The 70693-nt window shown below is 40.1% G+C and overlaps 6 protein-coding genes across 6 annotated transcripts; 2 read left to right on the forward strand and 4 right to left on the reverse strand.

Moving 5' to 3' along the window:
- Positions 1 to 10333: 10333 nt before the first annotated feature.
- On the reverse strand, positions 10334 to 18054 carry LOC132977515 (rac GTPase-activating protein 1-like). The gene is made up of 17 exons (XM_061042136.1): positions 17901 to 18054; positions 17568 to 17682; positions 16443 to 16645; positions 16128 to 16279; positions 15707 to 15776; positions 15559 to 15612; positions 15344 to 15421; positions 15036 to 15150; positions 14774 to 14922; positions 14468 to 14632; positions 14267 to 14362; positions 13891 to 14089; positions 13634 to 13739; positions 13298 to 13430; positions 12848 to 12956; positions 12516 to 12624; positions 10334 to 11820 (listed from the first exon to the last, which is right to left on the reverse strand). Exons 2-17 carry the CDS (start codon positions 17650 to 17652, stop codon positions 11745 to 11747), a joined length of 1899 nt encoding a protein of 632 aa, XP_060898119.1. The 5' UTR covers positions 17653 to 17682; positions 17901 to 18054; the 3' UTR covers positions 10334 to 11744.
- A 1838-nt stretch (positions 18055 to 19892) lies between these two features.
- LOC132977514 (major intrinsically disordered Notch2-binding receptor 1-like) lies at positions 19893 to 25329 on the reverse strand. The gene is made up of 4 exons (XM_061042135.1): positions 24977 to 25329; positions 22111 to 24121; positions 21493 to 21711; positions 19893 to 21232 (listed from the first exon to the last, which is right to left on the reverse strand). Exons 2-4 carry the CDS (start codon positions 24109 to 24111, stop codon positions 21038 to 21040), a joined length of 2415 nt encoding a protein of 804 aa, XP_060898118.1. The 5' UTR covers positions 24112 to 24121; positions 24977 to 25329; the 3' UTR covers positions 19893 to 21037.
- Positions 25330 to 25885: 556 nt separating this feature from the next.
- LOC132977517 (evC complex member EVC-like) lies at positions 25886 to 33498 on the reverse strand. The gene is made up of 20 exons (XM_061042138.1): positions 33090 to 33498; positions 32877 to 32990; positions 32608 to 32694; positions 32049 to 32272; positions 31857 to 31941; positions 31643 to 31741; positions 31343 to 31471; positions 31064 to 31225; positions 30728 to 30944; positions 29728 to 29876; positions 29415 to 29513; positions 29104 to 29316; positions 28895 to 29004; positions 28182 to 28383; positions 27819 to 28043; positions 27576 to 27711; positions 27189 to 27291; positions 26957 to 27083; positions 26769 to 26865; positions 25886 to 26690 (listed from the first exon to the last, which is right to left on the reverse strand). Exons 1-20 carry the CDS (start codon positions 33264 to 33266, stop codon positions 26545 to 26547), a joined length of 2901 nt encoding a protein of 966 aa, XP_060898121.1. The 5' UTR covers positions 33267 to 33498; the 3' UTR covers positions 25886 to 26544.
- Positions 33499 to 33781: 283 nt separating this feature from the next.
- On the forward strand, positions 33782 to 47467 carry LOC132977516 (limbin-like). The gene is made up of 23 exons (XM_061042137.1): positions 33782 to 34214; positions 35010 to 35085; positions 35364 to 35545; positions 35940 to 35996; positions 36133 to 36319; positions 36446 to 36546; positions 36719 to 36784; positions 36904 to 37038; positions 37267 to 37406; positions 37502 to 37826; positions 37923 to 38162; positions 38979 to 39154; positions 39379 to 39538; positions 39630 to 39806; positions 39933 to 40225; positions 40622 to 40796; positions 41581 to 41724; positions 41956 to 42183; positions 42307 to 42539; positions 42635 to 42722; positions 42822 to 42997; positions 46327 to 46428; positions 46614 to 47467. The coding sequence occupies exons 1-23, from the start codon at positions 34053 to 34055 to the stop codon at positions 47011 to 47013; spliced, it is 4023 nt and encodes a 1340-aa protein (XP_060898120.1). The 5' UTR covers positions 33782 to 34052; the 3' UTR covers positions 47014 to 47467.
- Positions 47468 to 47604: 137 nt separating this feature from the next.
- Positions 47605 to 50019, forward strand: LOC132977519 (cytokine-like protein 1). Its single transcript, XM_061042139.1, has 4 exons — positions 47605 to 47961; positions 48090 to 48134; positions 48955 to 49101; positions 49195 to 50019. Exons 1-4 carry the CDS (start codon positions 47812 to 47814, stop codon positions 49294 to 49296), a joined length of 444 nt encoding a protein of 147 aa, XP_060898122.1. The 5' UTR covers positions 47605 to 47811; the 3' UTR covers positions 49297 to 50019.
- A 5743-nt stretch (positions 50020 to 55762) lies between these two features.
- msx1a (muscle segment homeobox 1a) lies at positions 55763 to 57909 on the reverse strand. The gene is made up of 2 exons (XM_061042140.1): positions 57371 to 57909; positions 55763 to 57177 (listed from the first exon to the last, which is right to left on the reverse strand). The coding sequence occupies exons 1-2, from the start codon at positions 57786 to 57788 to the stop codon at positions 56759 to 56761; spliced, it is 837 nt and encodes a 278-aa protein (XP_060898123.1). The 5' UTR covers positions 57789 to 57909; the 3' UTR covers positions 55763 to 56758.
- Between the last annotated feature and the right edge of the window lie 12784 nt (positions 57910 to 70693).

Raw genomic sequence — 70693 nt, forward strand, 5'->3', positions numbered from 1 at the left:
AAGGTCTGCTTATTCTCGACAGCATACTGTTGCTATGAGGAATATGCAGTTGTCGGGATGCATCTCTCTTCATCGACCTGCAGAAAGACATTCAGTCAAATCGACGTCGGCTGGTTTACTGTGCTGATAAATTAAACTAGCAGTAGATCAAGAAGTCATGAGATACTGAACGTTTCATACAACAGATATATAAAATGTTAAAAGCCTCTAGAATTGAATAGAAAATGTCTGCGAACTTTGCCGTTCCTGTGCTGTGTTGATTTGGGCACTCCGATTCAGATGGTCACACGTCATTGTTAGTAAAATATTTAGTTCAGTGAAAATTATAATAGTTAATAATTAGCCGATTTAAGAAGGCTTTATATACGGTTTTTCACACTTAAATGTAATATAAATCAAGTATATCCTCTGAAAATAACTCTGTGAGTCATGACTGTCTACAATGGGTGTAACACCCGAGTCCCACTGTCTGTGATGTTTTCAGAGTTTTCAGAGTCCTACCTTCACTTTGTTTACATCGCCGGGACGGCGGCTGACTCCTCCCCTCGCGTATAAAAGTTGTTTAATTGAGGGACTAGAGAAAATAAGAATAACATACTGTACTCACTGCTTAACTGTGTTTCTAGATCACGCTCATTTCAGGTAAATTTACATGCAGTGTGAAGATACGAGCATAATAAAGACCGCTAGCATTAGCATGCTAACACAACAATGCAGCGCAAGTTGTTTTGGTTTCATGCTGGTGCTCAAGGGCGACATCTGCTGGATCAAAAAATCACATATAAAGCCTTTAAGAAGGCCTCAGAGTTGAATTTTGTCATTGAAACAGTCCCAAACATAGGGTCTAACAGACTAAATCTTATAGAACAGACAAATCAACTTGAACAATTCCAGTTCAACATTTATTTTTTTAATCGTTGTTCTCAAGTAGCTGGGTAATAAGAGGGAAAATGTTCAGAAAGCTGGATGGTAAAACAGAGAAACCTTGACAGGATAAGAAAACAACATGTACCTGATCTCTTACTCTAATGTTAACAGTACAAACTGTGTTCGGGAGCATTTCGCTATTTCACAGTAAACAAGGCAGAGTCAGACATTGATTGTGAACTCTGGAGACGTGGGCTGCTCTGTCAAGCTCCCTGGTAATTGAATGACATAACCATAGAAGCCTGGCAGCTGAGGGAAGTTGTGTGGTAGACAAGAGTCTTTACACAATATCTTTTTGTCACACACATCAATACAAAATCTTCCCCGTCTAGTTCTCTTGCAATGATATACCTTGCTGCATGGAGCCACAAATGAACCTGACATCTTATTGTAACACTGGTCCATTCTGACAATAACCTGTCAGAGAGCGGAGCCATATCAGGTCATTATTCTATAACCATGAATGTTCACACTTGCCTTGTTAAGCAGCCACTAAAAGTAGCTATAGCACTTTCACATTTCAGACAGCTTGCAAGTACTTGCAGCAGTGTTAGTGTATAGGTCCCACAGGGCCTTATTAGAGGGAATGGTAAGGCTTCTTACAACCTCAGCACTCGCACGCCGGCTCCCCTCACAACAGCCAGCAGAGAGAGGGAAGAGAAGTTCACAATCACTAGGCTCATGTCACCTGGCCTTCAGACATATTCTCACTGCAGTGGCTCTGACTCGAGCAGAAAAGTCTCTGGCTTGTTTGAAAACCTGTTTTCAAAGCCTCTAATCTCTTAGTGGAGAGCATATTGTACATTCATGGCCAATAAGGATTTTACTGTGTTAGGCTATATACAAAGAAAGCTAGCTGTCAACATTTTGTAAGCCCCAACTGAGGGTGAAATCTGTGAACGTCTGTGATAGGTGACAAAGAAAATCATTTAAAATGAAGAATATTTTTGGAATTACTTGACTAATTACTGTAAAGACTGACAGAAAGGATTGACAGGATAGAACAAGTAATGTCATACAGTTCAGAGGCCACGGGAATCATCAAAGCACATGTTGTGAAACCTTAAGGTGTTGTAACTTTCAGCACATATTGATAGGATATACATCTTCATTTCAATGTACAAGAAGGACATTTTAAAGGACCAACAAGCTATTTCAAGCTGTAGCTTATTCTTACCTTAGCTTGGGGTTGATTCTGTGGACAGATACCTTTATGCTATGTGGCCCCACAGACAGCAGCTGAATTGAACTTTCACCATCAGTTAACTTTAGTTAAACTTGACTGATTGAGTCAATCTGTCGTGTATTTATGGGGCCATTGGAAGGGGGCTATGACTCAGAGAATGGGATACTGAATGCAACTTCCGAACATTTTTCTGGGAATCTGGGAGGTGCGCGGACCAAATTCAATGATTTTCAGGGACGTTTTAGTCTGAAATCATATAGATTATTTCATTGTCTTAATGCTAAAGATGAGCTAATTATGAGTAAGGGTTATGTTAAATGTCGAGAGGACCACCCTCCTACAGATACCTAAACTTTGCCCATAACTTCCTGTTATCAGACGTTATCTTTTAAAAGAGAAGTGGATGTAACAATTGTGACGTCACTTATTGTTTGTGATAACTCTTGTAAGCCTCAAGTTTGGCATTTCTGCATTAGCCTTTTCGTCCTTTTTTTGGTAAATGAGTCGATATGCATTTGTATTCATTGAGACTTTGTAATCACAGTCAATCTCTTCCTAAAGCGTACTCTGCTTTATTTATGATTAAACAAATCACGCTCCAAATAGGACCATTTCTTATCAAATTTACATCATTATGAACAAAACATAAGCTCTTTTAACATTGCGCTGTAATGAAGTAACTCCATCAATACATTCAATATTGTTGTCCCAGTATGACTTCACATTGTGTTACAGCATTGCAGAAGCAGGAGAGGCTCTACGTGCAAACAAACAGCGGGAGCTTAACATGCGCACGCACGCACGCACGCACGCACGCACACACGCACACACGCACACACGCACACACACACACACACACACACACACAGAGAGAGAGAGAGAGAGAAACACCTTTTAAAAAGGCCAAAACTCAACATGACAAATGGCAGTTGCATGCTTCAGCCCTAATCTTCCCAATGCTTGAGTGAGGTCTGCACCAAACTTCAGATGAATCCCTAAGAATCCTGCATTTCACAGCGTACTGCCTGTTTATGACACATTTGCCCAATGACTGACCTTAAACACTCCATGAGTTTTCCCAATGTGTTGCCCTCAAAAGTAAAAATGGCAGACAAAAAATCACAAAGGATTTTCATTTTGCATTGTGACGTTTGCTGGACCAAACTGTTAAGAGCAACTTGTGATCTATTGGACAAATGTACTGATGGTAAATGCAGCTATAGTGCTTTTCTGGTCTTCTGACTACTCAAAGCACTTTTACACCGCAAGTCACCCCTACCCGTTCACACCCATTCTCACACTGATGGCAGAGGTTGCTTTGTAAAGTAACCATCAGAAGAAGTAACTAATCTCATTGATACACATTCATACGCCACCGATGAAGTTTAAGTGACAGGCCCAAGCACACATCGGATATGTAGCTGCAGGAGCTGGGGATCAAACCCCTGACCTTCAGGTTAGGAGACGACGACTCTACCAACTGAGAATCAATAGAGGAATCAGTACAGCATGTTGGATTGTCCCTCCTGTACAGAAGACTGCTTAGATTGAATACTTGTTGTTTTGTATTTTCCGTATATAAAGTAAGCTGCAGATAGCTCTTTGTTCCCCCATAGAATAAAACCAAAGGACTTCTGTGAAATCACATGCAACAGTCTATTTAATCAAGCAGTATATACAATCCAGCCCTGAAATACATCAACAGCTACATCACTATAAAAGTCCTCTATTGCTTGTACAAATTCGGTATGAACGCGTGGGGGTTACAAATAGCCCAATACCAACCTGTCAAAAATGTATGTAGAGCATATTCTATGATTTTCAGTCTTGAAACTTGATGCTTAAGTGTCACTTGTTGTTCTATGAGGAGTCCTATGAATTGCCAGGTTAATGACGAAGACATACCAAATAAAACAATGAAGCTGGAGCGCAGACTGTCTAAAGAAATCCTGTAGTAGAGTAAACTACTACAGGAGTTCAAAGAGCAGTTACACACACACACACACACACACACACACACACACACACACACACACACACACACACACACACACACACACACACACACACACACACACACACACACACACACACACACACACACACACACACACACACACACACACACACACACACACACACACACACACACACACACACACACACACACACACACACACACACACACACACACACACACACACACACACACACACACACACACACACACACACACACACACACACACACACACACACACACACACACACACACACACACACACACACACACACACACACACACACACACACACACACACACACACACACACACACACACACACACACACACACACACACACACACACACACACACACACACACACACACACACACACACACACACACACACACACACACACACACACACACACACACACACACACACACACACACACACACACACACACACACACACACACACACACACACACACACACACACACACACACACACACACACACACACACACACACACACACACACACACACACACACACACACACACACACACACAGAGAGAAACACCTTGCAGAATGATCTAATAGTACTATTTTGTCAAAATAGTAAATACTGTCACCAGTACAGTTGAGATGAAACCATGAACATGTGAATAACATGTGTGATAAGGCTCCTACATACACTGGGGGCTGTTGAGCTTACATTTATGCATGAACTCTGATCCACCCAATTTAATATTTTTCTCTGGAGGTGGAAAACCAGGGGAGGAAGATGTTAATACCTGTCATCTGAGCAGGCTGCCACAGTAAAAGCTAAACATTATCAGTTTAAATAATAGCTCCAATGGTGCAAATGATACAGATACTGACAATACTGTACCACTCCCATATCCTAACCACCACAGGGGAAGCAGACATGATAGAGATGTGGAGATGGTTGCTATTAATGGGTGTGTTCGGCAAGAGGAGAGCGACTTGGTGACAGTGAGGTGGATTATAGGGTGCAACAGTGCATTCTAGTGGCTAATGGAAAATGTACAGGAAGCATTTAGAATATATGCTCCAGTTGTTTTAGTTTCCTGGGGCTTTCATTTAAAGTTGTAAAAAAACTGATAAGATTCTGTAAATGATCTTTATGTTTAAAACACAGTGAAATAGGGATTCATTTATAATTCTTGTAGCAACATGTTTTATTTTTGTTTCAGGGTATTTGATGCCTCGTTGCTATGGGGAGCTGTCATTGGAGGGGGCCCAATTTTTGGGACAGTGGGTTAGTAAAAAATGATATACCAATGCTTCTGTTCAACTGAACCTTTATGTGTTGGTAACACCAGTTTTGTAGCAAGTGAAGTTCATAAAAGACACTAGAATTAAATGAGATTTGACATGTGGTTCAGGAGATATGAGGATGTCATATACGCTCTATAAACAGCGTTTATAGCCGAGTCCATCCATGCAGAAAAAAACAATTCCAAACTCTGAGGCTGATGCACACACACATACCTGCACACATGGTCACTGCACACATTCACTAGAAGACACTCAACCATTCATGCACACAGCCCCTCTCATACTATTTCATACCATGCATCCATACACACACACTCGCATTCAATTCCATGAAGTCAGATTTACTCAAGCAGGAGGGCACACACAAACAACCAGCTGCATGCTTACAGGTATTTTAGGTGTGAGTGCGTGTTCAGGCACATGTAGAGCTCTGTTCCTAAAAACAATATATAAATCAGGAAAAGAGTGCTAGCAGTCACTGGTGTGCATGTGTGTGGATGCTAATGCACCTATGGGTGCCTATAGAGCTTCAGAACAGGCCACAATGTCACTCTGCTGGCAGAGAAAACTATCACTACACATATTTAGATTTGGACGGTTTATTTTGAGCTGTGATAACAACATGTGTTTCTGGCAAATGTGAGTCGGACCAACATTTTTAAACAGCCTGAACTATCTGTTCAAGTGATTTCCCTGAAATGTTCTACAACCATCCATGATGCCCAGAGGATGCTTTCCACTCTGTTTGAGAAGTTTGACATTTATGGTTTTCAGAGAAATGTCTTCAGAGCAATTAGATGAATAGTCATAAGCACCACTTGTTTTTCACTTATCATGAGCTTTATGTAAATATCCAAAGGATACAATTAAATATAACTGTATACAACTTTCATGGCTCCCGGAGGATGTATCCTTATGACTCCCTGGCCCTGCCATCAGTGCAAGAGAGGACCATTTATTTTCATGTGAAATTTCTAAACAACTATTAGAGGGATTATCATGAAATTTGGTCACATGCTCAGGTTTCATTTCAGGATGAAGTATAAAAACTCTGGTGGTCTTAACCTTTAAATCTAGGCCCAAAATTCATGCAAATAATGGATTTGTAACACTCCTGACATGCCCTCAATTCTCAGCCGTTTGTTTTTTAAATTATATGTGAATAATCGGATGTCTACGTGCAAATGTCTTGGAGAGTATAATAGAATGCAAATCTCAGTATTTCACTCAAAGCAATATTGTGTCTGTTGTGGTATGAGGCTCTTTGGTCTTGATAATATACTGAAATTAATGTTGATCTGATGATGAACGATAATAACGTTAACTCTCACACTGCCTCAACTTAAAGGACTTTCAACAAACGTTTAATGCTCTGAACTTTCTTGTCCCCACATAAAGACATAACTACCTTTTTTATTGTCACCATTTGTTTTAAGTACCGTACCTTTAAAAGTGCTACTTTGGGATTCTTGAGTATCAGCCACAGCATTTTTTTTTTTTCAAAACATTACCTTACCTACAGAACAATTAGTGTGCTTGGGTGTTTTTGCAGTCATGTCCAGGACAAACAGGATGACCCAAGATTCCTCAACTTAGGAGAAAATGACCTAGATGTGTTGCAATGTTTCTTATCGGTGACGTTCTGCCCACACTCTCCCCTGTCAAAACAAACGCTCTGCCTTGACTGTGTTTGTGACAGCAGGAGATGAGTACACAGCTAAGTGAGAGAAAATAAATCAAAGCCCTTGTCATCTTTTAGTGATGATTTGTCTAATTCTTGTCTGACATGTCCTGGGGGGGGGAGGGGGGGGGGGGGGATGGTGTGTGTGGTTGGAGGAAAAGAGTAACTCAAAAAAAAAGAGGGCGAGACAAAGAGAAAGTGTGTGTTTGGATCAGCTGCACAGCAAATCTGTTTATTCTGCAAAATTTGGCATCAAACACAACAGACTGCTGAGTGCTTGTGGTGCCCCATTAAAACCGAATTCATTGCTGCCTTAAGAGCAAGCCTGAATTACACATTTCTCTGTCTCCTCCTCCCTCTCTTACCCTCTTGTGTTTGCATTTTTTCCCCCTTTTCTTTTCCAAGGCTGTTTGTTGCTTGTTACTGAACGTATGTGGGGCTTTCTCCCACCTCTAGCAGCAGCTGTCAGACAAGTCATAAGAATGGCTCATTACAGACATGAACAGGTCAGGTAGGGGTTGGCATGCCCACCGACTTGTCAGCCGTCACTGCCGTGCAGGCGTCGACTGAGTGGGTGGCGCTCAGATATCAAACTGAAGAGAACCTGTGCTCTCCATGAATGTGGTGGCATCTCATATAGCTATTGACCAGTACACACTAAATGTACTGCTGACAAACCATTATTTGTATTTTATCAGCCCTCATGTCAGCTGAAAGGTGTATCACATGGACAAAGAAGAAGATATTCTTGTCATCTTGTACTTGTATTTCCAGGCCTAGTCCCGTTTCTGTTTCAGATTCCTCCACATGACAGCGGCTTAAATGATCAAGTCCCTGTTTAAGCTATAGGACACATTACATCATCAGCCTGACAACCTGTTATCTACTTCATTTACACCTGTAACCAGACTTGAGACTGAAGCTGTAAAGAGAGCGTGAACTCGGGGCACACAACTCGCTTCATAAATCTCCTCAGCCAATGTTAAATTCATATTTAATGACCACGGCTATCGCCTGGAAAGGAGGAGCATTCTTTCATTATTGCCTCTTTTCCCCTGCTGCTTGGTCGAGATAATTGATTTCTCTGTGGTAACAAGGTATCGACCACGGCACGGTAGCCAGCTAAGACGGCAGGTTCGATTCAAAGAAGGGGCGGAGAAGAGAGAAAAAAAAAAATAGAAGGAAGGGGAGATGAAGCAAAAAGGAAGAGATAACAAAAGCAAGAGCACTCAAAGCCAACAAGCCAGACAATCATTTTTGGTATTAAAAAAAAAGAAAAAAGAAAACTTCCTGGCATTAGGTGGGTGAAGATTGGACAATGACTCTTGTCTTGTTTTTCACGGCTGTTATAACGTAGTTTGGTATTTCAGTGTCGTGTTTTAATTCACCCAAAAATGGAAAGCATATTGATCACACAATCTGTCACATAATTCACTGAAAACAGTGTCAGAAAGAAATCTGGAGGAGCACATGCTTAGCCTGCAAAAGGAAGGAACTGTATTGGTCCTGCTCCGTGTTTTTAAAAATAAATAAATCTGCACGGATTACACTTTTGCTCCCTAAACCTGACAAACTGCTCCTTTTCCTTTGCCCAGTTTTATGTGATTTCAAAAAGAAAATCTACATGGGGATGAATGACTAGCCTAATCCACCATTGAATCGTCCGGCTGAAAGCATAACATAGCAAATGAAACTTGATCAGAAAGACACACAACTTGTAAAATAAGTGTTTGATCAAAGCTAGACAAAGACTAGTCCAGCAGGGACTATTTGTCTAGTGGTTAACACGACTTCTTACTATAACAAACATATTGATTAGACACTTGATCAGATGGCAGGATTTGACTGGCAGTTATTGAGTGAACATGTCAGAGGCATTGACATTATTGGCCTACAGCAATACCAGACACCTACTGCATACACAGCAACAGTTTGACATGTATAGACTACTTGCAATCAGTCAGCAACAGCAACAGCTAAACATGAATTGAATGATGGATTGATTGTGTTCAGCTTCCAGGGATTGGGGTGGGAAGGTTGGTTCCTTTGGCGTCACAGCCTGCAGCTCATTGTTAAATAGAGATTTTAAATAGTACCGTTGTTGTTGTGTGTTCACCAGCTTACATTGTAATTTATTTAAGAGCTCTTAATTGGACTAGTTACTCATTTGGCCCTCATTGGTCCCACAGCAGACTGGAGCTCCATCACTGCACACTGGGGCATGCTGGTATATGGAGCTACAGAGACACACAGTACACAGCCAGCTGTTTGATGTCTGCTGCCGGCAAGCGTACACTGCACCGTACAGCAAAAAACAAACACACAATCCCCCGATGAGAGGACAGATCGACACACAGGAGACCTTATTTCAGGATAATGAACTATTAATGTTGATTTGAAATTCAAATGTTTTTTTTTCCCCAGAAGTGGGGGTCTCCTCTGCAGATATCTGAGGCTCTTTGTGTGTGAGAGCAAAAAGGAAGCTAGAAAACCCTTTCTGGATGAATTCTGCACCATATTTTCATTTCTCCCCCAAACAGCTGGGCCTGGGTCTCAAAGGGCTTCACGTGTAGCTCAAGCTCTGTGTTGAATGAGGCCATATAAAATGTATGTCAATGGGTTCAGGCTGGTTTAGATCTCTCCACAGCAACTGTTAATGGAATAACTATACATTCTACAGCCATCCCTGCTATTAATTCATAATGATGTTAGACCTCGTCGCCTGCCCACCCAGCCCAATAGATTATGGAAATAGCTGTAATGACTATAGCTGTAAGAACAATGAGCTAAAGTGCATTATTATTGGAATCGGTTGCAAGATACTTTAAATCTTCGGGAGCTGGTTTCCTTGAATGTTTTTAAAGGTGGTCTTAATGATCTGGAGGCAGAAATATCTGACTGTAGATGTTTTAGCTAACTCGTATTGCCCTTTTTCATATTGCTTTGGAATAACCCGCACTTTGCTTTTTCACTGAAGATCTTAAATAACGATGGGCAAACGTTCAATTTATAACAGAAAAAGATGAAGAGTGTTGGACATGAATGAAGGTTTAGGATGCCTGAATGAGGCATTAATAACATACTCAATTAAAAAGGGTAACTCTAATCCAGTTCAGGTGTAGAAGGGATTTTTAATGGAAGTGTGTGTGTGTGTGTGTGTAGGGGGGGGGGGGGGGCTTTGCCCCTTCTGCATTTTAAATGCATGAAAAAACACCCACCGAGACAAAAGCACCAGTCTTTTGATGTTTTATTTCCAGCTCAGCCATGGACCATTATGATTGTATTTGAGCTAAGACAAAGGAATGAGCATTTACATTTAGTCCACAAAATATTGGGTGAAAGTAATCAGACATCAGTTAGAAAATATTTTGTCAGAAAAGTCAAATACAATAGAATAAATGTACAAGAATGTATAAAAACAATATCACAGCCTTGTTTCTTCATTTACAGCCAAACTTTAAGCTATATTTGGTTTAATCAGAGAGTGAAATCAGTTTGTCAACGTGATTATTTCTCTTCTTAATAACTTACACTTGTCATCATCACGCTACAATCTGGAGCTAATAAGTTGTGACAGCGAGAGAGCAGCAGAGAGAGGAAATCACCTCAGAAAGAGCGCCATTTGTTTTGCATAAAGGGTGATGTAACTGTACAAGAAAATTGGATTGGAGTGGATACAAATACTCAGAAACATAAGTGTGCATGCAAATCAACTCTCAAATATGTAGATATAAGAACTGAAGGAGGTTACACTCCAGATTCTTCTTTTTTTTTTTTTTTAAAGATTAAAACCGATGTAATCTTTGGCTTGGGAGGGAGAAAATGTGATTGATATATGTCACAGGAACACCTTACAGTATTTCCAATGAGCAGTTCATCTATGAGAATGTAATGACTGTCAGTTATACTGACTAGTTGGGCGTATCATGTACTGTAGTTTATCATCATTGTTTAAGGCTGGCACTTCAAAAGTGGTGCAAAAGCAGCCTCTAGTGGCGAGTACTCCCAAGTAGAAAACACATTCTCTCCGATTGTTACAAAGATACAAGTGCAAAATGCAACATTATTCCCATTCAGTGTCAGTGTTTACATGCAATATTGTTAAACCAGTTCATTCTGCATGATTCTTATACAGCAGCACACAAAATAAAAACATAAAATAAAATGTTCAATCATGAAAACAAAAGTTTCTGGACAACAACAAGGAAACCAACGCTATTGCATCAGTGTACGTCACAAAGTGTTCAAACACTACTGGCACTGAGGTAACAACCGAAGGTTTAAAGATGGTCCAATTCATTCATAGTGTCTTCAAACATCAAACACAAGAGTTTGAGACAAAGCAGATACTGATCCTTTAAAATGTTTAGGATGGTTGTTTGTGATTAAAGCCTTTAAACTTGTCACAGCAGGTTAGGTCAATAATAAATCATTAGTAATCAAGGATATAAAAACTGAAATATTCATGCAGGAATCTTCAATAAGAAAAAAAATGGTTAGAAAGTCTTGCATAAAAAAACTCAGTAATCAAAATGTTTCACGTAGAGTTAGTCCAACATGATTATGTGAATATATATATTTGCAGTTTTTGTTTTTAGTGACAAAGAAGCACAAGATGGCTTTCACCCGTCCTTTTGCCATTACTTCAGCTGTGGAGATGCGAAGAAGTGGCCCTGGCGATTAGAGGCAGCTGTTGCTTTGCTCTTACTTCCAAATCTAAAAGGGTAGGGTGGGGTGGGGTGGAGGGGGCGTTAGGGGTTTGGGTGCAAACAGTAGAAGTTTTTAGCTCATTAAGAGTTATTTTACCAGACGATACAGGCATAAGAACTTTGAAGAGAGAGATAATAGGTTAAAAAGTTCAAATGTATCTTGGTTTGTGAAACAATGGCAGATGCTCAAAGCTACCAACGTTAAAATCTTTAGACTTCTGTTCACAAGCCTGGGGTAGTGAAGTTCAACCTGCATCATGACCCACAAACACTGAGCATGTGTTTGATCCTTTTGCAGGAAACAGAACTGATTCTGACCTGATATGTGGGTGTCAGGCTATTAACACATGACACGTGGTAAATCACATCACACAATATTTCCTACAAAAGGTTCCATACCAGCAAGTAAAACTTACCTTTATGATGAACATTTCTCATTGAATTAAAATACATGTGTCTTTTACTGTTAAGAACTAAATGGTCTTTACTGTTAAGAACTAAATGGTCCGTCTTTTTTCAATGTAAATTTAAAAAGATAAATTATAGCAGGCAGCCTCATGTCAGACATGATACTACTCAACCATTAGCCTTTACATAATGATAAAACACAACCTTGATAAACCCTCAGGTGTTTCATCTTGTTTACCTGATTAGAAAACCTTCTCATGGCATTTAAAAGAGTGTGTGTTTGAGTTAACTTACATGGTGGTGCTGGAGAGTGTGTGCATCATGCGCTGGGAGAGCGAGCTGGAGGACGGAGTTTTAGACATCATCTGGTGCTCTGGAGTGGTCACTGGTCCCAATATGCTCACTACACATTCAATGCAGATCCATACATCCTCAGTTTATAACACATTTTAACCAAAGATGCTGAGAACATATTCATAAAGACTAAACAAGATTTATCCTTTTATCCGTTATATCACTTGGACTATTTATGAACCGTTTTAATTAAATGGAACATGTGATCTTAATCTCATCCTGTTTCATTTGGATAAACTATTCTTCTTCGTAGTAGCCTGTCAGTGATTTACCTTTGTGGTCTGGAGTTGCAGAGTGGTGATCATTTCCAACGCCTGCATTATCTGGATAAGCAAACTGGCCCCAGAAGTGTTCCGGCATACTGAGCAGGCGCTCTATAACCTAGAGAGAAATCAGAGAAATCATTAAAGTGTGCACAGAATCATTCCATAGAACTGAAACACTGATCTTGATCTTCAAATCTGGTGTGCACGAAGCGCCTATAAAGTTAGCTGTGTCCTTTAAGTTTGACCCAAGTACAAAATCTGAGACATGCGCCATCATGACAGCGAGTGCAGCCGCCACCATCACCATCCGCACGCTACCCTATACTATACTGGTGTAACTTATATTCCAGATCTTAAGATAAATAAGGAGCATGCAACAGTCTCGTACCAAAATAAACATTTGACTAAATGTATGGCTGTATAGTCAGAGTTATTCTTGAATCTCGGTTGCTTTACCCTTGGTTGTCTGTTTGTGTCTTGCAGGATGGTCATAGGCTCTGGGTCAGGAACAGCATGACCTACAAGAGTAGGCCCAAACACTCGGGCCAGGTTGATCACATCCATCTTAGTAGCCACACTCTGGGAGACTCTGAAAAAGAGAGGGTGGTAAGATTTCCCTACAGTCCCATGAAAGTATCTCCACTTTAGAGCTGTAGGAGGTTAAACATGGCTGCTCACTGTTGTAATATACCACCCCAGTCAAGTGATTAAAGGGTAATAAGAGCAAATGGAAGTAAGGACAGGATAAAAGAAAAGGTGTCTTAGCCCATGTTGAAAAGTAAAGAAAGTTACTTCTGCAGATGGATCATCAGGCAGGCCAGAGTGTCCCGGTTGGGTTGAGGCAGCTCACTGATGGTCTGATACAACTGAGCCAGACTGTTGCCCTCATCCTGGATTTCTACAAAAACATTTTAAAAACAACTCTTTAACATTCATGTTCTCCTAATCCATGTAGGTTCCAAAATTCATTTACTTTGATTTCTTTCATGTATATTTTCTCTTTTAAAAACAAGTATTTTAGTGTGCCTGCACATGTCTCAGAAACCCACCAGCTGCCTCCATGAAAGCTTTGTTGAGGTGGAAGGTGAGCAGGGGCTCAGGAAGCTTTCTGAGGAAGTCTTTGAGGACACCGGTAACGACGTTGATATCTTCTACTTTGTGAAGCGGAGGCAGAGTCTTTCCTCTAATCAGCTTCTCCTTCAGCTCCCTCACCAAGCGCTCGTGGCCAGAGACTCTGTAAAGGCCAACCTGGTGTAAGAGATAAAAGACAGCAGCTCTTATTGTCTGGCTGCCTGTGATACTCGTGCCACTGAATGAGATAACTAATTAGAGAGAAATTATCTACTGTAGTGGCTCAAGGGGAAATGATGATAGTGTAACATGGAGGTTACAGGTAAACAAGGACTTAAATGAAGACAGCCTTACCTCATGTAGGCCTCTGTGTTCAATTTCCTTTATACAGTAGATAAGCAGAGGCGGGATCTTTGGAGAGGTGACTGGAGCGAAGTCAGCCAAGGTGCTCTGCAAATAAAATACATCAATTAAAATGCAGATAACAGAAACGTTGTGATAATAATAGCAATTGTAGAATTCTAAATGCAACATTAAGCATGCAGAAACATATACCTCTGAGTTCTTTAGGGGAGTGCTAACAGCTGTAGGATTACAGGGCAGGGGGCAGCGGTCACGACACTCTGGGTGGGTCACAACCCTACAATCCTGGCAGCGGAGGACCATCTTGCCAAACTTTGTTCTTCTCCCACAGGGTGCACAGAACTCAGACTTAATCACCTTTGTGAAAGAGGAAACAATGGCCATGGTAAGTACAAACTTTAAGCAGCAGCATTTATCAAGGGGATTTGACTTGAAGCGTTGGTGGAGGAAGATATCGAATCTAATTCTGAAAAACAAAAATACATGTGTCACTCTTACTGTTTTGGCACTGAACTGGTGTTTCTTTCCTCCTCTGTTAGCTCTGGGGGTTCGGAGTTTGGCTGGGAAATTGGAGACAGGCGTGCTGGGAGCCTCACTGGCGGTCTCAGACTGGTCAGTAGTGGTAGTGTCAGCCCATGCTGGAGCGACTGTAGACACAATCACATAGTGATTAAATCCCAAAAGTGGGTTGACAGATATACAGTCAATTATACGTTATCTTCTGTATGAGGATCAGAATAGTAGATCAACAAATTCTCACCACTCTTCCTGCTGTGTGTCCAGTAGGGTACAGTTTCAATGGTGGAGACGGTCTCCACAGTTCCTCCATTAACAGGCACAGTAATCGTGGTTTTGGCCACTATGGACTCATTCATCTAAATCATTATAAAAAATATATTTCAGGATCTTTTTAACAAAACTAATGAACTCTTGAACTGGTTTAGTCGGGGAATTTTTTCTACGATTATTTGTCTCTTCATAGAAATGTTTCCACTTCTTTGAAAAAGAGAAATGATCACACAAAGCTGAGTGTTATATAGCACATTCATCTGCAGAGGTCAGCATTACCCTCTCTGACTTGCGCCCAGTGGAGCGAGGTTTCTTCACAGCCATTGGAGGAACATCATGGAGTTTTCTGGACGATCGCTGTGGATTCAAATATACATCATTTAAAAAAAACACTTTCTTATACAAACTACAAACAGCAAGACAAAGATGGATGAAATGACATCAAAGCAATAACTACCTTTACAAAAAACAAGTTATAAAATCCAAAGACTCACTCTTTTCTGCCGTTTTCGCAACCTCACAGTCCTCATCGCAGAGGAATCCCAGTCCTACAGGAACATAACAGAGTTAAACAAGAGTTAGTACCTCAGTGACAGTTGTCCGCTACAGTTCTTAATATAAAAAAAGGGGGGGTCATCATACCAGTGAGTCATCTGTTTGATCAAAGCTGATGTCAGACAGCAAAGAAGCTGATTCATCAATGATAGTTAACCTGTAAAAGATGTAAGTCAGAATTGAACCTGTTAGTCTGAAAAACGTATTATGTCCATGGTTTACATTGTCCTCTACAGACTTATATAATCTTTCATACAAGATTTTTTTTCCTAATAAATTAATTCCCTCCAGGGTACAGTGTTTGTGCTGCTTCTCCATACAGTTAATAGCAGAAAGCTTATTACAGTATTCAGCGTACTACATTCTTACAAGTGAAAGCTCAAGAAAGCATGAGGGACTGTGGTTTGAAAATCAATATTACTCACTCAACTGTACTCTTCAGGGGAAAAGAAAACAATAATAACAATGCACCTCCAGTTGTTTGAATGTCAATCATGGAGGATCTCACCTTCGACTGGTGTTGAGGTTGCCTTTAGCAGCCTGTGCTGCCTGGGAGTGGGCACTGAGAAAGGCCAGAGCAGAGCGCTGCTCTTCACTGAGGTGGACACTGCCGTTGTTTTCTGATATTAGCATATCCCGGATCAACTGCAGCTGACGTTCCTGTTTCATACAATGACAGAGACACCAACGCAGACAAAAATTCATTATTTTGTCATAATGAACAGTCAAAGTGGTAGAAGGCATACATTGAAGAATATCTTTTTTTCTCTCACTGCAAACATAAATATGTGCATGTGAGATTTACAAGTAGTGTTGCACCAACCAGCTTCTCATGGACAGCCTCAGCTTTTTGCCGCCGGCGAATCTCCACATCCACCTGGTTGCGAGCATGCTTGAGTTTAACCTCCAAGGCTCCCTTCTCAGTCTCTGCTTTAGCCAGCACCTCCTTACAGGAAACCAGCTCATCACCTACCCTCAGCCACTTCTTACGGCACTCCTCGAAGTTCACAGCCATCTGTAGGTACTCTGTGTAAGAAAAACAGAAGGGGGGGATTCTGGTATTTCCTCTGTAGTGTGATGGATGTGTGTATTGCGCCTTCATAATTGCTTTAGATTGAAGTGATAATTATGCAAATCAATCATTGACAGTGCGTTCCCATTATTTGAAATGTAAATGAATAACATTGTCTAGGTCAGGGGTGGGCAACTGGCGGCCCCCATCAACCCTCAACGTGGCCCTCAGGTACATTTTTACATATCAATTAAATGGAAACATGAAGAAAACATGACAAAATCTGCCATGAAATCATGAAAACCAGAAATATGTCCATAATAATATTTGATCACTGGTATATGTTGAGTTAAATTTGAGACATAATTGACTGTAATCGTTTTTGTATACTACAATTTGACCCCGTGGCAGTGAGAATTGAATGAATGTGGCCCTTGCGGTGACCAAAGTTGCCCATCCCTGGTCTAGGTGGATTTTTACTGCACCCCAAAAGCTAAGTCAGCCCCCTGTTGTGTTATATGCTGAACCATTTCTATAGTACCAGCTATAGCACAGACCCTACACTCATTGAGTCTCTAGCCAAAATCAAACTATACCAAAGACACATTTACACACACACACACACACACACACACACACACACACACACACACACACACACACACACACACACACACACACACACACACACACACACACACACACACACACACACACACACACACACACACACACACACACACACACACACACACACACACACACACACACACACACACACACACACACACACACACACACACACACACACACACACACACACACACACACACACACACACACACACACACACACACACACACACACACACACACACACACACACACACACACGTTTTCTCTCGATATGCACACGGAAAGTGTGTAAATAACTTACGTGGTTCGATGCTCTCATTCAGACCGTCCACTTGGGCTCTGAGGCCCTGGAACTGGTTGAACAGGTTCACTACAGACGTCTCCATCGTGTCTTCCTGCAGCCTGGTTAGCTAGTGCTGATAACACATTAGTTAGGTTAGAAAAGATAATTTGGTGTTTGGTTAACGCTAGTTCATGTTATTTGTAGATTTGTATGTCACCGTTGTATGAGCATTAAGGTGAGACACATTATATTTCATGTCTGTAACGTTACGCTAAACCGTCAGGAATACACCATTAAACAAACAACTACGATACAAGAACTTAAACAACCTAGGTTGGTTTTCGTACGTACCTGGGTTAACTTGAAATAATATAACTTTGTCCGGTGTTAAAAACAGATGTTAAATGTTTGTTCCGAGCCCAGCACAAGAGCCACACCTGCCCGATAAAGTTTGCACATTCTTGTTCAGTTTAAAAACAGCGCCGATTTTCTTCCTCGCGGGTTGCCGCGGAGGAAGTGAGTGCGCTCTATCGCCCCCACAGGTCCAGGGTTGTAACTACAGGTGCTTATAGCCAGAAGTTTCCCCTTGTTCCCAGAACATGTTTCAAAGGGCACCATGAGGTCACTTAGGGGTTGGAAGTGTCTCAACGTAATTCACTAGAAGGCAACTCTCTAAAATAATATTGTATGTGTAATATTTACAGCACATTTACATTTCTATTTTAATACAATAATCAGTCAAATAGACTGATGTTCATGCTTAAGATGAGTTAGGGCCCTGTTAGCATCTGGCAACCACCTCTACAAGGCCAATTAAATGTGTAATATCATAAAATCCTTTAAAACATACAGCCTTTGGTTGTTGTCATCGCACATGGGAAGCAGATCAGCATCATTTATCAGCCATGGATGGCATATCTGGGTGCAGCAGCAGCAGGTCTACATTGTACCATTCAATGAGTACAACACAGACACACATTACACTAATTAAAACAATTTAAGAACTGTATAAGTCCACTATTGGATGTTTTTAAACAACCAAGCAGTTGACAGTCCCTGATTTGTCTGTGCTTTCATATTTTTTGCAGCATTTTCATTATATCTCAGCATTACATTTCTTTTCAGAACATGCGTGGGTTATGAATGCTGAAAGTCCTTTAAAGCTGATTTGAGATAATAGGATCTGTCAGTCCATAGGCAATCTCTGCCTTTATCAATTATTCATCTTATATGTATATCTCCTCCATTTCCAGGTCATTAAAATGTCAGATTTGTACTTTGTTTATACTGATCACTCTCTTCCCTTTCTTAAACTGAGTGGACCATTAGTGATCACTGGAAGTGCAATCTGGCATCAACCGAGTAATTAAGAAGTAATAGGGTATAATAAATCTGTAAAACAGGGTGATTTAAGGAGACAATTTTTAGTCATAATGTTTTATATCTGTTATAACATAGAACAATGAGGTTTCACTTTGTTGGTTTTTGCAGACAGGACAAAATAGTGTAAAAGGCACAATACCACTTTGCCAAGTTTATTCAGACAGGCAACCTTAATTAACACATATCCCTGACATTCATATAAAGCATTGCACAAAAGTAACACATCAGCATGTTTCCATTCATATACAAGACTATTTAAGACATGGTGTTTACCTGAATGACTTCACAGATTTAAGGGTGTTTGTCTTATAGGTGCATTAATTAAAACAAAAAAACAACAACTTTTCCAAATGAATTTCAAGTGTAAAAAGAATCAGGAGGCTCTAATGCACCACAGTTTGAGAGGAAGCTCACACAAATTCGCTGACTACAATGTTTGGCCTCCTCAGTGGCACCATTGGAAAGGTAATGGATCCACAAACAGCCTCATGGGGAAGACTTGGCAGATAGATGTCTACTTAGGAGGATGCATTGAAGCAGAGTACAGCCTCTATACATCCTGTGCATATTTGTGCACACATAGCAAAGTTAACTTTTAGACTCTGGAAATAGAAAAAATAAAAACAAGCATTCAGATGAAGTTTTTCTCGTGGATATGCATAGTTTCTGTATACTTTGATGTTTTACTTACAAATTACCTAGGGTATTTTTTTCAACTTTTTGGGACTTCAGGGGCTATAAGATATAAAAGTATGGATTGTATTGTATTCCATACTAAGTATAGAGAAGTGTCTGTTACTGTGGCAACACTGTTATACACCTTGAACACTGCATCATATCCTCTACATGTTAATCTAACACCTTCCTGACGTAGTCTTAACAAACGATAAAGATTACAAGGAGAACAGATTTAGTGTTCATTAAAGAAACATTGTGCTGCATTTCTTTGTTTTAAAAAAAAAAACGTCCATGTTTTTGTGTCAACCCCCCTGTGTATTTTACAGTCTGGCACCAAAAGTCGATCTAAATATAATATCTCCTGAGTTAACAGGGCGTTTTTACAAAATGGAATGTCACACCATTGGCAAAACTACTTTCATCCACTGTGAAAAGATGCTAGATGAATCTCATGGTGCTAAGTGGGTCTGTAGGTATGTGAGAAAACTCTAGCAAAGTAAGTGTAGTGCAAAGATAATGTGCATAGGTGCACTCCAAACATCCCATCAATGAAATTACAAGTGGAATATCCTTCTCAGAGAGTGTTTACTGGAAAAGGCTCCATCTTTCTTTGACTGCCTCAACAACAACAGGATATCTATCCTACATTTTTGGAAACCTGACACTTAGTAAACACTCCAGCCAAACACATTGATGAGTGCATATATCAGTTTATATTTTTCAGTTGAAAAATGGGAAGGTACTATATAAAAATATTTGTTTTATTGACATAAGCATGCTTGAGTAGAATGCATGGTTGCTTAAAGGAAGCACGAGAACATTCAAACTAAAATAACCTAGAATGTATCCTGTTGACAGAAATCATTGCTATTAAAAATGCTTATGTAAAACAGTGATTTGACAAAACTACCGTCTTATATTGAAGTGAAAACGCCCTGCAGTGTTCTCAAGGGAACAGCCAGAAGTCAGTCAAGCTTATTTCAAAAGATTTGATAGATTGGTGATTCTCAGAAAACAGCAGACAAACTGAAAAATAAATAAAATGGATACTTGTGCATTGGCTCAGTATTACTAGTAACAGCATGTCTTCTCAGAGGTCATTTATAAATTAATTACATTTCCGCCACATAAAATGAATAAGGAAAAAACATGAAAAAAGGACAGTATATTGGAAAGAAAACTTTGCATTGGATGTTACTTACAATTTGATGCAACTTCATGAAGGCGTGACTCAGCAAGGGGGTTAGAGTTTGAATCTTCCAGTTTTCTGACATTCAGTTTTCAGTGGCCCAGTGTCAAGCTTTCTCATCTACTCATTACTAGAGAAAATTGTGCAAGCTCCAGGGTACAGCACATAGCTGCTGATCATAAATAATTCACAGAATAAAACTAAAACAGAAGAGAGACTGGGCTCTCTGTCAGGGTGTTCATGTCGCCATGCTACAAATAGGAATTACAATTATGAGAATAATGACCACTGCAACGGCAATGAGTGCAATTAACTTGCAGTATTTAGCCCGGCGGAGATCAGCCTCTTTACGTCTGAGTAGACCATCGTAGCCTGGAGTATAGATGTCATCCATCCAGAACTCCATGTTGTTGGGGTTCAAAGACTCCTGGCCCTGAGGAACATTTTACGACATATATGATTTTCGGTTTTGCATTATTAACTTGTGGTGATGGTATTTAATGACATAGCGTATTATATTATCACAACTTTTCTGGAGTCTGCATTATGTATTCATAAACATTTAAATATGCAGAAATAAATTAACCATTTATAGGCTAATACCACAGACATTGGAAGAGATATGATAGGAATCTAAAAGTGATTGTGATGTTTTTAAGGTATGTAACCCTTTTCAAAGTAAAGCAATCTTACCTGTAGGTCCAAAGGGGAGATTCGTGCCTCTCTGTCATCTACAGTCCATATGGGCCTTCCCCTCCCCTCAGCCAATCTGGGATCTATAATCTTCCCAGAAGTAAGCCCACCTGTAAGACTGCTGTCTTTTTGGCGGAACAGGGATGAATTAAATACTTGTTCCACCAGGTTGGAGGACTTTTTGGAGATTAGGTTTGCTGTGCTACCTGATTGATCTATCTAGAAGGAAAATGCAAAAAAACCAAAAGATTTTACATATGATGTGTAAATAAAGACTCCTATTTCAAACTTTAAAATGTTGTCAAATTCAGGCAAGGCTGTCAATATTGTTTTACCAAAAAAAATCACCACAAATGAATTTAACAGAATGGCAATGTTTCTTTGTAGCCCTGATCAGACAGTGTTTACTATAAAGGTTTCTCCAATACATCACAAAGTGGTCTGGATAGCTTGTTAACCACATAATGAATATGTCTATACAGCAGACCACAGGGTGGCTATGAAACTTGAGGTTGCACAGCATAGATATTCACTCCATGCAAGTAATTTACTTTAGACATGCAAATGGTATGGTCAAATTTGTTATTCAAGAAAATAAACATAGTTTAACGACCTTACCTGCCCATGTGATGATTTTCCATCTTTGCTTTTTGAGAATGAAACTGTCCAGTCTCTTGCAGAGTTCGAAACATTCAGCTGTTTGGATTCAGTCACACTTTTCTCCTCAAGCTGGGTTTTTGAGGTACGCCGAGATGATGCATCCTTCTTCCCTTCCTTCCTACCCTTTGAATCAACCTGAACCTTGCTGCTTTCCGTTTGTTCCCCAGGAGTGTAGCATCTGCTCCATTCCAGACTACTAGTGCTGGTCGCTGGAAATAGATGCCCTGAAGCAGATAGAGGCTGAGGCTCTGACGACTCAGAGGGGGTTAGAGGGTGGCTCATAAAAGATGAGACACCGCTGAGAGGCTCCAACCATCGCCCACCAGTGCTCTGTCCGCCACCACTGAGTGGCTGCTGAATCTTGTCATCCAGTCGCTGCAGAGCTGATAGCACCTGGGAGATTTCAGCCTTTACATCATTCAGCGAATCTAGTTGTCTCTCTATCTGGCTCATACGGAGCAGCAGTTTACAGACACTTGCCTTGAGCCCATCATCGCTGCTTTCTAGTGAGTGGAAAAGCCTTTGGAGTTGACCGAGGCGTCCTCGTCTTGCCTCAGGAGTGTCCTGATTAACACCTGCTGAGCCCTCGCTGGGATGTAGAACCCCTGTGGAACCACACATGCTTATATCATCTAAGAAGCGAAAGATGACACTGATGTCATCCTCACAAAATTCTGGGTCATCTAAGGAGGTCATGAAGGATAGGCGATCTGCATGGACCAGGCTACGAAGGCGCCGGGTGTCTGGTGGGTCTGTCTGGGTTCCTTTAGCCCTGACTCCTTCGAATCCACTTAGAAATCCACTATCTATAGTCTCACCCATTGATAACCCCCTCAAATTGCTAATAGCTGGGGTTGATCGCCTTGGAAGTTGTGCCCCTTTGGATTCCAACCCCATTCCAACGCTGCCGGAGCCTATCCGGTCCTCTAGACTGTGACTCTTGTTGCTCCAGAGGGGCTTCTTAGTCTTGGGTGGCTGAAGGTGACGAGGGGACCATTCTGGGATAGACCCTGGTCCGAAGTAAGTTGAGTCCTGTAGGTCGTCAAGGCTCTCATGTTTAGCCCGCTGCTCTGGTGTTTGTTGGATTGGTGTTGGTGATGGTGATGGGTAAGGATTGGGGATCATTTCAAAGCTGCGATTGTCAAATCCTTTCACTGTGTTGGGACTTGGAGAGTCACTGCTAACGGTCACCTGGGGTATCAGAGGGGGTTGGTTGTGGAAGTCCTTCTTGAAAACGTTTCTCTTCTGGTCAACAGTTGAACCCTGTTCGACTTCAAACACCTCCATTTGTGCAGAATCTCCACTTGACTCGCTGTCCGTCTCCAGAGGCAGGTAGATATTTTTCATCCCCTCGTTAGGGAATTGACCACTAGGGTACAGAAGTGTGGTATGAGGCAAGTCAAAAGACACAGCCCTAGCCCTGATTGGAGGAGGAGACACAAGGGAAATAGGATCTGGGGGAAGACTTCCTCGCTTGCGGGCCGAGTACTTAGGTCTTGGAAACAGCAAGTGCTGGTCAATAGGCCTGTCACTTGAGTCAGAGAGGGCTCGTGCTCGTTCTCGACCAGTAATGTTCAGCTGATAGATTCCTGGCAGACTGGGGCCTGGGGATTGGTCGACTGGGAGAACCATGTGTGCTCTCATTGGTTGGCTTTCATCTGGAGCCCCACCCGTCATCTGAATAAGATTGAAGATAGTTACAATGTCAGCAGCGACCCCTATAGGTGAAAGCCCCTGGCCTCTGGTGGAAACCCTGTCTCTAAAGAGAGTAGCTGGGAAACAAGGGTCCTGGCTGGCAGCTGCAAACAGCAAACTCCTAAGCTCAAAAAGGTGTTCCAGGTCGAAACGAGTGCTGACCATGCGACAGAGATCCTGAAATGTCAGCCATTGACGCATATTGGCCAGTTCCTCCAGGATGCCCAGAAGGACCCCGGGGTATTCCTGCTGCAGGTTAGCCATGGCTGCACACCTGCAAGGTAGTCAGCAATTACTTACATAAAGGTAGTTCAAGGTGTCTTAAATGTCTCAAACAAAAATCCACAAAAGATATAATGGAAACAGAGGAAATGTTACAAAATTAAAATAAGATCATGGGTGAAATTTGAGTCACATCGGTTAAGCCATAACACCTCTAAATAATATGATTTAGTTTACAACATTTTTATTTTGTCTTATATTTGTTCATTATCTTAAATCATATACAGTGTTCTCTTACTATATACCTGAACAATGTTAGTTTATTCATTGTCACTAACAGAAGTTGAATCATAACAGTAGTTCAAATGTTATCCATTTTCTAGGTGATAAAAGTTCAACTTAAAACATACAGTATACTATGACCTAGTCAGCAAAGACTACATTGGTAGAATTTCTGACAATGATCGAAGTAGCCCAGACTTTGCCATCTAGGATGGAAAAAGCCCTTTGAGTGAAAGTCTGCAAAGCGACCTTATTCTTGGGCCCTAAAATAACCGACCATCTGATCTGATGACGCTGTCATACTGCGCACATTTTACCTCAATTAATCCTGTTATTTATTATCTGCTTGGAGGCATACTCGCAACTATACTGAAAAAAAAACGCTGGATGTTTCGATGAATTTGCAAACATGCATTGTGTTGTTTTATTCCAGGCATGTTTAAAAAAAGATATGAAGCAAAGGGACATTGCAATAATCTGAGAAGGTGCAACTGCGAGTACCCTGCTGTGTTTAACAGCCTTGACAACACCAATGACAAGTCAGAGTTGGAAATGCTATTTGTGTTGTTAACGTTTCACTAAAGATAATGCTCTTAGTGAGATTGGTGATGGGTTTTTCACTTACCTGAATCTATTGATGGACTATCACAAACACGCCAGCGTCCATGAAAAAATGTCAAATAAAATCCAGTAATGCAAATAGCGAGGCCATATTCCAGATAGATCCGGGGCTACTCATACTGTACTGACACACTCCTTTCGTGGGTTTCTCTGTTTGTAGCAGCGACTAGCCCTCAGCACAGGCATGAGAAGAGAAAATTAGAAATCAGGTCATCTTCCCACAAGTCCTTGCTGTCCCCTAGGGGACCTAAAAACATCCAAACGGTTTCCCCTCACTATAGATCAGCGACACATTCAAAGTCAACAGTACACCCACACATTAGATTGAAACATAACAGTAGACACACACTCTTGGCAGGACATCCCAGTGTGTGAGTGGTCAGGTGCAAGGGCATATTTTCTGAAGGTACCACAGCGGTAATTGGTTATGTGTGCAAATTGAGCACAGGGCTACAGTCCATATTAAAAATTGATGTTTGCTAATTGACACTCCTGAAACTCCAAACTGACAGTAAACCATAAGGTCGAGGGTAAATTGCCTGCTAGATTGCTACCTACACACAGATCTGTCGGCCAGACTGCAGCCCTCCCAGACTTTTCACCATTACTCTGCATTACCATCCATAAAGGCTTGTACTTAAAACCCCATTAGGGCAGGAGAGGGGCAGAGCTTTCATCGCTGAGTAGCAGCACTCTGCTAGAATCACAATGGACATCTCTAATACACCTGACAACCCACAAAGCAGCACATCCATCATCTTGTGTGCTCAGGAATCAATGCAGTGAATGAGCCGCTGTATGAAAAGCTATGTGGGTGTATGGTAGGTATAGGACTGAATTACTGGAAGGCCTGTATCTATATACCCGATAACAAATAAAAAAAAGAACAGTTGAATAAACCTCTCAGAAGGTATTCTGCTTCATTATCTTTATAGATCCATATATTGCTTGTTCATGACATGTACACAAATATAATTGAGGGAAAAGGAAATATTGACACTTTCAAGACTTACTTCAAGCACACATTTAAACTTATAGAGGACAGACCATTTACAGAGAAATTAGGGAAGGTTGCTTATTGCTTCATAAAAACAAGCCTGCACTACTTTCCTAACCACAATATTGACACAGAGAAGCAGTGTAGTTACTTAGTGAGACACTTACAATAAAAATCATTTTTTACAAGGCACAGCTACAGCAATGTGTAAATGTTACTGTGTTAAGAATGGAAGCCCCACAGGCACCCATACATTTATGTACTGTACTCTGTACTGTTTTCATGTGATCAATCACTTCTGGTTGTTTTCTTGAGAGCTCATCTTACTTATCTGGCATCTGTGAGCAAAGGCCTATCACAGTAACCAGCATATTAACAAGCTTTGTTATTTTGAAACAAGGACATTAAATATTCCTGTATGTCGTTCGTTATTATCGTCATTATCACAGGATGACAATGATTTTGATTCATTTGAGAGCTTGAGAAAACGACCGTGAATAACTAATTTTCACAGGAAAATAAAGCAAACTAAATGTATGGATGCATGTCAGCTTAGGGCTTCTGTAGATTAGATATCAACTGTGATGAGAGTCTTGTTCTCTCTTCTTTGGTTTTGACTTCACCACTGGAGTTACATATGTTGGAGTCAGTGAAGGATTCAAGGCTGGATCCAAAGCTGGGTTCCGGGAAAGCAGATCCAGTATATTAGCACTCTCAGTACCTGTTGAAATGTGACATCATGAAGGACAGATACATAGGAATGGGAGAATAAGTATTTTTTTTCTAGTTACATATTTACCTGTGTTGTCCTCCTCCTCGCTGGGAACTAAGTCTGGACTGTGGAGGGAAATCCGGGCCAAGGCTGCTAGCTTGGTTATAAAGCTTTCTTCAGCGTCCTGATGGACACAGCATCGAAGAGTTTACAGAATATAAGTAAGCAAGACATTTCAAATCTAGCAGGAGGGTACGGACATGAAACATACTAACCATCAGCTGTGCTTTGATCTTTTCCATGGTCTGGTCCTGGACTATTCTCTTCAGCCTCAGTTCCTCATATATCTTTTCCTGTTCTAGCTCACACTGCTCCAAAGCCTTCCTTTTTTGGTGTTCAACCCTGAATGAGAAAAAAAGAAAATAATAGGAAATTAACCAAATTCATTTTGAATGAAGAATGACAGGACAATGAAGTGCAGGCAAGCAGTGTGATGAGCACCTGTACCTTTGTTGAAACTCAGCAGAGGTGGATTTCTTGCCCCAGTTCGCCAACTCTCTCAGCAAGGACTTGTGGAGCTGACTGCTGTTCTCTTCTTCCTCATTCACCACTAAAAGAAAGGGTGACAAGAGTAACATTCACTTAAAGAAGTATTTGTGACTTGCATTGTATCTGCTCAAAACTGCAATTACAGAAATTGCAAAACCCAATTAATCTGGTTGTGCACCAAGTCTAACAAAACTGAAGTATTTTAGATATTTGACTTAACAGAATACTGTGAATGTAGCATGAATTTAATGCATTCCATCTTGGGAAGGAGTAGGGTCAAAGCTGGTATACAGTCGATGTCAGAGCTCATAGAGATGTGCATGTTCATTGTGTTTGTCATCTCACCCTGATGTACGTTTGATTGATCCTGCTGTAATTGTTTGATTATGTCCTGTAGTTGGGAATGGTAGCTTTGGACGATTTCAGTGAGAGAATCTTTGGTTACATACACACTTTCTGAGGCGGCCTCTATCAGGTGGTGCTAATGGAAGGAAATGTGGTTGACAAACATACATAGAGCAAAGGAGAGGTTATTCATCTTCAGAGATTCATGGAATGGTCCTCAGCAAGCAACAACTTGAAGCTCACCTTGAAGCTGTCGCCCTGTTTCAGAGAGCTCTGTGAGTCCGTGTGCGTGGTCTCCATCAGCTGTTGGATTGTGTGGCTGATCGCGTTGCCCAGCACCAGCTGTGCGTGACTCTGAAGAAGCTCTGTCCCTGTTTCCAGTTCAGACAGGAACTCCTGCTGGAAGCTGTGGCCCACCAGCTGACTCTCTGGACCCAGATGTCTCTCTGCTAGGCTGACACTGCTGTTCTGTGGTTGGCAAGGGATTACATCAATCTGCTGTCAACTTCAGCTAGACACCTTTCGGTATTTTCCATGGCTTGAAACTCGGTTTTTGTTTTGAAGTGCTTCAAAGAATATATTAATATTTAAAAACATTTATCCCACCTTAAGAGTTGAACTGACACAGGTCTGGCTTTTAATGGGATCTTCCATTAGCTCAGCTCTGAAATCAGTCTGAGAGAGTGCCTTCAGCTTGGACAGCCTCATCTCCTTTAGCATGTGCAGACTGAAATGCCTGACCACAAAATGCCTCTGCACCATCACCAACAGGTGCTCATGTTTCCTCTCTATCAACCTTGCTACTTGGCTAAAAAATAAAGAAGATGATATGGCATTATTTCAAAGATACTCATAATAATTACTGTCTTCCTTGTACTTTTTTATTAGACAGATGGACAGTGAAATCAATAAGGAAATTGCAATTGCATTGGCATACACTGAATGATTTCTCTGATGGTGAAGTTTCAGTTGCAGTAAAATAGAATTGGGTGACATAATGTGTACTTACTTGCAGTTTATAGTGAAAAAAATGTCATTTAACTCAAAGAGATACAGAAATACTGAGGTTGAGCTTGTCTGTTTGATGTGTGGATTAAATGTGATGTCTTTGTCTTTCTTTCTGGGGTGTCTCATCTTTCAGATTGTGTGTCTTTACCTGTGAAGTTTATTTGTTTATGTGTTGAAAAGGAAATGAAACCTGATATTATTGTGGTCACACTATAGTGATGTAAATCAGTTGTTAGTGCAGAGTTAGTGAATGTATCCCAAACTCAAATGTCAGGAATACTTTTTACATACAGTATATTTTCCAAGCTCACCAATTGAGTGTGTAGCTCTGTTTGGCCAACATGTCTCGTAAGATCTTCATCTGTTGTTCACTCAGATGTTTGAGACAGGCCTGAACCAGAGCCATCTCCTCACTCCACATCTATGCAAAAAGAGGCTCAGTCAAAGTCTTTTAGTATTCTAACACCTTAAGAACTAACAAAAGAGGCTGTATGAATTTCATGTGCCACGTGATGTCTACCTGTCCATCCTTATCCAGCTGAGCCCTTATGTCCTCCAATTGCAGTTTGGAAGTGCACTCTGACTGCTGCAGCTGTGCAACCAGCTCCTCCTCCAGATTTGACCACAGCTCCACACAGCGCTCAACAGAGAGCTCTGACTGAGCAGGGACAGAGATGAGAAAAATGCCCTTTGCTAGCTCTCCAAGCTTTTTTGACCAGGAGGTACGGAGCTTCTAAAAGGACAAAAACACACGGCAATATAACGGAAATACAAAGGCAAACGTGTGCACACAGGATACAGGATTTACAGTAGTATCATTAAGCCCTTTACCTTCCAGTGGTCACAGAGGGCCTCAGTCAGCCGGTTGTCCTGCTGCAGCTCAAAGTCAGAGATCTGCTGCCTGTGTTTCAGCAGCCGCTCCTGGTGCACCTGTGGGAAAGGTGAAATATCAGTAGATCAAGAATAAAATGATGCAGCCTTCGTTGTCTATCTTTTCTTCAATATATGTGATAACTTGTACAGTAAAGCTAAGAGTATTGGTTTTATGTTAACAAAGATGTTATGAACCATGAAGGTTTCTTGTCTGTGTGCTCATTAAACACATTAATACACAGCAGTAATCTTTGATCTGACATTTCCTGACCTTGGTGAGCTGCTGCAGGTCAGTGTGGTTGTGTCTTAGTTCTTGTGTACGGCTCTTCTCCTTGGTCAGGCTCCTCAAAAGTTTCTTCCTCTTGGACTCCAGTCTGCTGCACTTCTCATTTACCAGCTCGTTTGTCTTTCTTTTGCACTCTGAAACACGATCAATCAACTTTTGGGTTGCTTGACTAGTTGAGCATTTTCAAAATAGTATCAGTTTGCAAAGGTAACCAAATGTCTAAGTATAAAAGTTTGTGATTTTTATTAAATCTTTTGTAAAGGTAGCAAACAAGGGACTGTTTGACTCTTGCTCTAAAGCTGTTCAGTGTGAGAGCAAAGGTCATGTCTGGAAAGAATCTGTGTGTCTAGGATTCTAAGGCAAAAAACATTATTATACACCTTAATGTTATAATTTTAAAAAATCACACAGTTAAAAGCTTTTTCTCACTTTCAATCAGCACGTGCACTTGGGTGAGGCGGGGGGGGGGGGGGGGGGGGGTTCTATCCACGTGAGAAAATCATTACATTTTAAAATATAAATGGGACAAAAGATTAAGAACCATGCCTTATGACTTCAATGATTTTGACCATCACAGCTATTATTACACAGTAATTCTTCAGCAACAAACTGAGACAAGTGTCAAGCTTTTGCATCAGTGTCTGGGATGCAGTAGCATGATATACGTATGATATTTTGGGCTGTCCTCAAAGCACCTGGCCTTATTCAAGAGGTGGAGGAAGACTCCCAGACAACGGTCTATTTTAAAAGATGACGTCATTTAAGTCTGAAAAGTAGGCTGGACATGATCCATTTCTTCCTGCTACAAGAATCTTACACACAGTAGAGAAGTATTAGCACAACTCCTTCACTAGATTCCCTTTAAACCCACAAAAAGCTTTCAACAAAATACCAATATGTTTTTGTCAACTGCCCTTTGACATCACCTCATTGCAGTAAATCTACTTTCATGAAACTGGAACTATTTTCACTTCACTCATCTTACCTTGAGTGCACCGCTGGAGGCCTTCAGCCAGAGTTGCCTGTATCTCTGAGAGAATCTTTTCCATTTGGCTAAAGGTCAATATGTCATCGCTTGTCAGCTGCTCTAGTGTTGTTGCTATCAACCCCTGCCTCAGCCACACCTCCCGCCAGAGCAAGGCAGGTTGGGACTGAAGGAGCCCCGTCAGCTCCTCCCACCACAACAACTTCTGCTGGATCCTCTAAAAGATGTGGCAGAGAATATGTTCATTCTTTATGGATATCTGGTTCCTCACAGGGCAGCAAAAATAATTAACAACAGAACAAATGCCATTCCAAAGAATATCATGTAGTGTCTTACCTTTAGCTCAGCGTCTTGAGAGTTCATCAGGTGGTTCTCTACAAACAGAAGAGTCTGGACAAGCGAATTGATCACCTCCTGGGCTTCATCTGGAGAGAAAATGCTGTTTTTCCCCAGCAGATGCTGACACAAGTCCTCCACTTGTTTGCTGAAATGCTTAGCCTGCAAGGAAACATGGACATTAGGTTTCCCTTTGCAATCAGAGTGTGAGTAAATCAGGTTAAATATTATTAGTTACAGAATAAAAGTAAAAAAATATATATATCTCTTGACTGTTACCACTTGAAGGCTGTGTTCAATAAGATCTTTCTGAGTTCTCTCTATCTCCTCCAAAGTACAGGGATCATCTGCATTTTCCTCACGGACAGTGTGACCTGTTAGTAATTGTTTCTTCAGTGCATTAAATTCCTAAAATGACATGTGACATTTTTAAGGTATAAAACATAAAAGTTTGTATTTCTGTATACAGTGAGTCAGAACAGCAACCACAATATATTATGCATGTACAGACTGAGAAAGAACAGAGTACATGTGAGGAGTGGGAAAATCTATTTGCCGGTAACAGACACCTTTCCTGACCTTTTCTTGCGTTTGTAGAATATTCTTGGAGAAGTCAGCTTCTTTTTGGTCTTTTGGAAAATGGCCGCTGAATATCATTTTGACCATCTGTAGGAAAATCTGTTTTTCCAGCAAGCAATAGTTGAAAGCAAATAACTTTTTTTTAACTTGAACAGGCGTTAGGAACATAATCTGTAAGTATTTAAATACAAAACTAAAAATTACAAAACCTCACCTGGTATTTTTCTTCTTGAATCTGGGAGCAATAGTGTTGTATATCCTGCAGCGCCAAACAGTAAAGACTAATCCGACCTTCAAAACTACAGATCAAAGAGAAATATTATTACCAACAAACTATGGTCGGGCATATTGTCTCTAAGGTTAAGGTGTTTGGTTTTGGCTGAACATTTAGACTACGGGATCATACCCTGGTTTAGTCAGCGTGTGGGGGTAGTGAGAGACTCTGGTGAAGCTCTGGTTCTGCAGGCTTTTAGGGACCAGCGAGGAAGAGATGAACTGACTGCTGCCATCGTTGTCCTGCTCCTGGCTAAGAGACTCTCCGTCTGAGGAGAAGGATGACTGCTCATTTGGCACGGCTGGCAGCTTGGAGTGCTCATGGAGTGATGGATTGGATGCTCCGTCTGCTAATGGCTGGCAGAACAAGTGTAAGGTTGCAGGTAAGATATGAGTATAATTACAGTAGGTGTTCAGGACAATTTAAATACAGTGAGGTGCAATCATAAACCAACTGATTACAACATCTCATAAACCTCACTATTAACTATACGCTGTTATTGATCCACTTGAATCTAACAGCACTTTGTGTAAAATGTTGCTAAACTCGCCTTTTTATGCTGAAAAATCTAAATGTTGAATTTAAATAAAATAAAGTTAAATTGAAGAATAAAAACAGAAAAAATACACAGAAAAAAGTATTTTTCTGATGTTGTGCTTAACATGTATGATGCTATGGTATGATGACTTACTCTGTATTTTTGGTTGATAGGATAAACCACCTTTGCTCTGGAGGCAAATGCAGCCACCTCACTGTTAATGGGTGCCTGCTTCTTCGCCTGGAAACAAAGTACACACATGTTATGGTCAAGTGGGAAATGAACAAGGCAACCCTGGATAATAGAAACATCTCTTGGTTTGCATTTCCAGGTTTTGATACTATAAGAGATTCTATGTAACAAGCACATCCACCTATGTAAAGCAACAACACGTCTCAATTCAACCTTTAAATGATTAATACTTTGTCATTGTCGGTGCCACTTGGAGCCTCCTTTCTGCTGTTGCTGACACAGTCACTTTGGTTGTTGTCCAATTCTCCATCTTCAGGTTCAAGCAGCCGCCTTGCATTATAACCCTATAATAGGGACCATACATGAGAATATGGGCACCTCAAATAAGTAATTAACAAAGACAGGTTTGTTCATTGGTAAAATTCTGCATTTAGTTTGCTTACTTGTCTTGTCAACAGCAAAGGCTTCAGGCAGAAGACATACAGAAGAGCAGCAGCCAATATTCCCGACAGCCCTCCACACACTGTGGACACTGTTAAAAGTCCTGTGTAAATGTGCAGCGACTCCCCGAAACTAACCAGAACATCAGTGCTGCACTCCGCAGACATTTCTTTCTCCATCACGTCGTTTCAATGGAGGGGAACAACCGTGAAAAACAACGTTACCATCTTTTCTTAAACGTCCATCGACACACGTTTTTTGCTGGCATATGAGTTGTAATGCTTTTCTGCTTTAAAGATTTCCAAGTATATAAACATACACCGTCTGCTTTTAAAACAAAACGGTACTTTTCACCCAAAACAGTAAAGTTTGTTTCCTTCTCAACCAATGGGTGGGCTGAGATTTAAGAGGCAGCAGAGCTAGCCAAGTTATGACCGGAAACAACATGATTCTTCATTCAACATAAAGTACCAGGAAAAACCTGCACTGTTAAAAAATGATTGAATTACCCGCTTTGACAATATTTTCACTTATATGAATACTAGACAATATCATCATACTTTAACGGTGCCATTTTACATTATTTATTTTGTTTATTAAGTTCATATCCCGCTGCGAACTTGTCCTGGGTCTTTTAATTTGAAAAACACGACTGGAAGCAGACGTACATTATTCCTTACGTCCCTGAATGAGTTGTTCACTCTTCCAAAGTTTTGGAAATGTTTTTCCGAAGTTGTGCTGCGACGATATTATGGACGTTGAGATGGTTAAATCTTTAAAAACTGCGTGGAGAGTTCAACTTCTGAAATAAAAGAAAACAAGTACGATTATCGTTCGTCGGAGACGCAGCTACAATGGGTGGTTCTCAGGAAAAGACTTTTCTTAAGGCGTATTTTAACATTGACAAACAATGCACCCCGTTAGCTAAAGGCTCTCCCTGGTGAGGGTGGCACACCGACCTACGAATGCTTCAGGTACACTTTAACGGGAAGGGGGTCACGATTTGGTTATTTATCTTGAATATCCAAGACTACAGTGCTGGACATCAGGCATATTATGACTGTGTATCTCAGGAGACATCATGGTACACAACACGACCCCCCCTTCCTCTGATGGAGAAACAGGAGGTGAGTGAAAATATTTCCGTCTGCCAAAGGTGGTCCCTTATGAGGGACAAAGAATGACTAAAGTATAAATAAATAAATGTTGGGAGAAATGCATACAATAATGTATGAATAAATAAATAATTAAATAAATGCAAAAATTCATATAAACATTAATATATAAATAAATATATTTATTTATGTATTTCTGTGTCCATGTTGTACAAGGAAAAGTAAATATGTAAATTAAGTGGGCCGCCCTAACATTACTGAAGTAGGATTGATCAATTTTGAAAAACTGACAGAAGCAAATTTATTTAAATACTTACGACCTGGATACAGAAATAAATAGATGTGTAAATGTAAAAATACAGAAATAAATTAATAACTCAATTAATGTGGAAATGTATGCATTGATATATGCATAACTGTATATAACTGTAGAAATACACTAATAAATGATTAAATACATGTAAAAATATATAAATAGCCTTTTTCATTAACAAAGTGTATTTATTATTTATTCATTGATGTATTGTTTTCAGTATTTATATATTTATTTATATATTTATTGATGCATTTATTTAATTATTAATTTATTTATAAATTATTGTATGTATTTCTCCCAAAATTTATTTATTTATTAATTAATTAATTAATTTATACTTTAGTCATGTTTTGTCCCTCATAGTCCCTCGCATTAAAAGCCTAGGAATCACTGTCTTTAGACTTTCATTAGGTATTGGTCATTTTAAATTTGGTAAATAAAAAGTTATAATATGAAATTTGCAATGCTTAATGCCCATTTTCCCTCGTTAGAGCTTCTCCAGGATCCATGTAAAACAAGATGACTCTGCCAGGAAATTAAAAGAAATGGCATTGCTTAGAATAAATGGTTTGTCCTTTTCTTTTTATATCAATGATAAACTTGGAACAATAAAACTGAAAGCTCAATACTGGCTAATTATTTGGCTGTTTAAATGTTGTGTGTGTACAAATGATTATGTTAAGAATTTCACAATGTAAACATATGATATTCATACTGTTATATTAACAGCATGTTGTGCATTGGTCAATTTATAAAACCTTATTATTAGGTATTCATGTAAATATTCATTTAGTCATGATCAATCTAAACATTTGTACATTTAATGCCATAATCTAACCTGACAGGTACGTTGGAATTCAACTGGCCGCTGTCGTTTTCCTCAGAGGGTCCACTCTCCTCGTCAGCTCCTGCTGGCCCATGGGGACACTCCTTTTACTCCTCATTTACCTACTTGTCAAACATGTTGCACTTCAGGAGCAAAAGAAGCACACTCACCAGAATTAACCCAGGGCACACTCTGCCTCAGGTGTGTTTCTATAAAGTCTTTTCATTGCTTTGGTATTTGTCCAAACTTAATGAGATTGTTTATTTTTTCTACAAACTTGTATGTGTAGTGTTTGTTAGGACTTAAAGCTCTGAAAAGAGCAACCATGAAGTAGAAACATTTCATTTCTGAATTTGTTCCGTACATGTCAAAAGAAAAAGAAAAAAACAATTCACACTTTATCCCATGTACGGAAAGGAGCAGGGAGAAGAATATACTTACGGTACTTGTTTTGCCTGCCCCTTACTCAAAAAGCATACAATAAATGTCTGGATGGTCTGTCCAGTTACAATCAATGAATGAATATCATGCCAACATGATATTTTACCTAATATTGAGGATGATGGAATGTCTCATTCCCTTTATGTTTCTGCAGGTTCAGAGTGCAGCACCTCCATCTACATTTGGGGTCAAATTCCACAAGTGTGCACAGGTTTGTAAAGAAACTTATGTCAGAAGATGAAAATTGTTCTTTCTAAATTGAAATGTTTGGATATGAAACTGTAAATCAACACATTGGAGACTATCCAGTGATTCATACTGTTATCACACCAACATATGTTCCTCAGGTGAAGCTCAACACTGATCCACCTCAACTGACATTCTTCCTTCTAATTCACAACCTGGGCCAAGCTGGGGGCACCAACCTGTCTCAGGTGGCTATCAGGGACTCCATCTCTGGAATAGCAGCCCTAAAAACTGAAGGCAGAGTGGTGGAAAGAGGCTACCAGACATTTGCCATCGATACTCTGTCTGGTAAGTGTGGAAGTTTATTTTATGTTTATAATCCTACAAAACATTTCTTCAAAAATGTGTAAGTGTTTTAATTTTCTGCATGCTGCATCCACACTCAATAACAGAAAATACTTTTTACCTCTTCAGCTGGATCCAAAGTAATAGTCAATTATACAGCTAACATAAGGAGTCATAAGAGTGAAGTCCTGGATCTTCCAGCTTTTCTCACCTTCTCTAATGCCTCACAGGTATTGTTTTTTCTCTCCAGCTACATTCTGCTGTTTTAACCTTAAAAAGTATTCTCGCAAACTTGAAACTTTTTGTTTCAACAAAATCTGTTATTAATTTTCACCATTTCAATGTTTAAAGTTCAGTCACAGCATCGTGTTCTAACCCAGGGTTTTGTCCTCGTCTCCACAGAATGACGTCAGTATGTTCGGTCCTTTAACAGCTAATCTGACCTTGAGGGTGAATTCCACCAACAGAGTGAGTTGAGGACCGTTCACCTTCAGCTTAGTGCCCTGCATGTTTTCTTATTGGTTTTCACATTTTTGTTCTCTAAATGATTTTGATAAATAGTGCGATGTGTTTGCCCACAATTTCAGATTTTTCCAAACCATGGGGTCCATTTTGCTGGATTCGTTGTGGGTTTATTTGTCACATTGATGCTGCTGTCAGTGGGATTTCTGGCCATCAACTTGATAGGTCCAAGAACCAGACTGAACCTTCTTCAGCAAAGGGTATCACAGATTTTCTTTCTCTTTATTTGAATGACCAAGTCAAAAAGCACTGATCTGTTAGATACAATTGATGTTTATCTGAGTGCATGAATGATGTAAAAAATAAGAGTTATTATTTTATTGATATTTTAATCAAAGGAGTTCAGTGTATTTTCCTCTTTTTTTTACATCATTAAATATTTAGTTCATGATCTGTGTACAAAATGCAAACATGTTTTCTTACTTCAGAGGAACAGAGGTGATTCAGACCCAGAGTATGCAGACTGCAACATGAGTGAGAGCGTAAAAGATGAGGCAACATTTGAAGACAAGGTGGTGGACATCATGGTTCTCGAGGATCCCCAGAACATGTACCAAGCTTTGGAGAAGTGAGTAGAGTTGTCAAAGTGGATTAAGATAAGTCTCTATTAGGCTCAATTAACTTTAATGTAACATAAACGTTCACTCTACAATTCTCTCTAAGCCTTGAAATGTCTACGCTGCTGCATGCCACCAATAACCTGGAGAACACCCGGATTCAGATCTACAAGGATGTGATGTCCTCGCTGCTGAGCAGCTTACGATGCAAAGGCCAGGCCAGCACCCAGGCCCAGCAGAGGCTGCTCAGTGTTCTTCACGGGCAGCTGCTGGGCATGGAGGGTCGGCTGAAGGAGGAGCGAGGGGCCCGCATGGCTGCTCTGGCTGGCCGGTGCAACCTGGAGACTCGGGAAGAAATGGAGGCAGAGCACTGCAGAGAAGCTGCTGAGAAGACCCAGGCCAAGCTGCTGTGTCATCATGCAGACCAACAGGTTATAAGACTGTAATAACTGTTTCAAAAGTTGGCTTGGTTTTTATTCTTTTGATACTTTTGATTTACTTCAAACACCACTACATTCCGTCACTAGGAACTCCTCCGCTGCAGCGTCCTCCTCGAGAAGCTGCACAAGCTGAGCCAGAATCAGCTCCAGCGTATCCTGTTGGTCCGACACGAGGAGGCTTCAGCCAAGGTCCAAAGGCAGATCATTGAGTGGCGTCGGGTCGAGCTGCACAAGATTTTCTCTGAGGAGCTGGAGGAGGCCACCAGGATGGGCGAACTGGAGAAGAGTACAACCAAGAGTCTTCAGCACGATTACTTCACCTGTCAAGTAAGTGAAAAATATAGTGTCAGAGTACTGAGTTTACTATTTAAATGTTGAACTAATTCATGTTCTACCAGATTTATCTGGAATGCTGAATGTTAACTCACGAGATTTAAATGATCCATGACAGTGTTTACAGCCACAAATGTATACTTTTGGACTGTTTAAAAAAAGAAAGATATATTTTAAAAACATCTATCTTGTGGACAGTCGTCCCTTGCTCTGTACCGCTCTAGATAGTGCTGCAAGTAGCATTTGTATGCTCTGCAGGTGTTCAGAGAGAGAGAGAGGAAGATGTCTGCTGTTATGTTTCATTTTAGATGTAAAGATTGGAGTATGATGTCACAAGTTACATTTAGATGTTTTAATGCTGTTATTTGATCATTTTGTGCATCTGGTTACCGCGGATGTTATGCTGCACTCTCTAAGTTTGACTGCATTATCAACAACAGCCTTTCCACACAGGCGGCTCCCCTGTTTTTATGACGTAATCACAAGTGAATCTTTTAAAGCTGGAGTTGTGTTGTTTCTGCAACTTTTATGAAAAGTATTTAATTCCAACCCCTAACATCTTAATCAAGATTACAGTAAAACATATTTTTCTAATGTACACGTTGGCTTGAATGCTAAAGATGATTGATTGAGAATGATAAGATCACTTATTCACTGCATGCTCGTGTTTATATATTTTGCCATTATTACAAGTACATAAATTTTTTTTATTTAATAGCATTATCCAACAGGTTGTTGCTGAAGCAAAACATTAAAAATAAATAAATAATGAGATTTGACATGAGATGTGTCCTTTCCTTTTTTGTCCAGGATCAGCTAGAGGAGGTGCTGGATGTTGTCCTTGCTAACCAGCGCTATGTGCTATCTGAGCGTCATGCACAGAGGAAGTTCTTAGTGCACAGCCTTCACAGCCTCAACAGCCTGATTTCTGACGCCTTCTCCAGCACCTCCAGCAGTTTGGACAGCTGGTTCACTCACATCAGGAGGTCAGGGCCCATCGTAGTTACCAGCAGTGACATCACGTGGTTGGTTACCATCCATCAATAGTTGTGCTAACGTAGCACAATAAGCTTCTACAGAAGTGTGAACACAAATGTTAAAAAGTGAATCTGTTTTTGTGGTATTGAACAGAAAGTAACACCAAAGTTTTTTCACTAGCTCTACCTGTAGGGCAGCTGCTTCCAATGTCTTACCTACATCTCTCCACCAGGGGGAGCATTGTTCCTGCAGAGCAGATAGAGCAGCTACAGGAGAAGTCCCAGAAGGAGCTGGTGATGGTGAGGAAGAGAGTGGATGAGGCACTGAGTCAGGAGAGAGGAGCCATGCGCTGTGGACTGATTAAGAAGAGACGGGAGCTCATCTCTGACATGGTGAGGAGATCATACATGTTGAGGCTTTTATTCCAAACACCTGCATTAGATAAAAAAAACAAATGATTCAATTTCACTTGGCTTTCTCCAGCTGCGGGTTCACAAACAGAGACAGAAGGATCTGTCAGGTCTTTCTAAAGGTCTGGAGGGAAGGATAGATGTAGCTCAGCACCTGCACTGTTGGCAGAACTTACTGACAGCTCAGGGTCTGGAGCTGGCAGAGCTCATCAACAACCTGGATGAGGAGGCCGCTGCTGACATCCGCAAGGTGACACTGACAGTACACTTCAGGCACTTAATGACCTAATTCAAAAGAAATACATTCAAAACACATACAAATAAAGCTCTGAGTTGTAGAGTTTAATTTACTCCATGTTTTAATCCTGTCCAATAGGTGACCATGCGTGTGATCCAGGGCTCCATAACAGATCTCAAAGCTATCCAGCCCTCTGCTAACCAGGCCGTGCTAACACTGTCGTCCACAGGAGCGCAGCGCTCCCTTCTGCAGATAGAACCAGAGGCAGGACAAGGAACAAGTGGTCTCCTGCAGGGCCAAGAAAAGTTGCACCAGGAAGGAAAGGCAGCTTTACACACTCTAAGAAACACCAGGGAGGCTCTGAGGGAAGCCATGGAGAGAGAGCTGCGGGAGCAGAAAGAGCTCAGAGAAAACTTCAGAGCTTTCTTTAGGTCAGTGTAAAGATAACATCGGCCCTTTTATTTATGAGTATTAAGACAAATGAATGTTTGTGTTTTCCCTATTGGTCAGGTTCTCTCTGGGAGAGGTAGATAGATTATACATATAAATTAATGTATTTATTTAGAACAAGCGCCTACTGCATAATATGAAACTTGTTTTTTTACATTTGGTTTCACATGATTTGCACACTTTAGATGGAGTTTCAGATAGTAATCAAAAGGTCTGACACCAGACTGTTCCTCCCAAAGCACATTTCCCACAAATAATAATTTTACTATCCTGCATTGTTGTTTCACATTTTTAACTCACAAAAGAAACTCAGCCATCAAAGTCAAATGTCAAACCCCAGTGTTTTTAACTGCTAGTCTTTTCTCCCTATGTTTCAGTTGTTTATGTTCATCCCAGTTGACACTTTCTGAAGATGACCGTCTCAGGATGAAACTGGAGTTTCAGAAGTGTCTGTCTGTGATGGACCGCAGCCTGGTGCTGCCCCACGCCGTCTCCAGGACCAAACTGCACACCACTCTGGCAGCTCAGAGAAAGGAAAGCGAGCAACAGATGGTGAACACAGAATCACACGTTATTTTATTCAATTGTTCAATTTTTTTTTTTTTAAACTCTGCATTTATGATTAGAGCATTGCTTACTTTGGCTACAGCTGGAAGAACCTACTTAAAGTTACAGTGGCAAAGGCTCGGACGGTAAATTACTACATTGTTTTTGTCAAATATTCATGGCGTCTGTTTTTATGCTTAATGCATTTGGAACTCTGTCAGTGCAGTAAAAGGTGAAGATTATGAGTTTTCTGTTTGAATGACGAGTCAAATTAAATTATAAAAAATTGTCTTATGGTTTTTGGAATTACATTTTCAGATGACCTATGTTTTGTAAAATGTAGAAGAAGAAAAAACAATCATTTTCACCATGCACATTATTTAGTTTGTTTTTTGTTTAGCTTAAGAGCTAAATGACATGATTAAAAATGTTCCCTTGTATTCTTCCTTTATTCAGGGAATGACGTTTCTATACCCACATCTGTCTTATTCTGATGATGTAAATACTGTTTTGTTTAAAAATGATTCTGAGGATCATTTAAAGGACGAAGCCCATGTGCATCAAGCAACAGCAGCAGATTGAGTTAATGGTGCACTTCAATGCTTTTTATGTGAAAAGAACTGGAGCTACCACAAGGTCAAACCACACCACAAACAGTCTTATTTCGACTGGATGAATGCACATTGTTATTGAGAAATATAAAACGATTCCTCAGAGTGGTTCCATTTATGCATAGGGTCATTTTCAGACTCATTTCCCAACCACCTTATGGTTATTGTGGTTTTTGCAGACAAGTATGCAATCCAGGGGGAAAACCAGCGAGGCCAGACAGAAAACAGACACATCTGACCTACAGCTTTTCCAGAAAAGGCTTGAGGAGCGGATCGAACTGTTCGAGAAGGAGAAGGAGATGGAGGATGGTGTCATGAAAAAGGTTCAGCTGTTGTCCTATTTGTTTTGATTTCGTATAAACTTCACTCAAAGGAATTTGTCAGTGAACAACATTTTTGAAATGAAAAAAGGGACAATTCATCCTATATGATGTCAAACTCTCTGTCTCTCAGGGGAAGCCTTACCCCTTTAAAGTAACATTTCCAAGTGCACACAAGGGAGGGTGGGGTCACAATATACTGTAAGTGAAATCCATCATTTCTCCTCATGGCAGGTGACAGAAGGGATGCAGAGTGAGAGAGAGGATGAGCTGCGCTCTCAGGCCGACAGTCTGGCAATGCAGATGGCAACAATCCACTACCAGAAGGCTGAGAGGAGAACCAAAGTGTTGGAGACATCCAGAGCAATACTGACTCTGCACAGCCTGCTCATCCAGCAGATCAGAGAGAGAAAGAGCCCAGAAAGACAGGAGATGGCCCAGAGTATACAGAGCCACTGCTTGGTAGGCGAAGCTTGACTCTTTAGTTGTAGATTACACAGTCGGAGGACTGCTCATGATCGCCTGCTTTGTCACTTTAGCGCTGAACTTTGTAGATATTAGAGTTTCATTTAATTCTCGCCGCAGGGCCTAGAAGAGGCAGAACAGCAGCATCAGAAGGAGAAAGCAGAGCTGGACAGCCGGAAAATGTGCACGTCCAAAATGGAGTCAAATGCAACACAAAGTGAGAGCTTTGGTGAGGGAGAGGAGGAGAGCGAGGAGGAGAGACTTTTCCAGCTGCAGCAGGACTGCAGGATGTCGTCCATTCTTGAGGGGGCGCTCTACAAGTGTGAAGAGGTCAACACAGTGTTGGCTGAGAGGTGAGCTGGAATGTCACCTCAGGAGTAAAGAGGAATTCTGTGGCTCCACAGAGGCCAATAAATGTTACAGTGTTGAAACGCTCTGGTGTTTTTAGGTTGAAAGAAATGACTGCCAACAATCAAGCCGTAGAATATTTGAAAGAACAAATGGAGCTCAGGAGACTTTATGCAAACTGTGACCAGGTCTGTGATATTTTCAGTTCTATATTTAATCTAACGGTAAAGCCAGGGTAAGAAGAACACTGTACTGAAGGTAGCCCTGTGTCATGCTTTTCATCACAGGATCTGGATTTTGCATCTCAGCTGGTGAAGCAGAGTCAAGTCTCTCCTGAAGTTCTCCTGGAGGCCCTGCGGCTCCTCCTCCCCACCCTGCCTGAAAGTGAACTCCTCTCCATCACAGACGCCCTCTGCCCCAAACAGCACCCCATCTCTGCATCTGCACAGCTGGAACACACAGGGTAAGAACCAGGTTTACTTCATTATTACACGTCTTTATTATCAATGGAGGTGACATGGGACAGATACTAACGTTAGCACAGAGATACACCGGGTATTTCATATTGAGATGTATTGGTTCTGCCTGTTTGATATTTAACAAGTTCAATGCTACATCATTAGAAAGAGTAGATAGAAATAGACTCGTAGTTCATTGGCCGATTAAAGTCTGTGAAGTGACGACACGTCATTTGTTGTCTACAGATTTCTTCGGCAACCATTCCTGTCCTTTGGTTGCCATTAGTGGCAGACATGTTTAACATTTAGAAAAAAAAGCAAACAGAAAAAGATGCACCTCAAAATAAATGAATCTGTAATATTTGAAGCATTTGTGGATGAATAACATGAAGGTGGATGAACAAGTAACCACTAGTCCTTTCCACATGGCTGTTCTGAAACAGCACCACCGTCATGAATACTTTTCTACTTACACAATGTATCTGCAACGGTGTTATATGTGCGTCCCAGTGTGTGGTTTTAACACCAACCCCTCCATATGTTACACAATGCAGAAGAGGCATAAATATCCTGCCTGGATCCGGCAATATGGAAGCAACAACAGACTTGTTGGATTAATCTGTGAATAACATGACAGCAGCTGAGGATGGACACGTTACCCCAATACACTTTAGATCCAAGTCCTGTGAAATATCAGACAAGCAGAACTACTTTCTGTAACTGTAGCAGAGCCAGTAGACTCTTATATCTCACATTTTCATTATTTGTCTGACATGTAGCATGCTGCTCTTAATGACTAAAGACACAAGTTAGAAAGAGTACACGCAGTGAAAGACGTAAAGGCCAGTTTACACCCCGAGAACCCAACAAACAAAAAAAACAGAGGAAAAAAGACCAAAAGCTTTCAAAAGCTTCACTGTAAACATTTTACTGCATGTCATAAAACTATTTTCATATGTGTGCTTCACTTTACTATTTGGACTATTACAACATGATAATAAGTATCAAAACAAAAACTCTTTTACTGCAATGAGCAGATTGTCTGTCCCTCATGAAGCACTTCATTTGTATATCAAATTACTCTTCTTCATACAAAAAACTGTCACTCTCTCCCAACATGCAAACTTAGCTTTGAGTTTGCGTTTTCAACTCGTGTTCACGAGCCAACAAAAGCTTTCGGTCATGCACTAGTTCCTCTTATTTTCCTTCCATTCCATCTTTACAAATTAAGTATAGTGCAAACTGTTTCAACCCGAGTCCTCAGCCAGAGTCTCTGTGGTTCTGTGGTTTGAGAGAGTGAAGTCACTGATTAAATGTAAGTGGCGTTCAAACACAGCAGCTGGTTGTAACAGACGTAACTCGGAGCATTGTCTTCAATTTGAAGAACAAATAAAATACTGTTTAGATCCTTTTCCTCGAGCCAAGATCCAGAGATAACTGATTTTACTCATCTCCTAATTTCCTTCTTTTCCTGAAACACTGGAACATGTCGGCCCCCGCTGAGTTTGGATTTCTTTACTGATGAATAATGTCTATTTGGATCGCAGCTGTCTGGCCAAAGGACAAGGGAGTGAAAATGCTCTGATCGGAACAATATGTGAAAGGTTTTAGTTTCTGTTCTTTGTAAGTTTTTTTTTTTGTTTCGGCTGTTTGTCTGCAGAATAATGAGAACACTTCTACAACTAAACCATATGGATTTAAGTGAACAATAAGAAGGGAACAGATGTCGAGAAGTCTTTAATGGAAAAGGAGCTGAGAGTTGTTGATCCGACCTGGATTTCTGATTCTTTAAGGTTCTTCTGAGCAGATCTATTTATTCAGAGTTGTCTATAGTGAAATACACAATACATCAGAAAACAGGGTTCAAACAGATATGAGTCTTTTTTTAATTGTTCTGTGTTTGAGTAATTCAGTTTCTATCTTTGAGTGAAGAAGAAGAAAAAAAGGTTCCCGGACTAAGACTTGTCAGTCTGTGGTCAGAGGTAGCTTCTCTAATATCTGTTCCACATGTTATCAAACAGCTGTAACTAATACTACAGATGTGACATTGAGTGGAATGATATCTTTAACCTTCTGCAAAAAAAAAGACTTGTCTTGTTTATTTATTATGAATATTTTAATTAATACATTGATGTTTTTCTTTTTTTTTAAATGCCACAAAAACAAGACTTAATAACCAGGTGCTCACAATGTTCTGTTTATCCTGTCCATCAAACCTTAATTCTTTGATTATGGGATGATATGAAATATAAAAATCTCCTATAAAAAAACATCCTTGTTATATTACATATTATATAGGTGTTTTCTTTTTATTAATATGACAGGCATAACATGGGGCACCCTACTTAAAAAGAGACCAAAGACATCAAAAACCATAATAACATGAAACAAAACCATTCAAATGTGTGACTAAAACAGATCGTTAAAGCATCGTATGATCACATGTAAAGGATGTCAGAGGGAGTGCAGAGAACAAAGTGCCTACTGTATAATCAGAGCTTGTTAAGCTGCTAAATGTGATGCCTCTTTTTGTCCTCGTCTTTTGTACCACGCAGCATTCAGCTGCTTAACAAGCTCCTATGAGGAGTGTTGAGCTGGTTATGAAACATTCATTCATTCAACCTTTATTTATACTCCAGAGATCGTTGAGGGGCAACTCTCCTCTCCAATGACATGGAGTCATTACAGAATCATTCAATAATTCAAATAATAAATGTAATAAATAAAACAGTGTAAAACAGTTCCAAACAGAGGCTGGGAGGTTTAAAATGAGGTTTCTAATATACCCAAAAAGGTAAAAGTTCGCAACCATATTAATATTGATGCATCTTTGTGATCAACAAAAGTAAACGACAGCATCATGGACAAGCTTGACTATTTCTCTAACTTAACTATTTTTGATAAATGAAGTCATGTCGGGGAGTACAGAGGGATTAACAGCACGCTTCAAAACTTTTTCTCACGTTTATTTATTTATTTTTTAAAAAAATTTGGGGGGGGAGACAAACAAAAAACATTACTTACACATGTACACTACAAAGTCAGAAAAGAGATGAGAGGTACAGTACTGCTTCATCTAAAGGGGGTACCAAAATCAAACCGAAACCAACCTTAAGTTCCTCACAGTAGCTTTAAAGACAGAGAGTTCATGTTTTTATCTCTTTTACCTTCATGCCAAAGATAAAAAAAAATAGATCTCCTCCTAATGAAAGTTTGTCACACTGTATCCGATGGCCCGGCATCCCTGACCATTTTTCAATCAAAGCCAATTGTTGTCTGCAGAGATTGTATCACAGTAACAAGCTTCATAATGGACTGATGACTTTTTGTGCAGGTGTGTCGGGGGGTCACACAGACTTCTTCCTGTCAAACTGAGAGAAGACGTGGTGCATCAAAATATGCTAAATATGCCGACCTGCACTGCAGAAGAAGAGAGGTAAGTGCAACACATGTCTGTGTTTTTCACACTCATTTGTAGCTCAGCTGTCAGATCCCTTAATGGTCTGTAATACGCCTGTCATGAATTACACGGCTGGGCTGCAGTGACCACATTCATGAGGTAAGCACTGTTGCACTCCAAACCAAACTAACAACAGCTCCTTTGTGCTCCCATTCTCACAGACTCCAGGAAAAGAGGCGAAATCTGGTGGACAAACTGCTCCCCAGGTCCCTTCACTCTCCTCCAAGAGACGTAGCACCTCTGCTGCTTAAAGAGAATGGAAAGGACAGTCTTCATGAAGCACAGCAGCCTGTTTATAAACCCCCTTTGTCTGAAGAGGCGGTCATACATCAGCATGGTGACACTGCAGCACGGAGGGTTGTGGACAGTGTGAGCGAAACAACACAGCACGCAGCAGAGGGAGACATGATGCCACTGAACCTCCCCGCTGCAGGAGAAAGATTGTTTGTGTTTCGAGACCCACCGGAGTCAAGTGACCACGCGGGTGCACCTTCAAGAAAACGGAAAAGAAATTTCCTCAACTTTAAGAGAGGCTCTGTGGCTCCATCAAGCCTACCTTAAGTCTTAAAAACATTGTCCTTTCGCAGCGTTTTTTTAAGGATGGTATGACAGTGATATATGATAATAAATGAACCAATAGCTTTGCTGTTTAGAAAAAAGAAAATTCTGGATGTGTGTGGAATCTGGTTCTGTTTTTTTTATGTAAAGGCAGCTGACTTCAACTCTTTCAAGATTGGTTTATCTGCTTATTCCTAAACACTATAAACACAGAGTATAATTCAAAGGACATGAACTCAGATTTATGGAGGAGGTAGACTTTACAGAAACACCAACTAATATGTTATTATTAGTCATGTTCACAACCACCAAATGTGAGGAAGTTACTGATAGTTGTGGTTTGAGTTGAGAATTAAACACGGTACAGCACTCAGGATACACAGGAACTAAAAATAGGATTCCTTTCTGTGAAGCAGTTTGAACACATTTTAATAAACATTTGTTACGCTCCTGGAAACTTTCCCCCTTGATCATTTGTTCATACTGATTTATGTTTTATGAAATGACATGCCAGAACACTGATTGTTTTCCAGTGTAATGACCTGTAGAAGATCTATTATCTCTGGTATTTGGAGCTCACAGGAACAGAGTGATTTGCTCTCCAACACTCAGCACACCCAGGTTGTTTTCTTCACCCTCGCTGCGCTTCCACGTCATCGTCCATCGGTTTTCTTTTTTTTCTTCTTCTTTCTACCACTACTCATAAAAAGTGCTGCTCAGTCGTCGTCTGTAGTATTTGAGCCCCCCTGTTGACAGTCCCAGCAGCTCGACGCGGGTCCTGAGCTGCAGATTCTCTCCGACATGAGGCTGGGACTCTCCTCTCTCCTGTGTTTCTTCTTCAGCTTCGTGTGGCTGTCGGAGTGCGCTCCTCCGACCTGCTACTCCCGAACTCTGGGCCTGAGCAAAGAAGTCATGACCCTGCTGGATAAGATACACACATACCATCGCACGGTGAGACATTATTACAGAAGCCCAATGATTTGTGTTAGACTCTGTTGACAAAGACTGTGTGGACTTGTGTAGTCCGGCGCCCCTGTGCTATGTGCCCTTAACGACGATGATGTTTTCTTTGTTTGCAGAAACAGTGTGCTGAGGTTCTGCCAACGATCTTCCTCGATGTGCATGTAAGTAAAAAACAAAACAAAAAACAATGTAGACTACTGAAGCCTGCACGATATGAGAAACACTGCGATGCGGGGTAACATAATATTTTAGAAATAATATATGAAGTGTACGGAAGCAGACAAGTGCATATTAACTAGAACTGGCAGGATGTATGTGTATTGTTATTCATGTTTTTCCAGATCCAAAAAGCATGATTTACCACTTTATAGGCTAAACTGGCACCAACTAACTGATGACTAGCACATCTTCATGTGACTGCATCAAATGGTATAAAGCATGGCCATTATACACATGCTGAGTGACAAAGCATGGCTGGATATAGAATCATTCTTATTGCTATGAGTTCCTTTCCAAATGCTCATATCACCATAACAATGACATAGTTGTTTTTTGAGTAGCCCTGCTGTACTGTCATGTATATGACGTGCAGGAAGAGTTGCTTAAAGGGGGTCGTAGTATTTTTCGCACTTCACTTTTTTTTCATGACCTGGAGGTTTAACCCCTTCAGTGACAGGACAGAAGAAAGTGTTCTATATCTCTTCTAAAGTCTCCTCACATATTGATGAACAGCAGCCAATTGTCTTCAACTGAAAGAGAAACAGAAAACAGTCGCAGTCAAGATTTATGGGTTACATTTCTGTAACACAATCTTCCCTACATTTCGTCAACAATATATGTTTAAGGTTTAAAGTGTTGAAAAGACAATTGACCTGTTTGTCAGAATGATGATTTGCTAAATACTGATGTGAAATAACAATATCTCTAATAAGACCTTATAAGAAGTGGAGCGGCTCATCCTGTCTGCTTCTGTCTGTCTAGAATTCATGTGTCACCACTAAACTCCGGGACTTTCTCTACGTGGTCCTAAACCATCCGAGCCAGTACTGCAGAGAGCGTCCAAGAATGGTGCTCTTGAAACGTAAAATTCAGAACTTGTACAACATCATCACCAGAATGTGTTACAGGGTAAGAACACCCCGAAACAACAGCTGCATTTTTCACCTGAAGATTTTTTGTTTTCAAGCTCTCGTGTGTGTTTTTGTGTTTGATCCTTTGCAGGACTTGGTGTTTTTCACAGACGACTGTGAGGCGATTGACACTGGACACAGCAGCCCTCACTACGCAGAGGACAGACTTCAGCTGCTACAGGAGGAGAGATGAGCAGACATGTATTCCTTTAACAAAACACACTAGCAGTATAGTAGTTTAGTAAAGCAAGTGCAATATAAACCCTGATGTGCACTGCATTGGATTAGCATTATTAGCCAAACACACAGTGCTGTTGGACGTTGTACCTAGTTGGCGCTGCTGTAGCTGCACACTCATGTTAGCGGACATGTGTGGCTACATTCCAGCAAAGGAGTGCAGAACTTTCCACAGGAAATTTGCTGAATGCCAACCATGCCGATGAAAACCTTGAAATAATAAACCAATAAGAGATGCTTGTGAGTGGGCTTAACTGCTGCTTGCTTACCAGAGCTGATCAAAGCTCAGTGTGCCATTAAGAGAAATATGTTGTGTTGCCGTAACCCTTGCTCTGACTAACATGTCTTAAAGAGGCATTATGCAGCTTTTTGCAAACATTAAAAGGGTTGAACATGGTGGGTTCAAAACGTTACATAAGAACTAAATGTCATAGGTACATGCTTGTGTACTGTGCTCCTTTCACAATTTTGTCTCCTGTTTTATATCGCAGGAGTAACAACTTAAGTGCTGCTAATTCTGAAGCTGAGCATAAGAAAAACGTTCAAGTTCTGTGACAGGATGGATATGAAATTATAGAGGCCTGACTGTAGTGGACATACGAAAGTCTTCTGTTTTTATCTTTACTTTTGGGCAATTTAGAAAGGCCTCATATTTTGTAATAAACGTCATCTTTATGTATCAGTGTGTATTTTTTTACACTTCATAAACTACATAGAACAAACTGGTGCGGTCTGTGAATCTGCATGATGTCATTTTTTTACATCAGTGAGGTTATTTTAGCTGTAACTCTGTATTTCTTAGTTCTTTTTGATCAACATTTAAAATTTACCCCATCTTCTACATGTAGTCATCTTTATGATATAAGATAAATACTAACAACTACAGCACATCCGAATAGTTGAGTACTTACATATCAAAAGACAGAGGATGACTCATGAACCATGTAAGATAAAAACTCAGCTTTACTTTGGTCTTGTAATTGTCTCCACCATTATGTAGCAATTCTTTTTAAAACAGTGTAATGACTTGTTGGATTTTGGAACATGTCTGCCTGTCTGATTAAACTCATGGCCTCTGCTGCCCTCTGTTGGCCACACTGTGGTATCTGCACACAGAGTGGTGGTTGCTAACAGTACTGTATACACTCTGGGCCTTAGAGACCTTCATTATGTCTAATTCTTTAACCCCTTTTTTCTTCTTTTCTCAAAAGTATTCCTTTAACCATGTAGAAAGCATTTCCCCATAATAGTCTGACTTTTTCCTCCTCTTGTGAATTCCCCCCCTACATATCATTCAATCCATGATTACACTCGTTAATGTAAGTCAAGAGTTAAGTGTGGTACAGTTCACTTGACTTAAAATAACCAACAAAAAAACCCAGTCCAGGCCCCGGACCCCTCTGATATGACACGGCTGCCACAGAGTAATAGACACAACCAACGCTCCTAATGTCCATGTTTATGTTGGTGATTTGTTTGTTTTCTTTATTCACCTGTCTGACAACAGATACATGATCATTTATGAAAGAGTTTGTCATCTCATTCTCAGAGTTTCATGCACCACCAGTTCAAACAAGGACACACGTTTACTTCAGAATGATGATGTGTCTTCTTAAAAGATGTCAATATAGAGAAAAATAAACCTTAAATCCAAATGTATTCCTTAAAGGCATTAAGAAAGCATCCCATGGGAGCCTCTCAATCTTTAATTATTTAGTATTTCTTCAACTTGATACTGCCAATGTGACAGTCGTTTTCAGATTGACAAATGAACTCAAAGTTAAATGTAAGGCTGTTCATGTTTCTTGAGATGGCGTGTTGCTGTTTTGATAGATTTTGCTGTACTGATCCTGCACCATGACCTCCAGACAGTGACTGTACTGTTTTCATTATTGTCCTGCATAGTTTTGTTAGCTATACTGCTATTCAGAGGGAGTTTGTCATTCTCACTGTCCGTCACAAGGTGGCGCTGTAGGTTGTAGTTTTAAATTGCCAGATCAGATGAAGGGTGTTTAATTTGTTAACAATTCATATTGTAACTACAGTTCAGAAATAATGTTTGAATTGTTACATTGCAAAGATCCCACAGGAGACGAGTAGTGTTTCAGAAAGAGTTTAAAATAATATGTGTCACTAAAAGCAACTGGAGTCCAGGATTCACACACATTTTGTGATTAAATGACAAAAATAAATCTGAAACTAAAACGTTTAATTGGACATTTTGTATCGTAATATTAAAAACCACAATAATATCTATAAGCCATAACAAGCTTGTGCAGCTGCATTAGTCCAGAGCACGAGGTGTGTTTTTTTTTGTAATCTGACTACACATGCTGATCATTTTTAAACTAATTTCACTGCCTGCAGTTTAATTTGATGTGTTTGTGCCGCCAACAATCTAGTTGTTACACTTCTGAGCCAACAGGCCTGAATCTCTCACTGCTGATTAAATAATCGTACAAAATATAAGCTGAACTTTTATTCAGCAGTACGCTCATGAAGAAAGGTGCCAATACTGTGGTTACTAAGTTCTAAAGTTGAATAGGAGGCCGCAGAGTCCAGGTTATTTTCTATCATTAAGTCAAAATGAGAGAATGTTACAAACTGCAGGAGGCCAGGTAATAGTTGTGTGACACTGCAGCAGAAATGTTAAATGCTGCTCAATAAAAAACAAAACAACTGAGCCCGAGGGTGACCGAAATGATTCTTTGCTTTGTTGGTATAAATGTGATTGTGAAGGACAGATCAGAAACCTATTTACATTTAAGCACTGGTGGTGATTCACTTTTGTTTATTGAGCTTTGAGGCAATTTTCCATCACATTTAGCTCTTTTTATTGCACCTTAAAAGAAATGTTGCTTCAGTGTTGCCCATAAGAAAAAAACAAGTTTCCTCTTTAATTTCCAATAGCTGATTGGCCCTCTGCGTTTATTGTAATTGTGTTTTGCTCAGTAAACTTGGCCGTGGATGGTGGTGTGTGGTGAGACTCAAAAGTCTCACATTCTAACTAAAGCTGTCCACGGTAAATGTACCTTATGAACTCCTAATTGTTCCCCTGATTCACACACTGAAGTCATTATTGAATGAAGGGTCAGTGGTGGAGCTCTGTGAATAAAAGCAGGTCAACAAGCTCAAGGTATGTTATGGTAAGTGAGTCAGCAGGGCCCTCTAGCGGACACTACATGTCACTACATAGCACAAAAGTTTGTCATCGCTTTATTTCTGAACTATTGGATCAGTTAAACAAAAGACTATGCAACTTGTTGCCAAGGGTTTTATTTTCATTGTGGAATAAGCACATTCGGCTCATCAGGATGTTTAATAATGGTGTGAGAAATGTTTATTATTTAGTGTCATGTCAGCATGAAGAAGGTATGTCGTGTCCACACCTTAAAGAGTCTTTTGTTCCTTTAATATTGACTTTTACTGTGAGCTTACAGCATTATTTCTTTTCTTTATTTTTTCAGTCAGTGCTTTAATATTACCGTAAACTCGCTCCATGAGAACATGTGGTTTTGTGTAGGAGATTTATTTTATAGGTCTTTTGGGCAGCTGAAAGAAATTGGTGCTGATATCTGTTTGCTGCTAAGTGAACATTGATGAATAACATCCCGAAGCAGTATTGACTGGATTTAAAGCATGCTCTGACTCTAGACTCCTATACAGCACTGTACCTTTCTGAGCAAGGAAGAGACCGACAATTCAAATCAATACGGCCTGTAGTTAAATAATGTAGGTTTTTCTTTACAAAGGAGCATCATGTCTTTTGAAACATTGACAATATTCATGTGCCCAAGCACTTTTCTTTATGGTTTCTGATACCTACAGGACTCCATACGAAGATGTGCAAATCAAATTGAAAAATCACAAATGTACTTTTATGCCATTTCACATTTCCTTAAGATTGGCCTATAGGCTACATGATATATATATTTTTTTATTTGAAGTCGCAATTAAATTACAACATCCTCTCTTTTCCAAAGTGTTTCCCAGCAGACTTTCCTTTTCGCTCTCTTAACAGTCTGTATTTACAAATTAAAAACCATGTATCGCTGTTGTCTATAGGCCTGTATGCGCGGATTAACATGAAAAGGTGAAAGAGGCCAAAAGAAAAGCTGAGCTCAGGGCCAGGATCAAAGTGTTTCAATAGGCTCACTTATAGGAGTAAGGGTGAATTTAAGTTATACGCGTTTACCCATTTTTGTATACAGGCCATACTGCTAATTTATAAATGATTAATACTTGATATAAAGCATTTTAATGTTACACCGACTTTGAACAGGAGGTGGTGTTGTGGTTGTTTAAGGAAACTCAGAAAGAAAGTTAGGCTACATGTGCTTTATTTGAAAGTATTTAAAGGCTGATTCCACTTGAGTCAACTTCTTCCCCACAGTTCAAATGTTTCATTAAAACCTGTTTAAAGACCACGAAGACACTTTCTCTGTGGAAAAAGAAATAGTCTACATGGAGGCCTCGACAGCCGTGCTTGAATATAAATCAAACAGAATACACACACACACACACACACACACACACACACACACACACACACACACACACACACACATCGACGCTGTTGCAATCAAGACAAATGAATAGTTAAAAAAGTAAAGACCTATGAAAATTCAAACATTTCCTAATTTTTCACGTCATTCCCTCAATTCAATAAATCGTATTCATGAAGACATCATCTCTGCTTGATTTAAAATATGAAGCGTTATTATTGTTGTTTCAGCCTACAGCAGGATAAAGTGTGTGTAAACAAAAACTTTAATATGTTCAGAGATAATCAAAAAAGGAAACATCCAGATTTAATCTGGAAAAAAATTAATAGGAATAGGCTACACTTTTTAAATACAATCTTGCGTATAAAAAAAAAATCTGAATTTTTGGTGGCTCCAACACGAATGCTAATTTCCCTATTTAAAATAATAGTCTTTTAATGCCACTTTCATTTAAGGAAGTGTATAAATAATATTTGCTACATTTAACACATTTTGGTTATCAGCCTGTATTAATCCACTTTATAAAACTGGTCCCACAGCGTGTCCCTCCATCATTCATCCGCTGCCTCCTCCGCTTCAACAATCATTCATCCGTGCTGTAACTTCTTCTAATAACCCATTTTCCTTTCTTTTGGGATCAATAGCTTTTAAACAACCTCCTGTGATCTTTAGGATGATATAAAGTAGAGAGTTTTGTTTTCTATTTGGCTCCAGGCAAGATGGAGAGCCGAGGTGACAAAAGAACTGAGAGAGTAGACAGAATGGAGGGATCCCCTTTGGTTCTTTTGTGTCAACTTTCTCTTCTTTTCACACGGAGCGCTCATCCGGGTGATTTTAACGTAGCTAGTGTCAGGGACTCGAGTGATTCATGCCTCGTAGATAAAACGGATAGATATTGTCAGAAGAACACTTCAAATAAACAAGAAATAATAGAGTGTGGTGGGGAAACATGACTCGAAATGTAACTACTCTGGTGAAACGCTTAGGCTAAATAAACTTCAGTGATGTTGTTAAATAAAGTGGGATCAAACTGATTGTGCATGAAGTAGTTTGGGACAGCAGCTTGTCAGCGCTGAGCAGCAGGAGATCAATGCGCACAGAGCAGAAGTGTTGCCCGTCCCAGTCCCCCGTTGACATTTTAGGAATGATAAAAGTTCCGCCTTGCCTGGAGCTACAGCCTCGCTGGAGCCGGCCTCTGTCTGCGGCAGATTGCCTTTGCTCATTACAGCAATTATTTTACTGCAGTTTAACCCCTGCCTGAATGGCACAGAGAGGGAGAGAAAGCCTTTAAAAGTGCTGCGGAGTGGTCTGTCATTTCCCCACATCTGATCCCGGTTTTGTCAGCTCATTCCAATTGATGGAACAAAATGACTCCAGGGATCAAATATTTTCATTATGTAGCTCCAGTAAGATATATATATATATATATATATATATATGTATATTTATGTCACCCTGTGGACTTCATAATAGAGTGTCACTTGGCTTTTTTTTACACCCTAAACACTCCATAATGACACTCAAGTTGATTGTTTACGAGCAATTTAGTCCACAGGAGCAATCTCCAATAGGCTATTTATCTGTGTGTTTTGAAGTCAGCACAACTGGTTGTCCCCCACCATCATCTCCACCCACTAAACTCTGCTGGCGCCGACAAAATCTAGGTTAGTTGTTTCAAAGCAATAGGCAACAGCTGTAGCAATACATTCCTCCAAATAACATGTGACAATTTTAAATTCACGGTTCAGCCCCGACATCCTGTAAGACAGAAATACGAGCACAAGAGTTAATCTGCAAATTCGATATTATATTTGCAATATTACTGGTAGTAAGTAACAACAGGGGCCACAGGCGTTAGCAAAAAGCTTTCCTCAAAATGAACTTTTTTTTTTGGGGGGGGGGGGGGGGGTCAAAATGTTCAGAAAGTTGCAGCTTTCAGAACAGGCCCGAATCTCCTCCTAACATAAATAATATTAAAATAGTTTATTTCCCAGAGTTTTCACAAACAAAACTTTAAATCATCTTAAAATTTAGGCTTTCTATTTTCTACTGCTTCGTGTCAAAAATCCTGTTCTGTTGCAGCGTGCAAAGTGTCATTGAAAACGAACAACTTCTTCATGAAAAAGAATAAACAATTTATTGTTAAGTTATGTCACAAATATATTCATAATATAAATGAGGATATTCTTCAAATATACATTATTTTACAGTACACATATCCCTTCTGAAGGGAATCATTCCAACAACAGACAGTGCTGTTATAAAAATAAAAAAAATGCTGTGGTTCTCCGTAATTCACAAAGAGCATTCATTGACACTGGGCTCAGTGACCCAGCTCAGAGACGCATTGGAATAATGCAAATCAATTAGAAAGTATGATTTTTGCAGAGTGGCAGCAAAGCCCTAATTGTCAAGCTGCGCAATAGTCTCTGATTTTTAAGGCTGATCGTATGACAGCTGCTGTATGCAGCCATGAAGGTATATGGGCATTCTTTGACACTCTTCTTGTCCACTCGTGTAAAGGGACCGCATGTATTTTTCTGTCCCTGTACCTCAAACATGTCCATCTTCAAGTCAGTTATTCTCACACTTAATATTATTTGCTGAAATACGTTTTCTGGCAATAATGCGTTCTCAAGTGACATTATTGTTTTTATTGTCCACTGACAAATAGAGTCAACATTCAAGTTGGGTGATTTCTATTTGTTTGCAGTGTGTGCACTTACTGACGAGGTCAAGAGAAGTAAATTAACGTCAGGGTCCTCACAGAGGGGTCTGTTAAGATGTGACCCTGAGCTCATCACCAGAATGCCTCTTTATTTGGTTAAAAAAAAAGTCACTTCACCTCTTCAAATGGCCCCCCTTTCTCTCTCAAGGCCTTCAGAATCTAGTCTGTATGTGCCCTTGGTCCTGTCAGGCGAGGTGGTACATACTGTATCCGACGTGAGCGGCGTACAGTCCCACGGGGGAAACCGGCAGCGAGTGCCTCTGGAACGGATGCGATCCTGCGTAGGACCCGGGCACGTGCGCACCGAGCGGAAAGGAAATCCCGAAAGCTGGAGGCAACATGGGCTTAGCTGCCATTTTCAGTTTTTCAAGTTCTGCCTCCTGCAGTCTCTTGGCTTTGGCCCTCCTGTTCTGAAACCAGATCTTGACCTGGGTCTCCGTCAGGTTGAGGGAGCTGGAGAATTCGGCGCGCTCGGCGATGGAGAGGTACTGCTTCTGACGGAACTTTCTTTCCAGGGCAAGCAGCTGGGACGTGGTGAAGGGGGTCCGTGGCTTTCTGTTCGTCTTGTGTTTTCTCAGAGGGCAGGCCGGGGGACTCAATCTGCCTGTAGGAGGAAAAACACTTTAATTTCAAACATTGGATTGCATGCGTAATGTCAGACTCCAATAAATGAGAATAAAGGCTTCATGATACAGTGTGCAATAAACGTATTTTCCACAAACAAAAAAACGGGCTTTTAGGCTTATGAAAAGTTCACATTTTTGACTGTAATCAATATGGGGCTTTTTTTTACTCACGTGGGGGTGTTGGAGAAAAGCGAGGACTCTGCATCCATGACGTCCTGTCTTTGCTGTCCGGGCTCTCGGGTTTTATCAACACGTCTTCTGGCATGCTCATGATGTCCCCCACTGAAAATGTCGAGCTCATGGCCAAACCAGGAACCGAAGTATCCAGACTACCGAACGAGCCCATCCTCGCCGCGCTCTTCCCCAGCGCATGGGACGTCCCGGGAACCGACGTGGTGCCACCCGGGGATGTCACCTCTCTGCTGGGTTTCCTATCAGCCATCAGAGCCTCCACACTGAAAGGCAAAATAGCAACTTTGGGCTTCACAGTGTCCTCTGCGGGGCTCAGACTGGTCTGCATGTCGCCTCTGCTGACGTCTTCAGTTTTCAAAGCAGCAGTCATAGCTGACATGGCGATCGATGGGGCCATACAGGTCCGACTGGCACGGGTAAGGTGACGCGTTGGCTCTCGTGAGTTTAGAAAGAAGTGTTGCACAAAGTTAGCACAGTGCGCCTTAAGGTGACGGTATCCTCATGTTTATGTGACCAGATTGGAGTGCAGGGCTGTAATAAGGCAGGCGTGGAGAGGGAGACAGCCAATCAGGGGCGAGGTGGGCGTGGTCACACTAGTCCAAAAAAAAAAACGGAGTGAGAAAGTTTGCAATTGTTTCCTTTATTATCATTTTTTAGGTAAACAAAAACACAACGGCGCCTTAACAGACCATAGTGTGATAAACAATAGTCTAAATCAAAACAAATTCATAGGCCTACCCCAAAGCCCCCCTTAAATTATATTCCTTGTTAACTTTTTACAATTAGAACAATTATTTCTATTTTCCTCAACATGTTTAAAACTGTAATAACTCTACTGTTAATGCATTTGACGTGCTTTAACCTACTCATATCGATCCATGTCATGACTCACTTGGCCATGTGCTAAATCCTCTAAAGTGAGTCTTTAATATATTGCACAACAGTTTAACATCCCACTTTATATTTATTGATGGCTGCAGGGCTCTAATCAGATTGAAACACACAAGCCTTTACAGTCATTTAGGGGTAATTATCGGGCTTTGGGGGCAAAAGGGGGGGGGGGGGTCACAAGGATTTTTCCCCTTTGACTACATCCATTAAAGTCAAAAATGATGTGGAGTCCGAGGGGGGAGGTAGGGGGCGAGGGGGAAGTAGGCAGCTTGGAGCCAAGGAGAGATTGAAGCCAGGACTGTCATTGATTTACCTGGCTGTACCTCATAGCTTTTCATTATCTGCAGTCCATAAAAAAGGGATTTTCTTATTGTTATTATTGGATGCATGGAATAATATATGTGCTGTAGGGCCTGTTAATCTATTTCGAAAGCAAAGAGGATATTTTACACGCGGCATGTTGGATTACCTTTTTTCTTTTTTAAAGTTGCTTTAAGTTTAACATACTAGGCTAACGAATTAAAGTAAAGAGGTGCAGATCACCTTTTTTTTCGCCGTGTAGTCAGTTCTCAGGGAACGCGTCTGCGTCGCTAATTGCCAAGCCTAAACAATCTGTCACGATTTGTCAGTCTCCTTAATGGGCAGACAAGTTATGTTGTTTTTAGGCGCCAGCAGCGCACAGATCAAAGCGATCGAGACTATTGAAGGAGTTGAACCCGCACCGAGATCGCAGCAACCGCCTCCTCCCTCTCTCTGCCCGCCCTAGCCCAGGGACACTGAGCCATTCAGCCAGGGAAAAAAAAAAAGTTACTCTTTTCTCAGCCGATCGCACGACATTTCCATCTATTCAAATGAGCGTAGGTCGGTGCAAAAGTCCTCAGGTGGAAAGGTCAGCGCCCACTGGTTACTCAAAGGGATTCCTGGGTGCAATGTTTCCCAAGGTCTACTCATTAAATCTCTGTCTGAGGAAGTGTTGAAGATACATATCAAACGAATCATCCTCATGATCTCTCTGTCCCACAACGATGGCACGTCTGGGGACATATTATAAACGTTCTTATAGAGCATAAGCATTGACCCTATCATTGCCTCATAAAGTGTGTTGTGTTGTAAGCTACTGTGGTTATGGTTGAAATATCAAATGGTCTCAATTAACGTTCAAGGTGAAACGGTGAGTAAGCCTACGACACCTGCTACCTGTTTTGTAGGCCTATAAGCGATAAAGGTAAATCCTTTCCTATTTCTATTTTGTGAGGCTGAAGACTATTTTATTGGACATGTCATAACAAAATATAAAGTGCATGGGTTTTGTTAACTTTAATAAATATTTGCTTAACAATAGGCCTAATTTGACATAACCGAAAAGGAACAACATGAATTCAATGGACAGTAGAGGACTTCCGGTTGACACATTCATATTTAAATTGCAGCCACAGGTGTTTTCCTAATTGTTGTCTCGTGCCTTAAAGCTATTACCTGCATCCACTCGGTTAATAAAACTTAACAAACGAGTGTTGATGAATCGTTTCCTCGGTATAGTGTAGTATAGTGTAGTATAGTGTAGTATAGTGTGTAGCTAGCAGCTGCAGCGTGTTTGGAGACACTTCAACCTGGAACGAGCGGCATGGCTGCAACAAAGCTTTAAAGTCACCGACGAGTCTCAGGTGCCCTCTGGTAGGGGCTCAAAACACTTTACCCGTCCTCCTCCTCCTCCTCCTCCTCCTCCTCCCGTTTCCTCCATCTCCAACCCCAACTAGTTAAACGAGTCAGCGTAAACACAAATACCGGTTTGGTATGAGGCGTATGAGGTGTAGCAGCAACTGCATGAGGTGCTAATTCTTTTTCTAGTGACTTGTTCAGAAAGTCATGAATCAAGTTTGTTGCGCCAAACAAACAGGTCTGCTGATAGATGAACATTTGTCCTGTATTCTCATTTTGACTGCGTTTTTTTTCTTTTTCTTTTTAGCTGGTCCTATCTGTAGGCTAATTCAGCTAGAAAAATAACAAAATATTTTGTTGATAATTAATATTATTTCCATACCACCCTTTCTCACTTATTAATAATATTGTAAAGCTTAGGCCTATTTTTCAATGAACTTGTCAGTAACATGTTTAACTTGTTCTTTGGGTTCTGTTTCCACTCTATTTGTCTTGTGAACAGAAGGGGCAGTGATACTGAAAAACAATGTCCATGACAATTAGCATCCCAAACACCGGCCTCTAAGAGGACTGATATACCGTGGAGAAGATGATAACCATACCGTTTCATTTAAATCCCAAGGTAACAAATGAGGGCCGAGCCGAGATACAAAACAACTGTAAGGCTCATTGGGCCTTTATTTCACTTTATAAACTGCTTTGATTCGCAGTCAGGAGGCAGGGACTCCACACAAAGGCCCATTGTTGCCTCCTCAGAAAGTTGTCTTAACCCTTTTCATGCCAGCTCTGTGAATTTAGACTATAAAGACATAAAAGGGAGGGTGGATGTCTAAAGGCATTTACAGCCTAAATATTTGCACTCGTTGCAAGTCAATATATTCTGGTAACCATGGCTCATCATGTGAGTAAACTCCTGTAGGCCTATAGGCAATGTCTTATTGGTTGCATTTACATTGGAATAAATATTCTCGCCTTTTTACATTTTTGCGATATTTTTGCTGATCTATAGCTGACAGTTTTAGTCTGATCATTTTTTGTGCGTGTGGTGCAATAATCTGAGCAACATTTTTTGTGATTTAAAGTTTATGTTTCTGTGACTTTAAAACATTGCTACCTCAGAGAAAGATGCAAACAAAAAGCTGCAGTCAGTCCAACCCAGAGTCCTCATAATTAAACATAATGTCTCCACTTTCAAAGCACTTGGCTCAATCAGGCTGGTATAGGACCACTTAGCTGCTAGTATAAGTAACAATGGTTCACGGTCATTTAAGCTTCAGGATGCCTTCACGTGCTGCATGGCTCACTCTCAGGTCCACGTGCAGAACTGCTTCACACAATTTAGCAGGTGTGTGTGTGTGTGTGTGTGTGTGTGTGTGTGTGTGTGTGTGTGTGTGTGTGTATGACATAGAGGACACGTGTATTTCTGCATGTCATTAACATCATCATAATCAAAAAATAATTAGTCCAATTGATAAAAAGCAAGCAATTTAAAGGATAAAAGTCATGCATGTTTCAATCAATTATATATTGTAAATAGACTATATATGATGTTATACATACATCCTATACAGGTATACAGGTATAGGCTAAATCCTTCATGTGCAAAAACAGAAAATAATAGGTTATGATAACATGGTTCAACCGACTATCCTAAAGCCCAAAGACAAATAAACAAGCTTTGACATTTTTACGAAAACAATAATTATTTGAATCATTGCTTGTTTTTTTAAGGTATGATAGGTATGATGTTATGGTATGAGGTATGCCTATGTTCAAATTTGGTCAGACACATTTAGCCTACGTAAAAGTTGCGTTGATTTAATTCATTAGTTAAAAAAAAAGTTTAAAATAAATAAAAACAAAATAATAATAATAATTTATAATTGCCGAATTTATAATAGCAGGATTTTATTCATGATGTCTCATCTTTCAGCCTTGTTTAAGTTGGAGCAGCTCAGAGGAAACTGCTCCTGGTCTCGTTGAGCAGGAGCTCGCAGAGAAACAGAGTCTGCATGTGACGATGATAAATGTATCTGAAGTGTCGGAGATTTAACAACTCACTGCAGCTCTGAGAAGAGAAAGAAGAGGTCGAAGATGATGAAGGACTGAAGTACCTCCAATGTAACTAAGACAATGTGGTCCAGAGCTTCTAGTGAACTTTATTTCTCACTCATCTCACCTCTCCCAGGCTGACAGGCAGAATGAATGTGTCCCCCGTTGATGATAAAAACCCTCCGCGGTTCACAGAAAAAGCGGTGTCGCCAGCTCAGCGGGGGGGTTATATTGTTGGAGAGGAGACTCTATAAAAAGAAATATTCGCCTGGCCTTGACTCAAAATCACCGGGAAGGGATGCATGATGATCTGGAGATTGTCTGCAAGGAAATAGCCTATCGCTATCCCTGTACCTTGTTTCATTTAATGCGATGCAGATGCCTGTTTGATATTGGAAGTAGCCTATAATGGCCTAGTTTTCTTTCTTTTTCATAATTATCATAGAAACGGCTCTGCTTCGCGTCACTGATGGTATCTTTAAACTTAAACACACCTGTGACCGCATTACTGTTTGTGATTAAATATTAATGCGCTGTTGAAAGCTGCATACCGTTAGAACTAAGTGTGTCTGAACATCATTTATTATTAAATGAAATAAACATTTTAATCATTTTTTGTTAAAACAAATTTCATAATGGTATGAAATATTATTTTTTATTAAAAGCAGAGGAAAACCTATTTACTTTGGGACTTATGACGTAACTGCTGTTTTAATATCGGGTCACTGCATCGACTTTATGCTTCATCATTTTCAATCTACATTTTGAAAATGTAAAAAAGCAGATACAAATAATTCCATTTCATTTCCAGTTATGACATTTGATTGATCGGTTTAAAACATCTTAAAAATTAACCAAACATTAATTGGGTAGGCCACATATTGATTGAATGTAAAATCAATTAGCCTAATTAAAATTATGCACAAATTATGTATATTGTATACATTATTAGGCAATCTTTTTATTAGGACTATAAATATTGTTATCATTTTATTGTTGTTGTGCCAATCCAAGTTCCTCTATGATTTATTTAAAATTATTATTCATTGCTTATTGAAAACAAACCATAACTCAATAGAAAATTGCAAGTTGTAAAAATTGATATTTACATTACTCGATTGGTTTGTGTAGATTTTCTTACACACTGTAGGATATTTTCCCCCTCAGTGAATCATCCATCCACACTCACACACACACACACACACACACACACACACACACACACACACACACACACAGAGAGATAGGATCACTCTCCCTCATCCTGACCTCTGCATGACTTTAAAATCAAAATAATTTTGGCACATGAGCGCTGCTATCAGGTTCCGTCCTGCCGTTCACTCTTCTGTGAAACTTAGATAAAACTGCGTCTTTTAAATTTACAACATTCAATGACAGACATCTCAATTACCCGAGCTATTGGCGTGAAATTGAATTATCGGCCTTTTATTTCTCTCGCGCCATTAAACAGGAAGCGTATAAAATCATTTGCAAATCACTGGCCTGGATAATATGATATAGACCATCTAAATGGACTGATTAACTCATGACTAATCGTAGGATTTATTTAGATAAGTCGATCATTTGGGCTCTCAAACGTCGAGTGCGTTTGTCGATTAGAAGCTAAATAGAGTCTTAAATGAAATGCTTAATAAGCGCATAACAAGCAATAGTTTGAGTAACAAATCATGTCTGTAATCGGGGATTGAAAAGATGCTTAATGATGAGCGAAATGATGAGGAGTGTCACCATATTTTCCAACGTACAAAACAAATTGCAGCAAGAATAAAAACATGTTGAGGCTTATTTTAGAGTGGAAACACTACTGCATGCAACCTGTATTTATAATATTTCTACTTCCACAAATTATTATTATAACAAGATTGTGGATCTAATATTATATACTATAATCTAGTTCATTGCACAAATTTGCACATGAAATATTTTATGGAATGGAGCAATTATGTTTTATTTTCTTATGGTTTTCTTAACAATTTAGACCGATGCGTTTCGGTCAGGGTCATCTTCTTACTACAAGTGTTGCTGGAGCATTTTGACCTCTTCTAAGCCTTTCACTCTTCATGCACCTTGTCAGTTGGTGAAGTTTGTGCCAGAAAATCCTCTTTTTCTTATGGTTTTCTTATCATATATTTTTCAATTTTTGCAGTTCATAAATCAATATTTTGTGCAATTTCACTAACACATGAATTCAAATGTAAGAATTTAAATATTGCAATGTAAAAGACAAAGGGCCTAAAAGGACCTTGTAAACCAGTAGGTATGTCTGTTTCATTTGACACCCAGTATTAAATCACAAACTAATTTACAGTATGTAGAGTAATTACAAGTTATTATTATTATAACAGATATCGTTTCCTCTAAAGATACCATCAATATTTTCCAATTCCTATATATCTTTTTCCTCCCCTTAAAACCATAATCATTTCCCATTTTCATCATGATAGTCAAGAATAATAACTGTATGTAATTGAGTTGGAAATTCATTCCATGGGAACTGACATCAGATTACAAAAAAAGGTTTTGAAATGTAATCAGGAGGATTTACACAATGGTTTGGTTTGAAAATATCACCACAAAATCTCTGCCTTGCCCTCCCAGTGACACCATGTACATAAACTATCATCACAAAAACCTTAAGCCCATCATTTTTGGCCGTTCCCTCCCTCCCGCTGTAGATCAGGCCAAAGAGAAAGCAATCCAAACAACAAACGGGGGGGCAGAATTATTATTTTATTTTTTCTGTCTGGGAAGTAGTTCCTTGGATGTCAAGTCGAGCGGCTGTACGCCCTGTCCTTCAGATCACAGCAGAGCAGACTTGGCTCCATTCTAATCTCACAAGTCTCAACAGTCTACAACTCAAGTTTATCCAGAGGGAGTTGAGCCTCTTGTTTAGCCCCTCATCACTGACCCATCCCACCAGCCCATGTCCTCCGCCCACCTCCAGCCAGAAGAAAACTCTCTGTCAGTGACCCTCTGCTGACTCGGAATGCCTGAGCCTTTAAATGTGGGCAAAGCCTGAAATGATGAGGACTCTGACTTTTTTTTTTTAATGCAGATGATGTCTTTTTTCCTCTCTTTGTTTCCCTGCAGGATCACACAGGAGATCCTCGGGGTGTAATCGTGCAGGCAGAAAACCTCACATCCTGCAGTCTGCAGCATGAGCACAGGAGAGTTTACGGGTCAAATATAGAGTGCATCCCATTTGTTTGTTGGAGCCAAATCTGACATCAAACAGCAAAATCTTTTACTCACCTCTTTCACCTCAAACGCCTTAAAAAGACACGTTCAATCCAACAACATAGCTACAGAAAATGCTACATGATAAGACAACCTGTCATGCTATGTTATCAGATGGCTGTTCATCTATTAGTGTGGCTCTATTCTCTGCTTTTTAAAAGTCCCTTTATTCCTTGCTGCTGTTGCCAAGTGCATGCTCATGGTGTTTTAATGCTGGGTCTATTTGAATAACTGTATAATAAGTAGATAATCATTTAAATATTACAAATAAGCTTACGGGCAAGACCTGCTCTGTATGTAAAGTATCATAATAGTACATTTGTCTTGATTTTGCATGGTATCAAATCAAATGTGATGAAGGGAACTCTGATTGCTTTTATGATATTAAATTCAAGGAAAATGTGCCTTCATGTCTGTTGTACTTTCTTATACATATTCAAGACTTGTGATAATTGTTAACAATTAGATTAATGAACTTAGAGACATATTTAAAAAAAAAAAAAAAAGCAGTGCTGTGACAATCAAAATGTTGTATCCTGAAAGTGGATATTATTGTTCACAGCCTAAAAGCAATACAACCGGCATGCTTCATAGTGACCAAATGTTTCGAAATTGAATGTGTAAATATCTGGCACTTTTGCAGGAACCCTCCTTAAACTGAAAGCGTGTCATGTTGCCTGACAGTCACAATTCAGGAAATTTAAAGCCCATGGGTTTGCTTGATTTCTTTCATTTGCTGTCTGTATATGAAGTCAGGAGGCGTTTAATTTAAAAAGTCATCTCCCCTGGTTTACCACATTTGCCTCTGCCCTTCATGACATCATAGTGTACCACTTTATGAGAGCATCATGAGCCGTTGAAGAAGGGTGTTGTCAAATACATAGTGTCCTCAGTCTCTGGTCCTCAACCAGTGAGCTCATATGGGCAGCAGTACTGGTGCCCACCTCCTCCTCCCACAACCCCACCCCTCCTTCTCTGCCAGACATATTTAATTTAATTAAGGCCTGTCAGTGCTATTGATTTTGGCACTTTCAATTACGGCCCGGCCGTTTATGGGCTGCTCTGGCTGTGGATCTACTGATCTGTGATGAGGGGGGGGGGCCCTATCAGTGCAGGACCACATGGACCAGAAGCCTCTCTGTCTTCCTTATGGCCCTGCGCTGTCTGCAGGAGACACTGACGTATGGCTTCTGCCTGGCTCCCATTCCCCCCCTGCTACCCATAATTAATCCCTCATTAGACAGCTCTTTATTGTTTAATTTGTGCCGTTCGTAATCAAATTGGGCAGATTAATTGCTACAGAATTTAAAAAACCAGGGTGAAAAATAACCACTTTGAATTGCCATCAGGTTTTATGACGCCCAGGGCTCTTTAGTGAGCTGTCAGTGGACTCTGTGAAATATCTCACAGCCTCCAGAATTTTCTCTGCATCACTTTTTGAGTGATGAACTGTTATTGGGTGCTTTCTTCTTAAAATAGAAGCTGCTCAGCAGAAGCTCATTAATGTTTCTCAGAGATATATTTCCACTTGCAGTCCTAATTGCAAAAGTCCACCTTACAAATTCTTGTGTGGTTATTTATGGTCGTGGCCTTTTGCTTGTGCTCTGTTTGTCAGTGTTGGCAGCTCACTGTTGTGGCTGTTTGAGTTCCTGTGAGCATAAAGGAACTTAGTCTTTCTAACTAAGGTCCCAGTGGACCCAAAAATGAAGGTTTCTTTTATATATTAGAGGTGATTTCTCTTATCATTCCAATTTTTCACGACATGTTAATCAATTTATTGATAGATGATCACTAATTTCTCTGTCTGTTTTAATTGGCACTTAAAAACAAAATGTATTTGAGTCAAGGATGACAACATCTAAAAATACCCAATTTTGTCTTTTGTCTTTTTTAAATAGATAGAACAATTTGTTGGGTTCATGTTTACTATACGTCCTAATTTAAAGTATTACACATTATATGAGCACTTCTAAGGAGACAAGCACATGTGCAGCAGATACAGATTCAAAAAATATTTTTTTCCCACAATGTTTTTCAACAATATTCAAATTTGCAGAATCTTCTGTAAAAAAATATACTACCTTTCTTTCTGACACATAACATTAATTTAATCACTTATAATGATTTGAGAAATAAGCGAGCATTCTGCTATTGTGGTTGATTTGACGTAGTTACCCAGAGAAGAGTATAGGCTGTTAAGATGAGGGATGTGTAAGTCTCTAAGGAGTTGTATGTGTGTGTTTACCATCATAGTTGTATGATACGTTAACATTGTCATTATGAGAACTTGTTGTAGCATGTAGCATTATTGTAAGTGCTTCTCTGGAGTGCAGTTGAGGAAAGTAACTTGTGTGAAAGGTGTCAGGTGTGACAATAAAACTGTAACAAGCTATTTGCTTGACACATTTTTACAGCATGTATTTAAGTGGTGACTAAAACACCCGTCGAACCTGACACTTAATAATACTTTTGTACGCTTTGCTCTCGCACCTTGTAAAAGGAGTTCTAAGCCAGGTTTAAGTCAAACCAGAAAGTAATATTACAGTAACTTTGTATGGCTACGGTTCACAGATGAGACTAAAAAAAATAAATAATCAAACCCCTTTGTTCAATGTGGTGAATCTAGGAACAACTCGACAATCACGTTTTGTAGAAATAGTGATAATGTGTAGATAAATGAGGTGGATGAACAATATAAGGCTGCATGAATCCAACAAAAAAAACTTTAGATAATAATATATAAAGTTTGGGGGGACATTCGGGGGAAAAATGAACACTAACATCTGACCCAAAATAGGAACAAAATATATGAGAAACATTTATGCAAAATAAGAAAAATATTTAGTTGCTTTATTAAGTAATTGAAATATAACTGCAGATGTTTGCAGGACATTAACTTCTTAAGAACACAAAAACAAAAAGCTTGTGTGACTTTTTTATGGAGCACATACATAAAGCATGTGTGTGTGTGTGTGTGTGTGTGTGTGTGTGTGTGTGTGTGTGTGTGTGTGTGTGTGTGTGTGTGTGTGTGTGTGTGTGTGTGTGTGTGTGTGTGTGTGCGTGTGCGTGTGCGTGTGTGTGTGCGAACAAATATGCGTCTAGCTGGGCGTGTATGCTGTGTGTCTTGTTTCAATGACATCATTTAATGAGCGCATTGATGTCAAAAGTCGGGTAATTGCGCTGGCTGTCGTGTCACCATACACCTTGGCAATTATAGTGTCACTCAGCGATTATGGTTCATTATCTGTCGAAGGGGCCGGCAGTCCAAACAATGGCTTCGCACAAACCTATACACTAATTGCTAGCAGACGTGTGGAGCCGGGTATATATTTAGCTTCTGTTGACTGTATGAGAATTGTGTGAGTGAGTTACACAAATATGATTATAAGATTTCACCTGATTGACAGGTGAGCAGAGCGAGGAGTACATGTGTTCTCCTTAGCGATGGATGGGGCGGTAAACTACAGAGCAGGAGTACAGGATTGGACGGCTGAGTGGAAAATACTAAGAGCCGATTGAATGGTGGAATCAAGGGTAATTGAGAAAAGGACATGGACCCTTTTTGAAAATGAAAAGTCGAAGGGAAGTTGGCGCTTACCTTGAATCATTAAATCCAGACGGGACACGGGTGAGCTTCTCCCACTGGAATCTCTCCTGGATGTAATATTTCTTATTAAACTTCTCTTAGTTCCACATTTGTGTGTGAAAGTTTTCCCATGGATGAGCTGGTACATGTCCACCATTTTGTGCCCTCGCTAACCCCTCTGCCCTCCCTGCACACAAGACCTTATAAGGCAGTGTGGATTCCTCAGGCTTGCATGCTTCATATTATCTTCACATCCCCCCGATTCAATATCGCTGATGGTTATCTTTGTTGAAGTTGAGGGCCATGACCAGGAGCCTCGGCCCTTTTATGCACAAGCGGATCTGCGTTTATGTTTTTTGTGTCGCTGTGTTACATTTGTGTGTTTGGTTTCCAGAAGATTGTGCTCTCTGTTACCGTGAACTATTACAAACTCCTGAGGGATTGTGTGTTGACATCCAGATTTAGTCATAACTGATTGTATTTCACTTCAGTAGGTTCAGATGTTTCAGAGGAAGGTGTGCTTTAGGAGTTACAGTTACCCTTGACCAGGTGTTGACATCAAACAGCGTCATTGAATAACTTTTTATATAACCTCGCAGCGTTCAGTCTGACGTCAGACCATTCAGCTCACTCCGCCTGAAAATCTGCTGGGAAGCTGAAAGCAGTTTAACAAGTGCCATTTGGCACCAAACCAGAACATTTCAAGCATGTTTTAATTCAAGCCTGACTTGCTAATCAAATCATAAATCATAACAGTATTTTTCCTTTTTTCCTCAATGACTCACAAGGACCATTCTCCATTTGTAGCTCGTTTGTCAAACATCTAAATCCTGGTTGGTTTGTTGACACCCGTTGTTATTGATGGTTCAACACAACAAGTACTGAAATTATGTTTGCTACTTTGTCAGAATTACAACACAAGAGCTACTGTTGTGTTTGTGTACAGTGTAGCCAAACAAACTAACATTGTATAAATAAATGGTTTTTTTCTTACATTCTGGGAGCACACAGCACTTGCTGGCAATCTGAGATACGCAGCGAGGAACAGTAAATGTAGTCCAACAGCTCTCTCTTGTTGTCCCATATAATCTCTCTGCAAACTGCAAAATGTACAATTGATCCTCTATCATAAAAGGATTGAATTGTTCTTCATGTTCCTTCAAACAAAGTGGTCATTCACACACGCATCATACTGGTGCATCATGAAGTGTATGTGTGATACACTACTTTACTGAAAGAAACATAAAAACAAATAGTGGCAGGTGGTTAATAAAAGAGTAATGATTTATTATTGTTGAAGTGAATTATTCAGAAATAATCAAAAAATATTTTTTAAGTAAAAAGGGCCATTATAAGGCTGAACAGAAAACCATGGACCATTAGTTCATGAACATAACTTCTAACAGTTATTAACTAATCTTTAGCTACTCTGTTAAATTGGATGAGGAATTTCTTATGATTTACCCGTTACCTAAGGTTTTACGGGCAGTTGGTTTCTCATTTGTTCATAATTCATTCCATGATAACAAAATCGTGTGTCCTACCTTACTGTTAAAGGGCCAATATGTAACTCTGACACAGCATTTAAAATTGGTATTGCTACTGTCTCCCCCCGCCTCCTCCTCCATAGAGTCCATTCACACACGTGTTGCCATGTCACAGAAACTGAAGCTTCAGTGTTTAGCCAGCTCTGCATCAGTCTTGAAAGCTTTCTGCACTCTAACCTCTCTCCATTTTTCAAAAGCATGTCCAACATTTATCCAAGTTTTACAATGTTTCTGCTCGTCAAGCTTATTAGAAAAATGCTGAGGCTTTTTAGGTCGGGTAGAATCAGTTATATCTGAACCAGTTCGACT

The sequence above is a fragment of the Labrus mixtus genome, chromosome 7 (genome assembly GCF_963584025.1).
Source record: "Labrus mixtus chromosome 7, fLabMix1.1, whole genome shotgun sequence".
Lineage (NCBI taxonomy): Eukaryota > Metazoa > Chordata > Actinopteri > Labriformes > Labridae > Labrus > Labrus mixtus.

Bases quoted from the DNA above. Each gene is read 5' to 3' on its own strand.
- LOC132977516 (XM_061042137.1), top strand. From the start codon at position 34,053: ATGCTTCAGGTACACTTTAACGGGAAGGGGGTCACGATTTGGTTATTT. The intron at 35,997-36,132 runs GTTTGTAAAGAA...TATGTTCCTCAG, and splicing joins AATTCCACAAGTGTGCACAG to GTGAAGCTCAACACTGATCC. The intron at 41,725-41,955 runs GTTCAGCTGTTG...TCCTCATGGCAG, and splicing joins AGGATGGTGTCATGAAAAAG to GTGACAGAAGGGATGCAGAG.
- LOC132977517 (XM_061042138.1), bottom strand. From the start codon at position 33,266: ATGGAGAAAGAAATGTCTGCGGAGTGCAGCACTGATGTTCTGGTTAGT. The intron at 29,877-30,727 runs GTAAGATGAGTG...ATCGTGTTTCAG, and splicing joins CCTCCAGCGGTGCACTCAAG to AGTGCAAAAGAAAGACAAAC. The intron at 26,691-26,768 runs GTAAATATGTAA...ACATTTCAACAG, and splicing joins CGAGGAGGAGGACAACACAG to GTACTGAGAGTGCTAATATA.
- LOC132977519 (XM_061042139.1), top strand. From the start codon at position 47,812: ATGAGGCTGGGACTCTCCTCTCTCCTGTGTTTCTTCTTCAGCTTCGTG. The intron at 47,962-48,089 runs GTGAGACATTAT...CTTTGTTTGCAG, and splicing joins TACACACATACCATCGCACG to AAACAGTGTGCTGAGGTTCT. The intron at 48,135-48,954 runs GTAAGTAAAAAA...CTGTCTGTCTAG, and splicing joins CGATCTTCCTCGATGTGCAT to AATTCATGTGTCACCACTAA.
- LOC132977514 (XM_061042135.1), bottom strand. From the start codon at position 24,111: ATGGCTAACCTGCAGCAGGAATACCCCGGGGTCCTTCTGGGCATCCTG. The intron at 21,712-22,110 runs GTAAGGTCGTTA...TTTTCCTTCTAG, and splicing joins GAAAATCATCACATGGGCAG to ATAGATCAATCAGGTAGCAC. The intron at 21,233-21,492 runs GTAAGATTGCTT...AATGTTCCTCAG, and splicing joins TCTCCCCTTTGGACCTACAG to GGCCAGGAGTCTTTGAACCC.
- LOC132977515 (XM_061042136.1), bottom strand. From the start codon at position 17,652: ATGGAGACGTCTGTAGTGAACCTGTTCAACCAGTTCCAGGGCCTCAGA. The intron at 14,090-14,266 runs GTAAGGCTGTCT...CTCTTACACCAG, and splicing joins AACACAGAGGCCTACATGAG to GTTGGCCTTTACAGAGTCTC. The intron at 13,740-13,890 runs GTGGGTTTCTGA...ATGTTTTTGTAG, and splicing joins AGCTTTCATGGAGGCAGCTG to AAATCCAGGATGAGGGCAAC.
- msx1a (XM_061042140.1), bottom strand. From the start codon at position 57,788: ATGGCCCCATCGATCGCCATGTCAGCTATGACTGCTGCTTTGAAAACT. The intron at 57,178-57,370 runs GTGAGTAAAAAA...TTCCTCCTACAG, and splicing joins CTTTTCTCCAACACCCCCAC to GCAGATTGAGTCCCCCGGCC.